This window comes from Mauremys reevesii, linkage group 1 (assembly GCF_016161935.1).
Source record: "Mauremys reevesii isolate NIE-2019 linkage group 1, ASM1616193v1, whole genome shotgun sequence".
Lineage (NCBI taxonomy): Eukaryota > Metazoa > Chordata > Testudines > Geoemydidae > Mauremys > Mauremys reevesii.
This window is the reverse complement of record NC_052623.1, coordinates 160,403,104-160,464,051: the sequence shown is the minus strand read 5'-3', so window position 1 is coordinate 160,464,051 and position 60,948 is coordinate 160,403,104. Positions and strand designations below refer to the sequence as shown.

Here is a 60,948-nt window from a genome sequence, read left to right as displayed (position 1 = left end):
CTAGATAAGAGCACCTTTATGCGTGTAAATGTTTTGTACCTGTCCCATGAGGCAATGAGAGGCCAATGTAACCCATCCAGAGCAAGAAAAATAAGTTTCGAGAGCATATAAGACAAAAAGTCTAAAACACTAAGTACCTGCAGGATGGGGTCATTAGGTTTATATGCACATGTTGTAAATTAAAATGTTACTTCTTCCAGACTGTTTTTAAGGACTTTGTTCTTCCTAGTCATAGTTGCCACTCCCTGTACAGTAAGGGGCAGATCCTCAGTGGATATAGGCCTAGCTCTGTTGTCTTCAATGGATTCAAACTGATTTACATTTGCTGACGCTCAGGCCCATTGATTTTTTTTTCAAGATAATTCATTTGATTAAATGAAAAGTTTTTTTTTTTTTTAAATATTTCTCTCCCCATTTCCCCCCGTCTCCTCCTTTTTCAGTGGCAAAATGGAAAAAGGACAAAGGGGGGACAAAAAATTGTGGGTTAAAAAAAAATCATGAAAACTTTAGGAAACAAACAAAAAGAGTTGTTCCTTTTTTAATAAATTTCAGAATGAAAATAACAGGTCCAGTAGCTGTGCAAGCTCCCACACGCTGCCCCTTCATTCCGCCATAAGCAACTCCACTGGGTGTGAAAAGCTATTTCATTCACCACACCTATTCAGTCTGGTCCTCTCTGCTGAGACTGTCAAACAAGGTGACAATTGTGTGGTGAGGATATTTTTAATGATATGGACCTGTGTTCACTTTAGGATGTGAACCAAGCTCACCAGCTCAGTATAACATATGAACTGACAATGCCGAGTTGTTCTGAACAAATGTAGTAGAGTTTCGGATAAGTTATGGTTTGCCTTCACAGCTTTTGTCAAGGAAGGAATCTGAGAGTGGGAATGGATTGAGGGAGAACCTCCGTTTGCAGCACACATTTTAGTAAATTGAAAAGTTCAGGCATTCTCCCTAGTTTATTCTTTTGCACTTCATGGAACCAGTCATTTTATTTCTTAATCACTTAATTAATCCTTGTGGAAGAAATGTTGCACCCTCAATTATTTGCCCCCTCCATTTTGCGCCTGCAATGAATTGCAGGCATTTGTATATCTGCACTGAGTCCCTTTACAGCAATCAGGCCTAGTGTATGTCCAAGACCTAAATACATGCAAATAAAGTAAATTTTACAAACACATTAAAATGTATTAAATTTGATTAAAATAAATTCTGTTTTATTCCTTTCCCTTTGTACCAAAGAGTTTAGGGGAGAAGGTTCTTATTTTTCCATAACAACAATCATCAACAGCAGAGGAGACCTCAATGAGCTTACTTTTCTTCTTCTTCTTCTTTCATAAATGAGGTTAAATATATTATTCACAATGTAATAACCTTATAACACCTCCGAACTTATCTCTGGGACAAAGGTCTCTTCTCATCCCTAGTTGTTAAAGTTTAACTGGAGAGATAATAGTTATCTTTGAAGACATATTGCACAGGGAGGGGGATTCTGTGGCATGACTTGTAAGAGGAATTCAGGCTGTAAAGCGAATAACAATGGGCTGCCCATTGTTACAAAAGAGGGAGAATTCTTCATAGTGTTACAAGAGATGTTTCACTCTCCATGTTGTGGAGGTCAAGTTCTAAGCCTGTGGGTTGGAAGAAGCTTGTTTGCTGTATTAATTTGATCCCTGTGTCATTCTAGGGTTCTGTAAAATTTAAACTATCACCAATAAAAACAACACGGAAATTAGCCCACTTGGTTGCAGAGACAGACTTTGCAGTATGAACTGATGCAATGTAGACTTCCTGAGACAATAGACAGACATCTTGAACCAATCACCCTAAAGAGTGGGTGGGTGACTTGGCCCCAGTCATTTCAGTTCATTACATTAGCTCTGAAGCCTAGTGGTAATGTTATAAACGTCAACAATGATAACTGTGTAACTGGTGATTATTTTAACAGAAACACCCAGCTAATGTTCTTAGCTCCATAGCACCATCTTTTCTGTCCCAGGCGCTCAGGCCAAGATCCTCAAAGGTATTTAGGCACCTAACTTCCACTGAAGTTAGGCATCTAAAAAACTTTCAGGATCTGAGCCTTAGTGCCTATGCCTTTCTTCTGACTCAGTCCCCATCAAGAGGACTGAGCAGGGGGGAGATAAATCAACTACTGCTGGACTTCCCCACTCCCTGTTCAGAAGAAGGGGAAGAATAAAAATAACATTTTTTTCCTGTACTTCTGCGCCCCCCCCCATCCTGTCAGAAATGTCATTATCTGTTTCTGAGTCACTGATAGCTCAGAATAAATTGATCTTGAATGTTTACAGATCAGTGTCCTGACAGATAAAGCGCAAGATGGTCTGTGCCAGGTGGTGCCTGGCACAGACCACCAACTAACACTAGGGAACAGGATGACTGATTCCTATACTTGGTACTTTAAAAGGATCAGTTTCACAAAGCTGCAAACAATTATGGGCCAAGTCAACTGAGAGGAAGAATTTAATTAGAAAAATGTGAATCATAATTAGAAATCATTTAATAACACCTTACTAGATGCCCAAAAATCCACAATCCCACAACTGAGGAAGAAGGCTGTGCTTAGAAGGAAAGTGAAGGCAGCTATTAAAAAATAACAAAATAATATATGATAAATGGAAGAAAGGGGAAGTTGAGAGTAATGAATATAAATCAGAAGTTAGAAATTATAGAAAATTGACAAGGGAAGCAAAGGATCATCAGGAGAAAGCTATGGCTGGCAGAGTTAAGGACAATAAGAAGGGGTTGTTGTTGTTGTTGTTTTTTAAATTAGAACAAAAAGAATCCTGACAATGATATTGGTCCATTACTAGTTGGAAATGATAGAATTATCAGTAATAATGCAGAAAAGGCAGAAGAGTTCAATAAATATTTCTGTTGTGTATTTGGGGGAAACGGCTGATAGAGTCGCATGATATGGTGATGATAATGCTTTTTCCAGGCCATTAGTATCACTAGAGGATGTTAAACAATAGCTACTAAAGTTGAACTTTTTAAAATCAGAAGGTCCAGACAACTTGCATCCAAGAGCTTTAAAACAGATGGCTGAGGAGCTCGCTGGACCATGAATGTTGATGTTCAATAAGTATTGGAACATTGGGGACGTTCCAGAAGACTGGAAGAAAGCTAATGTTATGCCAATTTTTAAAAGGGGTAAATAGGATGATCCATGTAATTAGTGGCCTGTCTGCCAGATATCGCTCCCAAGCAAGATCATGGAGCAGCTGATATGGGACTCAACTCATAAAGAATTAAAGGAAGATAATTTAATTAATGCAAATCAACATAGGTTTATGGAAAATAGTTCCTGTCAAACTAACTTGATATATTTTTTGATAAGATTACAAATTTGGTTGATAAAGTTAATAGCATTGCATTAATATACTTGGACTTCTATAAGGCATTCGACTTGGTACTGCATGACACTTTGATTAAAAAATAATAATGATATAGAATTACCATGGCACACATAAAATGGATTAAAAACTTGTTCACTCACAAGTGTCAAATTGTAATTGTAAATGAGAAATTGTCATTGAGTGGCTGCATTTTCAGTAGGGTCCACAAGGATTAGTTCTTGGCCCTATGCTCTTCAACATGCTTATCAGTGACCTGGAAGAAAACACAAAATCATCATGGATAAAGTTTACAGATGACTCAAAACTTTGGGTAGTGGTAAATAATGAAGATGAGAGGTTACTGACACAAAGCGATCTGGATTGCTTGGTAAACTGGGCACAAAAAAACTATGCATTTTAATACTGCTAAATGTAAATGTACATCTAGGAACAGGGACTGTAGGACATACTTACAGAATTGGGGACTCTATCGTGAGAAGCAGTGACTCTGAAAAAGATTTTGGGGTTTTGGTGGATAATCAGCTGAACATGAGTTCTCAGTGACTCTGTAGCCAAAAGGGCTAACACAATCCTGGGATGCATAAAGAGGGGAATCTTGAGTTCATAGAATATTAGGGTTGGAAGGGACCTCAGGAGATCATCTAATCCAACCCCCTGCTTAAAGCAGGACCAATCCCCAAATGGCTCCCTCAAGAATTGAGCTTACAACCCTAGGTTTAGCTGGCCAATGCTCAAACCACTGAGCTATCCTTCCCCCCTAAGTTGGAGTAGAGAGGTTATTTTACTTCTGTATTTGGCTCTCATGCAACCACTGCTATTGTGTCCAGTTCTGGAGCCCACAATTCAAAAAGGATGTTGATAAATTGGAGAGGGTTCAGAGAAGACCTATGAGTGATAGATTCAAGAAACTCAGTCTATTTAGCTTAACAAAGAGTTGGTTAAGCTCTAGTCATCTGTAACCAATCTCTGAAGACTTGATCACATTCTATAAATATCTACATGTAACACAAATATTTAATAATGGGCTCTTCAATCTAACCGAGCAAGGTATAACATGATCCAATGACTGGAAGTTGAAGCTAGACAAATTCAGCCTGGATATAAGGCATAAATTTTTGCCAATGAGGATAATTAACAACTGGAACACTTTACCTGTGCTGTGGGGGTTTCTTCATCACTGGCAATTTTAAAATCAAGGTTGGCTGTTTTTCTAAAAGCTATTCACAATTAATTACTTTGGGGAAGTTCTGTGCCTGTGTTACAAAGGAGGTCAGACTGGATTATCACAATTGTCCTTTCTGGCCTTGGAATCTATGAATCACTGAAGTCTGCTGGCACAGCTGGTGAGAAGCAGCTGTCTCTGAATCACCTCCCTTTTAAATGCTCCACCTGCCAGTGCTCTAAGAGAGGTGGTGGAGGAGAAAAGTATTCATTATGGTAGAGCCACTATAGAGTCTGGGCAGCTCTCTGTGGAAGATTTCCCATTGGAGTCTGCACTGAGGTGAGATTGGGGAGGAGAACTCTTCCTTGGCCTCTTTTGGGTAGTTAGCACCAACAGGTAATGTTGCTGTGCCCAGAGGGCTTATACCCAGAAGCTTCTTGCACCCTCTCACTTGAGCACCCATTCAGAGCCCAACTATAGTAACTAAGTAAAGGCCACACTCTACCCTCAGTCCTTGTGCAAAGTTCCCATTGACATCAGTGAGTTCTGGTGTGCTGGGAGCCATATCATATGATAAACTTGTAGCCTTGGTGCCAGCCCCCTCTTCAAAATGAAATATGGACCTCCCATAGAATGTGTCTGATGCTCCTGCCCTACGATTTGTCACACCTAGGATACTAACGGCCCTATGGAACTAAACCAAGTTTTCTCAGTCACAACCAAGCTCTGGGAATTCTAGAATAACCAGCTTACAGTAGGGTAACCTGCTGGGCAAGGTCAAAAGAGCCCACATCCTCTACAAGCTGCCATGGAGATGCAGGAGGCCTGTTTTCCACAGCTGGCCCCAGGAAAGGGAGGTGTGAGTGTGAGTGCCCATGCACTCTGTAACTTGCAGTAATGTGGCAATGGGATATCAGCTTTGTGAAGTGTTACTGTGTGTCCAAATGGAAGTTTGTACAGCCATATATGCCCTTCCCTGTTCAGAATTAATTGAGTCCACGGTAGACAGGGAGTGAAAGGAATTGGTGTCAGTCACTGAGCACTGCATCTTAAACCTAGCAAGTAGAAGTAAGGAACATATTGCACCTAATTAAGGAACAGATGCTAATAGAAAGGAACCAATCCAGAAAACCAGGAACAGTTGGTCACTCTAACTCTTGGCTAAATGCTATTTTGAAGTCACAATATAGCATCTGAGAAATACTCTTAGCTGTTAAATTTGCATCCAAACTTTTTGCCTTTAAAAATTCATTCTCCAAGTCTAAAGAACATTAGATGTGTCAATTAGCATGGAACAGAAGAGAAGGAAAAGAAAACATATAACTGGCAAACTTGCTTTTCCCTCTGCCAATGTTGCTTGCTACAAAAGGATTCCAATTAAATATTCAGCATATACAAAGCAGCAGATATTTAGTCCTGATAGAAATACATGCTGTTTTAGGCAATGTGGTGACTATAATGTGTATTTTTCTACCTTCAGAGGTGGTAATGTCCCTTTCTGTTCCTACTTGTGTAGGCCCCCATCCATTCCCAAAGGAAGCTGCAATAGTGCAACAAATCTGAAAGACTCTCATCTTCTCCAATTTTTCATCTTTTCAAGGTTCTTTTATTCTCTGTTACACAACACCAGAGGCTCCTTTTTACCAAATGGCATGAATAAATGCATTCAATTTTATGTAAAAGCAGCATCTACTAGCAAGCAAAATACAGGGCCCTACAATTCTTTTTATGTCTGTTACTCACTGTTTAAAATGTCATGGAAAAGTGATATTTAGGTATTGTACTTCTCATGAATACAAGGCACTAATAGCTTGCAAAGGACCTATGCTTATTTAAGAAGTCCAATGCATTAACTAGGTCATTATATTATCTAACAAAGGACATTGAAATCCATATTGGCTATCATCTACATCCAATTACCTCACTCCCCTTACTACACAGCTGTTGTGTTCAACAATTATCAGTGAACAGCAAGAGAAGGAAGCAGCACAAAACTTTTATAGTCCCTGGTTCAAAATATCTTGGGTTGTGGGTTTTTTAATTTTTTGTCACCAAATAGGGATGACCTTCATGGGACTGGATTATGTTTACAATAAAGGGTTTTTCCAGGCATTTGACATTCTCAAAAGCTATTTATCACCTCATATACTCCTCTGCCAAGAATATTTTCTCAGAGACAATGCATGTCATCAGTCATTAGAATTCAATTATTAATGGTTTTCCAGTCACAGCTCCTGTCAAAAATATGCAAGATTTAAATACTATTACAATCATAACTACTGCATGTGGGCCCAGATTTTAAATCCTTGGATCCAAGCCTGACATCCATTTCAGTTCTGGGATGAATCCCAGACTAGATGAGGCCTATTTTCTAAATCCAACTCTGATTCAGAGGAAGATGGTAACAATTTCACTAAAATGGCTGATCGTAGCAGATTACCACCATCTTGAATTCAAATGTCACAGGCTCAAACTCTAGTCTAAAATTATTCTAGATCCAAACACTCTCTCTTTGGCCTATCTCTAATATGAACTCTCCTACAGTATTTACCTACGTAAACATATAGAATGGTAGCATTTCACTAGAAGCCTATTACAGTATTTTGGAATATAGCTAGACTTGCCCAGGAACAATTACACATCATCAGGAAGGCAGAGGCTCTGAAGGTAAAAGTTACTGTCTTAGACTGTATATACTAAATGGATTTGTCTTGGACTCCAAGCAGAAATTCCAATAGACTTCATTAGAACCCCTCAGCAGGTATCTCGATTTCTAGTTGTTTCTGTACCTTTCTTGTGGAGGAACAGTTTTATTAGATCTATTTATAGTAACACCTAAGGTCCTCAATGAGGTGGGAGAGGGGTTGGGAGGGAGAGGGGTTGTTTTGTTAGGCACTGTGAAAACATAAAGAAAAACAGTCACCACCCCAAACAGCTCGCAGCTTCCCTGGACAAGGCATGCAGATAAGTTCAACAAGCATTAGGAGGCGAGAGAGGACAAGAGCTACAGTAAAAGTTTATGTGGTTTCCTGACTAGGCGAGCCTCTTGATGATGCTGAATTGGTAAATGTGTTTTTTCTTCCTCCATTCTTGCTACAAATTATGCCTGTTTACATTTGGCTGTGGAGAGAAGGGGTTGTGTGGTCTTTGTTTATTTGGTGACTGACATGAAGGAGAGAGGTGGTGGTAGTTACAGGAACTGATCATTTAAGGAACCCTAGACTACAAGACCTATTGCATTGCTCCAAAACTTAGTTGCCAGTTGGAACCAACTGAAATTTTTCACCTGGAATTTCCATTAGGGTCCAGCTGACTTTTTGGCAACGATGGTCACAGCATGTTCCATCTCCAGCAGTTGGAGGAGCAATTGCCTGCCTAACATTACAGTCTGCAGCACTGACCGGATTAAATAACTGTTACAGCTGCTTTCTGGTTGGTGGAGCTCTGCTAGATAATTTAGCAGACATCTTGGCATATTTTGGTTGTTTGCTGCTCAAAGGAGCAAAACCTCTAATCCAAATATCCCCACTGGATCCACCATGAATTTTGTGCCTTGAATTTACCTATTTTCAAGAACACTTTTAATAATGTTTTGTACTGAATTTTATAGGATCATTACAAGTGCAACCTCTAAGCTTTTTATTGCCATGATCAGTTCAATTAGCTGCACACTGAACTAATAATGAAACAGAACAAAGTGCAGTGAAATGAAAATGTGGTTCCTTTATTCCACCCAACAAAGGATCCTCCTGGAGCTTGCCTGTAAGTGTGGGTGTAACTAACTAGACAATGAGCAGATGACCTAGAAATCAGTGGTTACTATACAAATAGCAATGAGGAGGAGAGAGACAGAACTGTATTATAACAGGGCCATGTCTTTGTCAGGTCTCTTCAATTGTAAGGTAAGGGATCATTAATGTACAGCCCTCAGTTGGGGGTGATGCAGGTATTCACTGCTCCAGCAGGAGCTCCAGGAAGGTTGGGGCCAGATTCTTCCCTTCCCTACACTGGTCCTGGGATTGATGGGAAATGGCCAGTACCTACTCAGTTCTGAGACTAAACTAGCCATCAGCACAGGTTAGAAATTGTGCCTGGGGCTGCCCATGACCAGAGGTGCTGGAACTAGAGGTGCGGGGGATGCAGCAGCACCCTCTGGCTTGAAGTGGTTTCCATTATATACAGGGTTTACAGTTCGGTCCAATGGCTCTCAGCTCTCAATTATACAGATTGTTCCAGCACCCCTGCCCATGGCCCTGAAGAGCCTTCTGCAGCTGGTTAACAGCCATGGCATAGACACAAATCATTCCCATTTCCACCTACCTTAGAATGTGCTCTGCACTGAGGGCTTCAGCTTAGGGTTGGGAGCTGGGGTGCAGAGCTGATGAATGTTATGATGAGGAATCCTACTGTCAGGAATATCTTCCCAGGGGGATTTTCTAGCTGGCACAAAGAGGCTGCAGTGCAGAGACGAATACTTCCCATTGTGTCTCAGTGACTCACAGGAGAGACTGTGTGCATAGGCGCCGACTCCGTGTGTGCTCTGGGGCTGGAGCACCCATGGGGAAAAATTAGTGGGTGCTCTGCACCCAGTGGCAGCCAAGCTCCTCTCCCCCTCTGAGCATACCGCATCCCACTCCTCCACCTACCTCCCAGCATTTCCCGCCGGGCTGCCACCAAAGAGCTGTACCAAGCTCCAGGAGGGAGAGGGAGGAGTGGGAATGTGGCATGCTCAGGGGAGGAGGTGGGGATTTGGGGAGGGAGTTGGAATAGGGGCAGGGAGGAGGTGGAGTTGGGGCAGGGACTTTGGGGAAGGGGTTCAAATGGGGTTGGGGAAGAGGTGGGGTGGGGCGGGGACAGGACTATGGGGAAGGGATGCACTGGGGGTGGGGCTAGGGGCAGAGGGTGGGGTTGAGCACCCAGGGAAAAGAGGGGAAGTCCGGCACCTATGACTATGTGATCATAACATCCCTTAAGGGGGTGCAGGGTATGCTCCCATCCTCATCCAGCCATAGCACTGACTTCTCCCTGTCTCTTTTGAGTAGCTAGCACAAGCCTTTCTGCTCAGGAGAGCACAAGAATTGCAATAACAGCCATCCCCTTGAATCCTTCTCAGGGGCTGGCTGCAATCTACCCTTTTGCCTTTGTTACTTTAACTCTCCAATCAGTATCCTGTTATATAGGGAACTCAGCTCGCTTCTTAGTGAATAAGGCAGGTTGCTGTGTCACAAAAATATCCCAGAGTAATTGGCAGGCTGGCTGACTCTCTGTAAAAGGCTCAAGGGTTGAATGGGTATGGAGAATTAAATACCTTCTCAGCTCAGGGCTGGTCCCTCTAGCTCAGGAGTGAGAGAAAGCAGGTGGATGCTTACACTGCTGCTGATTGCATTCTGTTTGTCCTATAGGCAGAGAACTTCATTTACTGCTTCCATTTCATTGCCCACAGCTTTCTTGAGCACTATTTTTTAACAGAGAGCTCCACTGTGACATAAAATTTAGAGCTGAAACCTTTACTCATGCAAGTAATATTTACTTCACCTGCACTGGGGAAGGAACAAACTCATGAATGAGGTGTGTAGAGCTGATTCCTCTTTCCTTACAATAAATGGATGATTTCTTCATTTCTTATCTTTCATTGAGTCATTGTCTTGTCCATGTGCTCCATAATTTGCTTCTAATTACTTATGTCATATAATAATATCCTCTCCGGAGTGAGACCCTGGCATACTCTGAAGTGCTGCTCCATATTCTTCTCAGAAAACAACACTGGTACATGATTTAAAATAGCTTAAAGCTTCACTTAACTAATCTCAAGACTCTCCATGCAGACCTTTCAAAGTGGAGAGCAGCTATGAGGGCTGATTCATGTTTTGAATGATTGCCAGCTAAATGATATATCTGTCTCATCAGTGACATTTTCAGTGAAATGAGGATTTGGGTGGGAGGGATTGATCATGATATAAGAAAAAATTGTTGTTGATCTGGCTAGTGAGTATATATTTTATTGGCATGGGGGTGGGTTTTAGCAATATTGATTATGATTTTATTAGATATTTTTAATATTGCAGAGTTTATATTAGCGCTAAGATTTTTTTAATAGGGAATTTTTTCTTTTTATTTTATTTAAAGTTTAGCGGCATAAGTTGTGGACTGGAGCTTTGTATTATGGTTTTGATTTAGCTTTGTTTTGATTTTTTTGTAGTTAATTGCAGTATAAATGGCTGTTTTATTTTTGGATAGGTTAAGGCTGGGGCTTGAGCTAAAACTTGTTTTAATTGGCTTATGGCTTTTTCTTGTTTTATTTTCTTTTTTTAAGCCTGTGTAGTGGGGTTGAGGGGTTTTTGTAAAGTTTTTAATAAAATTTTGGAAAGATTATTTTTCTAAATGATTTGAGAGTGGATATATTTGTGGGAGCTGGGAGTTAGGGGAATGCTTTTTTTATTTTAAGTCAGATTATATGTTGCGGTCATAATTGGTTTTTTGAGGGGCTATCTTATTTTGGCTTTTTTGTAATTTTGTTTAGGATTTTTAAATTTGATTTGGATATAAATTAAAATATTTATGTAGGAGATTATATTGTTTTAGGTATTTTATTTTATATTGTTTATATGGGTGTGAAATAATAGTATTAGGTTTATAGATATTTTTGTAAAACATAGTTGGTGTTTGAAAAGTGAAAGTAAAGTAATAATTGTTTTGATGTAAAGGGATAGTAAAGAAAGTATTGGTTAAATTACAAATAGAAATGATTGGGTGTTTTATAATGGAGGTTATTTTTTAATATATGGATTTTTTGTTTTGGGGGTTTGCTTTTTGTGTTTGGATAGTTATCTGAAAAGATTGATATAAATTAGTTATAATTAGTTTGTTTCTTAACTGCCCAAATACCATCACTTCTATTAAAATTAGCATTCTGTATAAAACAGCTTTTCTAGAAAGTTGAGAAATGTCTAATTTGAAGCTATGGATGTTATGGGAAATAAGACCAGTTAAAGTCAGTTTTGATCTCTAAATAAATTAGAAATTTTCTTTACTGACTAGCTGGCCAACCATGCATATTCCATAGCTCTCCCGGTCTTTAAAGCTCTCTGGTTAGTGATCTGAGTTAAGATCTGGATTATTTGCAATGGGTATAATTGGCAAGGGAAAAGAACTCCTCTTAGGCCGTGTCTACACTACAGAGTAAGTCGACTTCAGTTTTGTCGACGATCATAAGCTTCTTTAATAACATCAGTGGAGCACATCCACATAATGCTCCTTGTGTCGGCTGAGCGTGTCCACGGTTGTTGCTCTTGCACTGACAGAGCATTGCATCGCGGGTAGCTATCCCACTATGCAATTTGTCATGCTCTGCCCCTGGGAGCTCTGGGAACTGATAGTGGTGCATCATGGGACTGATGCAGTTCTTTCATTCGATCATTCCATGGGTTTCCTACTTCATTTTGTGCAGTTTTTCAACAGCCCTTGTAAACTGTGCACCCACCATCTCTGCCTGAGAGCATGGATCCTCAGCTGCTGATCATTCTGGTGATGAGCGTTATGAACACAACGCAGCTGGTCTTGCAGTATTTCATAAGCTGTGAAACAGAAAGTGAATCGGTGGTGCCTGCCCTGGTGTCTGCCATGGAAACAAATAATTGAAGATTGCTGCTAGCGTTCACAGACCAGTTTGCCATGGTGGACTATCGGTACTGGACTTGGGAAAGAAGTACTGAGTGGTGGGATCACAGCGTGATGCATGTATGAGATGACGAGCAGTGGCTGCAGAACTTTTGGATGTGCAAATCCACATTCCTGGAACTCGTCCTAGCCCTGCTCTGCAAGGATACCAGAGTGAGAGCTGCCCCCGCTGTGGAAAAGCAAGTGGCAATTGCTGTGTGGAAGCTGGCAACTCCAGACTGCTACCAGTCAGTCGCAAATCAGTGTGGAGTTGGGAAGTTCACCATGGGCGTTTCGGTGTGCAGGGCCATTAATCACTTCCTGCTACGAAGGACTGACTCTTGGTAATGTGCAGGAAATAATTGATGGCCACCACTTCCTCCTCGGGGTTGAGTCCGCTGGCCACTGCCTCCAGTCCCCTCCAAGTATCCACGTGGCTCGTGGAGATGGGGTTGCCACCGAGCATAGCGTGCAGCTCCTTATAGAAGCGGCATGTCTTCAGCGCTGCACCAGAGCTATGGTTGGCATCCCTTGCCTTCTGGCACACCTGCCTCACCACCTTGATTTTAGCACTACACTGCTGTGCATCCCTTTCATGCCCCTAACAATCAGCCTATAGGTATCGAAATTCCTATGACTGGTGCAAAGTGGCGACTGCACAGCTTCCTCTCCCCATATACTCCTGAGATCAAACCGCTCTGGTGTGCTCCACATTTGGCACGGTCAGCTGGGAAGGTGCTGTGTGAACTGTGTAGGCCAAGCTAACAGGAAAAGGAATTTCAAAAATTCATGGGCCTTTGAAGGGGGGAGGGCCACATATCTGTGTGCCTTCAGAGCAGCAGAGTTCAAACTGCTGACCAGCGTGGTCATGATGGGCATTGTGGGACACCTCCTGGAGGCCAGTTAGGGTGATATAACCAAATAAAGTGTCTACACTGTTGCTGTGTCACTCTATGTCACAAAAAACTCTATGCTGCTCATCGAGGTGGTTTTATTGTGTCTGCATAGCAGGGGAGTTACATCAGCAGGAGGAGCATTTTGATGTGTACACCTCCGCTGTTTTGTTGATTAAACTGTGTAGTGGAGATAAGGCATCTAGTTCTATCCCACAGAGTAGCCTTTGCTAAATAATGTGTATAAGTGTTTGGAGCGAGTGAATTTTGTTACTAATCCATTTTGATTGGGTTAGAGCACCTCCAGTCCACTACTGCTTTGAGCTGGCTGTCTTGATAATACCATAGAACAGGGGTGGGCAAACTACGGCCTGTGGGCCAGATCTGGCCTGCGAGCCATTTTAAGCCGGCCCTGAGCTCCTACTGGAGAGCGGGGGCTGGAGCTTGCTCCGCTCCAGCGCTCCAGCCGGGGCGCTGGGTCAGGAGGCTGCTCTAGCACTCCAGCTGCGGTGGGGGCCACGCCACGCTGCCCCCGGAAACCATAGCATGGCCCCGCTCCAGCTCCTATGTGCTCCAGTGTCCCCCTCCAGAGCTCCAATGGGAGCTATAGGGGCGGTGCCTACAGATAGGATAGCGTGTAGAGCCACCTGGCCGCACCTCCACATAGGAGCTGGAGAAGGGACATGCCACTGCTTCCAGGAGACGCTTGAGGTAAGTGCCGCTCAGAGGCTGGACTCCTGAGCCTCTCCCCATTCCCCAACCCCCTGCCCCAGTCGTGATCCCCCTTCTGCTCTCCAAACCCCTCAATCCCAGCCCGGAGCACCCTCCTGCACCCCAGCCCTCTCAGCCCCAGCCCTACCCCAGAGCCCGCACCCCCAGCCAGAATCTGCACCCCTGCCCTAGCCCTGATGCCCCCACTCCCGCCCTCTGAACCCCTTGGTCCCAGCCCAGAGCACCCTCCTACACCTCAGAGCCTGTACCCCCAACCAGAGCCCTCACCCCCTCCTGCACCCCAACCCCAATTTTGTGGGCATTCATGGCCCACCATACAATTTCTATTCCCCGATGTGGCCCTCAGGCCAAAAAGTTTGCCAACCCCCAGCATAGAATATTTGGAACAGCCTGTCTGCCCTGTTAAATGAGTGTCCATAGTATCTATATTCACTCTTGGTTTTCTTTTCTTCTTCCATATAAATTCTAACATCCTCCATATTCCTGTTATGATCATGGAAAGATTTTGTAACATGAAAAATATCCTTGGCAACATGTTCATTTTTACTGTAGCTATTCTTCCCAACCAAGAAATTGCATACTTCCTCCAGCACTCAAGATTTTTTTTTTTTCATTTGCTGAAGTAGTAGTTTGACATTTTAAATCATAGAGCTCTTCTAGGTTGTTTGAGATTTGAATGCCTGGGTAGCTTATAAAATTTGTTGCCATCTGTACCCAGTGTTTTCTGGAGGGATGACTTCTCAGAGTCTGGCAAATTTATAGCTAGCATTTCAGCTTTGGCATAATTTACTCTAAATCCATATGCTTTTCCTAAGTCTTTAGATACTAATTTTAAGAAAATATTTGGTTTAGATAAAAATATTTCAGCTGCTTATAATACTATTTTATGATGTGTTCCTTCAAGCTTTATTTCTGTGAAAGATTCATGGTTTCTTACCCTGTGTGAACAGCTCCAGGGCCAGTGCAAACTGTAAAGGAGACCATGGACATCCCTTCTTAGTCTCTCTGAGTAATTCAAAAGGAGATTTAACCCCATGAACTCACACAGCTGCTCTTAGGCTGGTGTAAAGAGCAGTTATCCATTGAAGGAACTGGGGACCATAGTTCATACGGTACAGGACTTGACACAAGAAAGCTCCACTCTATTGTATCAAAAGCTTTCTCTTTGTCAAGTGGTGATAAAATAAATTGTTATTTTTATGTGGCATTATGGATGATACCAAGTACTCCCCAAATACTGTCTGACATTTGTCTATCCTTAATTTTAATTTGAGCTAGATTTATATAAACTAAGAGCATGAACTGCAATTGGCTAGCTAGTATTTTTTGCTAAAATCTTTGTCATGATTCAGCAGTGAAAGTCTACTGAAAGCAATCATCTTCATGCCCATAATTTGATGCGTCTCACTTTCTTAGAGTGGAATAGTCTGCGAGTGGGTTTGTAAATTCTGCTAGGGCTTTTTTTCCCCTTTTTGATGACATTATTTAGCCCTTTGACATTCAAAGATGCCATTTTAAAAGTAGACATGGCAGAATTCAACTTTTTTCTAATTTTGGTGGATACTGATTATTTTTAGGCATTTTTAATTTTTAGCTATTTAAATTTTCATGGTTACAGGAAATTGGGGGAGGGGGGCTCAGCCAATAATTTAATTACAGACATTTGATTCAAAACGTTAAAGTTTTATAACCTCTAAAACACAAATTGTCAACATCACGTGTCAAAATATACAAAGTAAATATCTTTAAAATCAAACTCTAATAAGTTCTCAAGCAGCATTTGCTTACTTTGCCTATCTGTAAATTTCAATTATCATAATGGAAATAATTTTTCATGGGTTTGGAGGAGAGCATGAAATTGGTGTTTACCAACATATACGGATAAAAATCAAATCCTATTTAAAAGGACAAGCCACTGAGAATAACTACTTATCGTATTGAAAAACTCAAAATTATTGTGATTCTTTAACTGTGTGGAGGCATGAACCCTTGAGTGGTCAATATCTACCTTATTTCTAATCATTACGTGCCTGAATATGGCTTAGTTTCTGTTTATAAGCTTCTATATCCATATCTGGTAGTCATTTTCCCCAACCCTCATGCGTCCCTCCGCTTTCTGGCATTCCCCTTATTTAACTCCAGAAATAAAATACCAACATAGCACATAAATCAGTCCCCAAACTCCCATACTTTCCCAATGAACACTTGTAATCCAAAGGGGTGCGTAGGGGGCCTCAAAGCTCAGCATTAGGGATAGATGATCATCTGATAATTTTGAAGGGGTAGGATTTACATACAACCTCTAATGGACCTTCCCCATCTCCTCTCTATTTTCTCCAATCTCGTCTATCCCTGGGGCCACTCCTGCATTTTTTTTACACATACACACACACACACACACCCCTACCTACCTACCTACCTTTATTAAGAGAAGATTTTTATTCAAAAGTATGTTTTCCTCTTATTTTCTACATAAAGCCATATTGTAGTTGTCCTCTCAAATATGGAAAAAGTGTAGGTGCAAAAAGCTTTATTTTTGATTCACTAAATCCATTTTCACTGCATTCCTAAATCAGTCTGCCACTTGAGGAAAGTACACTTATAATTACCACCCCAAACTGTTTGCCAAAGCTACACAGTGTGACTAACATGCTCCTTAAGGTTTCTGACCTCTTACCCTTTCACCTAAAAGACTTTCCCTCATCATCTCAAAGCCAAAGGGCCCAGGTTAATCTCCATCTTTCAACTGTAGAACCTCCAGTGTTAAGCACACATCATTCAAAGAAAAGGCTGATCCTGGAAACCAGCCAATGGAGGAAGGTTTGGGGGTTCATGGAGCATCGCAGTGCCTTGCATGATGAGAGGCCATTTTTGATCAGCAACTACAGATCTTGCAGGGCTAGTTTTAAATTAAGTGAGAAGGGCCATCGGGGAATCTTTAACATAGGAAATTGGTGGCAAAGGTCAGAACAGAAACAATGTTTCATAATTTCATCTTCTGGCCTAACAACTAAAGCTTATCTGGTGTTAGGATAAGAATGTAGCATTTAAAACAAAGATACCTTCTCTGGCTCTAGAAACTTGACAGATTTGGGGAGAGACAAGAGAACTCTCTGAAATTTCTACAGTTCATGCTAGAAGTCGCACCAAACAAAAGCATTTTTGGCTTAGCTTAGTGGATTTCCTTGACAAAGTATTCAGGAAACTGATTGTGTGAATGTTGTTCCTGGACTATAGAAAGTAAAAGATATATTTTAAAGAATATTTGGTTACTTTTTAAAATTAAAATCTTTTTTTCAATTGAGTTGTAGTTCCTGGACACAGTATGGATCATTGTTGCAGGTAAATCTAAATATTACACAGGAGACACCATGAACTGCTGGCTAGATTATGACATTTGAAAATCAGTCCAACATTTTTTAAATGTAAAAATTCCATAAGCATTGTCTTAATTTTCTTCTGTTGTGGACCATTAAAAAGCCTTTCCCTGTTAATGTGAAAGATTTGAGTCATAAAGGAGAGTTAGGGTACTGAAGAAAGATAGACTCTAAACATAACAAAAAATTTTATCTAAACATCAAATAGGAAGTTGCTATCTTGATAACGTGCTGATGTAAGATCCCGGGACTGCAATTCCTATTTAAATGCAGGACAAAAAATTAGGTTTGCATTGCATTGACAAAACAAGTGGGTTTCAACAGTGATGATAAGCTTTAGTTTAACATATACTCTGCTCCTAATAAGTCTGCAGAAATGTAATGCTGAAATGGATGGATTAAGAAGCACACTTCAGATTAGATGCTTTGCTGTTTCATGCTTGCCTTCCCTTAGGGTATGTCTACACTGCAATTAAAAACTCGCACCTGGCCTGTGCCAGCCAACTCAGGCTCACTGATCTTGGGCTAAGGGGCTGTTTATTTGCAGTGTAGACGTTTGAGCTTGGACTGGAGCATGGATTGTAGGACCCTGTGAGGTGGGCATATCCCAGAGCTCAGGCTGCAGCACGAGCCTGGAGATCTACACTGCAGTTAAACAGCCCTAGCCCAACGAGGCCAGGTCAGCTGGCACAGGCCAGCTGTGGCTGTCTAATTGCATTGTAGGCATATGCTTAGTGTGCTACTTTGGAAGAGACTATTAGCAATTATGAATTTCTTACATAACAGCCCCGCTTTTTAATCAAAGACACAAGAAATCTCTGGCAATGAAAATGTATATTGGATATCTTTCAACCAACTAGCATACGGCTCTTTCTGTACATCTCCTAGGCCAATGCTGTTTTGAAAATTGTTGGTGTTCCCAGACCAAAATTACATTAAAATGGAATTATGGTTGAAAATAAGTAATAGGAATTTAGGGTAAAATACATTACACAGCTGGTGAGATTATCCAATATATGTGTCTGGGAACATACTCAGGAAAACCAATGTTGTTAAATACTCCCTGTTGTGACAACATACAATATCTAAATTTATGATTTATGTTTATTAAGGCATATTAGTATTTGTGGTGCCAGATTAGATTTTTTTTTTTAAAGAGACAATTTTTTTTCTCTTTCTCCTCATGATATAACCATCCACCCATGAAGTAGAATGTTATTCAGCAGTGGCTGAAGAAAACACTTTCAATTAGAAAAAATAATGGCAAAAAGTGACCACTAATCCTGAAAAAAAGCTTCTTTATATGCAGCCAACACACAAAAGTGTTCAGTGACCTTTACCTAAACGCAAAGTTTGAAGAGTTTGCATTATTCTGTTAAAATCATATGGAATAACAACAACAAAAAAGGTCTGACTTTTTCTTAAAGGAGCCATTTTGGAGTCTCAGAAAATTAATTCTATACCCAGAGTAATAGCTGTGATTTTGTGGGGAAGATATGCAGCTTTTTTCATATGTAACTAAGAGGCGGAGGTCCAGCTCCTCAAATATTCCTAAATACCTTTGAGGATCTGGGCCTAAATTTCTAGTTTGTTTTTCACTTAACCTGAACTATAGATCTGTGCCCAGATGATGATTACAGTAGTGCCCCTGAAATGCTGTGGTATGTGGGACCAATTTCTTCTGCAGGGTTAAGAGTGATTCAGTGCTAAAGTTCAGTAACGTTAGGGGCATATGAGTGACTACATAAGACTGTCGTCAAATTCACACTTCTATACACTATTTTGTTGGCTGCCAATGAAGAGGCCTGGTTTTGAACAACTCAGTGCCATGAAATCACTCTCCAACCACATACAGCCAATGAGCTCCTTGTCCCTCAGCCTCCTTCCACTGGGGTCAATGGGAACAAGATAGGGCCACATTTCTCTTATGGGACCTTGTAATTCCTTTTCAACCATCCTTTTCATTCTCTCAATAGAGGAAATTCAGCTTATTTTCATATTTCAGTCCAAGCTTACTTAAATACATAATAAGGCTTTTATTAAACATTATCTGACTAAAGGAACATTGCCTGCAATTTGTCTTTGTAACTCCAGCACTCTCCTCCCATTTTTGAGTGGGTAAGCCAATCATTCAAGTGTATGAACTCGTGTGTGTGAGATTGGGAAAGTGTTGTATGTATATAGTTCCATTTGTGGTAGCCTGTGTATTAATTATTATTATTGCTAATCCTGTGGTAGCACCTAAAAGCCAGGTCCCCGTGGTGCTGGGCACTGTAGAGCAAAGAGTTCGGTTACAAGCTAACGTGGAGACAATACACAAATACAACAGACAGTAGAAACACAAGGTACTGTAATTGTCAGACCCTTGGAGACATCTCTATCACTATACACATCAGCACACGGTTCTTAGTTTCTACACATGCAAAATTTACATCATCTTCTTGAAACAAGCACATTATGTCTGAACCTACCTGACTGCAAAGAAATAGCAGCCACTAGGGACAACCACATTTCCTGTGCATCTCTGTCTCTAATGATAATATGATTAATAGATTCCAAGACCAGAAGGGACCATTCTGATTATCTAGTCTGACCTCTTGTGTAACACAGGCCATAGAACTTCCCCAAATTTTTTTCTAGAGCACAGCTTTCAGAAAAACCTCCAATCTTGATTTAAAAATTGTCAGTGATGAAAAATCCACCATGACCCTTGGTAATTTGTCTGAATGATTAATTACTCTCACCATAGAATTTACATCTTAGTTCTGATCTGAATTTGTCTAGCTTCAACTTCCAGCCATTGGATTCTTTCTCTGCTAGAGTGAAGAGTTCATTATTAAATATTTGTTCTCCATGTCAGCACTTACAGACTGTAATCTACTCCCCCTTAACCTTCTCTTTTTGTTAAGCTAAATAGATTGAGCTTCTTGAGTCTGTCACTATAAGGCATGTTTTCTAATCTTTTAATCATTCTCGTGGCTCTCTGAACCCTCTCCAATTTAGCAACACCCTTTTTTGAATTGTGGATACCAGAACTAGACACAGTATTCCAGGCACACCAATGCCAAATACAGAGGTAAAATAACCTCTCTACTCCTACTCAAGATTCCCCTGTTCATGCAGCCAAGGATCGTATTAGGCTTTTTGGCCACAGTGTTGCACTGGGAGCTCGTGTTCAGCTGACTATTCACCCCCAATCTTTCAGAGTCACTGCTTCCCAGGATAGTCTTGTATCCTGTTAGTATGGCCTACCTTCTTTGGCCCCAGATGTATACATTTATACTTAGCCATATTAAAATGCCCACTGTTTGCCTGAGATCACCTTACCAAGCAATCCAGATTGCTCTGTATAAGTGACTTGTCCCCTTCATTATTTACCAGTCCTCTAATTTTTGTGTCATCTGCAAACTTTAACAGTGACAATTTTTTCTTCCATATCGTTGATAAAAATATTAAATAGGATAGGGCAGGACTTCATTACACACCTCTTTGATATACTTAGGCAGCAGCTTCTATTTGCTGAAGTAGATCTCCTGACAAATCTCTGTCAAACATATAAGTTTGTCTTTTCCTGGGAAATCTTAGATTTACTATCAATATTAACAATACTGGGCCACTTACTCCATGATTCATGTGTATTAATGTCCTATCTGTTTCTGCTCAATTATATTCTTTGGAGCAGGAAAACTTGAAAATGTAGCTCTGATTTCAGCACTAAGATGGAGTTGAGTAAAATTTCCAAAAGCTCCTAAATCCCACTTTCAAAAGTGAGTTAGGGCTTGTCTACATGAACAGTTAGATCACAGCAAGCTGGGGTGTAAACCTACCCTGCAGAGTAGGTTAATGCACCAAATGTCTGGGTGGACCTTGCTGATGTACACTAACAGTTTCTTGGGGTGCTTTGATCTACCCTGCTTTGAAATGGGACTAGATCAAAGCATGCTAAGGAATTGGTAGTGCACATAAGCTGCATCCACACTGATAGTGAGTGCATGACAGGCTAGTTTGGAGTAGATTTACATCCCAGTTCAACACAAACTAAATGTTTGAAGGAACGGAAATGGACACCGTGCTGAGTCAAGCACAGGCGTTTATTGCACACAGCACGGGCAGAGTGTCACTTTGCTTATTAGGCTCAGAGACACTGCAAAACAATTGATTACAATAGATTATATAGGGTGCTCCTTAGGTGGAGAGAAGCGACGGCTTGGGTTTTCCCAAGCCACTGGATAGGTTCTAGCAGCAAGACAAGACAAACGCAATAAGCCAGTGGTCTAAAAGATTACATAATGGTTCCACCCATGGTTCGAATTAACATATTGCTGACACATGGGTGATTACCCTTAAACTATATAGGTTAAATCCTAATTTTGGGGTTTAGGGGAATGAGGTAGCAGCTCTCCTGGTTGACCAACAGGAACATTTCTGGAGATTTAAAGCAAAAAAGCAGTAATTAGTATCTAACAATAACAGTTGTTTATAGTTTTACCCTTGCATTTCTGTGAAGTGGGATTGGCATACAGCTGTGAGGGGAGGGTGTCATTACTCACATCAATCATGTTAGGCCTCTCCCTGAACTCTGTTCTGGCATCTGTACCAGGGAGTTAACTTGGAAGCTTTTCTCAGTGCTTCATGTGTCTATAACTTGTGATAAAGACACCCAGTTACGACTCACTATCTGGAGTCATGCTGACCCCGCTCATTGACTTGAAACACACAAGGTTGTTTGTTTACCCCAGCTTTCTCTTAGCCATGTATTGGTCTTTGTTAGCTAGTCCTCATCCAGGCCTCTATGAAAACTACAGTTTCTGTTAAGAATTTAAGATTTTACAACCACATTAAATGGATTATGGCCCCTTCAATGTTAAATATTAAAAAAAAAAGTGTTTTTAATTTATAAAGGGGGTCGCAGTCAGAGACTTGCTGTGTGAAAGGGATCATCAGCAAAAAAGTTTGAGAGCCATTGTTTTAGAGCAAATAGATTGCCCCCGTGACTCTCTCTTTTCCAGAGGCACTATTGATTTTTTAATTTTCCTAAACTTTGTTATTTAAAAAAAAAAGGTATTCTAAAATGGGTTATTATAAGGTCCTGCTTGCTCTAGCCGGAAACAATCATAATATATTGCTTTTTTTTTTTTGAAAGGCCACAATTCTATGAAACCATGTGGAGCAGGGGTTCCCAAACTGGTATGCATACCCCTGGGGTTGCGCAAGACATCACTGGGTTGGGGGAGGAGGGTACGTGGGAAAAATTGTGTAATGCTGGCTTTATTTATTTGCACCAGGATATCAGAGCTAGGGTAACTTAGGCACTTTACAAGAACTGAAAAAATAGATGCTCTGGAAATGTCAAAGTTGAATCCCTTTATGTTAAATATAGGTGAAAAGAATTCATCTTCCTTTCTGACTTTAGGTACTCTTTATGTTCCCAAATCTTCAATCCTTTAGAAAGAGCGTAACTGTAGCAACCAGCATGGAACATGGAGGGAGGAGAACATGTTGCAGGAGTGAAGGAGGCACCTGGAAGCAAGCCTGTCTGCATATAGCTAGAATATTAGCTGCAGGTGCAGTAGCTCTGTAAATAGTTTACTTAATAAGTAGCCAGTGTAGGTTTACAAGCATGAAATCCTTTCATATTATTATACAGTATGCAGAACATGAAACAGTAACACTTCTCTCTAGAGCTTTAGTCCCCATAATTTCTGCTTGATTCTGTAATAGTCTCGTTTCCTCTCCAAAAATTTACATCCTCCTGAAAGTACTAGTTGTTTGAGTTCGTGTTTGTAAACATGGTGCAAAAATCTTTGATGAATGGAACTTCAAATAACCGAAAAGGGGAATTAAGGCCAGAGTCAGACACAGGGTGTGGTCAGTTATTGGACACACTTCACCCTTGAGACCTTCTGGTCAGGGCCGGTGCAACCATTTAGGCGACCGGCGCTGGCATTTGGGGGGTGCCATTTTCTTTGGCAGCGACCGCGGCGGCCGGATCTTTGGCTGTCCCAGTCACCACCGGCATTTAGGTGGAGGGAGCTGGGGCAGGGGAGCGCGGGGAGGGCTGCCTGCAGCAAGTGGGGGGAGGCGGCAAGCAGGGGAACTCCCTGCCCCAGCTCACCCCTGCCCCGCCTCCTCCCCGAGCACGCCGTGGCCACTTCACTTCTCCTGCCTCTCAGGCTTGCGGCGCCTAAGCTGATTGGTGCCGCAAGCCTGGGTTGCGGGAGAAGTGAAGCAGCGATGGCATGCTCGGGGAGGAGGCGGGGCAGGGGTGAGCTGCTTCACTTCTCCCGCCTCCCAGGCTTGCGGCGCCAATCAGCTTAGGTGCCGCAAGCCTGGGAGGCGGGAGAAGTGAAGCAGCCACGGTGTGCTCGGGGTGCTCGTGCGCGGAGCAGGGGTGAGCTGGGGCGGGGGGGTGCCTCAGGGCGGAGAGTGGGTGCTGGGGAGCTGCTGCAAGGGGGGCACCTCAGGGCAGGGGTGCGGGGGGGGGGGCGCAAGGTGGAAGTTTCGCCTAGGGAGTGAAACATCCTTGCACTGGCCCTGCTTCTGGTCACCCCTTCAGGTCCTGGGCCTCTCACCATCACCTGGCTCCAGGTGGAATCTCACAACCTTCCCACATAGTACAGAGGACTGCCACCCAGGGCCTGGGCTAACAGTGATTGCTGCAGCAGACTTGGCTTAGGCTTAGACCTTGCAGTTCTCTGTGAGAGCAATGACAGTGGTTAATTTACAGACCAGACCACCTCCTTAAAGCATAGCATTAGAACAAAAGCCCTGAAGAGAAAACATCCAAACAGACAATGCGTGGCTAACTTCCCCCAAAGGACTACCATTCCCTGAGTCTGGGAAGGCCCACCCCCTTTTGACTCTCTCCACAGAGAATCTCTTTGTCAACCTGTCTTCCTAGAAGCTTCTGATGACAAATGAGGACACTCCTTCCCGCCTGGAAGCACTTAACTCTTTAGTGTTTTTGATCTCCAGGCTCCTAGCCTGGCTAAACAAGCTTGCATCTTCTTTGAAGACAGGATCCTTGAAGCCAACAGCTTACTCCACTGCCTTTCACATTTGTGCTGGGGGGATCTTTTCCTTACCTAGATCTAGTTGTGTTGCTTTCCTGTCTGCTCTTCCCACAGCCCCTATGAAGTTAGCTCAACAGTCCTACAGGAAATTCCAATAAGCTACCAGAGTTAACTTTACTTCACTGACCATGTCTCTTACAATACTGACACCATTATTACGTATCACTATTCAGAGATAGCAGCTTCTATCCATCACAGGCTGGCCAATAGGAGTGACACAGAACCAATAACTATACCACTGACACTAAAAACATTATGAAATACAGTAAGTCATAGGACTAGAACTTAAACCCACAACCCTCACCATGAACCAGGGTTAAGGTAACTCTGGAATTCTAATCTTGGCAAGCAGCTTTCAGACTTGATTGTTTACAGCTGAGCCCCTACATTCATGTTCAAGCACCAACATGGGGCTTGATTTTCAGACGCACTGAGATTCTGCAGCTCAGTAATGGAGCCAGAGAGAGCTGTGAGTGCTTAGCACCTCTGAAAAATCAGACCACTTAGGGATTCAAATAATGGAGTTAGACTCCTCATTCTAGCCATAACCCCTCTGGCTGTTTTTCCAATGAAAATGAGAATATTTGCTTTATCTACATGGCACAATGAGCATTGACTAAGGTACTGTCCAGACTTTGGGATATTGAGCACTAGAATGTACTATTAAGAGTATTGGCTGCACATTTACCTTCATTCCCGCAATATCTCAGCGGAGTTCTGATAGCAATGAAGTTTAGTAATAGAACCCTTTTATACTATGATAGTACCCACAGGTCCCAACCAGGATAAAGGCCCTATTCTACAGGGCACTGAACAAACAGGTGGACAATCCTTCCCTGACTGTCCATTGATGCATCACACTCCAACATGAATGGAAGCTTTGTCATGGCACAAGGCAGACTCCTAAAGCAATATGGAAAGAAATCCAGATTAGATCATTAAGATGAATTTAGTATACACCACTACCCCGATAGAACGTGGTCGTGGGGAGCCAAAAATCCCTACTGTGTTATCAGTGAAATGCCGTTATATCAGGGTAGTGGTGGCAGGGGTGCAGCAGTGATTTAAAGAGCCCGGGGCTCCAGTCATAGGCCCTTTAAATCGCCAGCCGAGTCTTGCTGCCGCAGCCCCAGGGTAGCAGTGGCAGGGCTCCTGCAGTGACTTAAAGGGCCCGGGGCTCCCCGCAGCAGCCGGAGCCCCGCACCCTTTAAAGTGCCGCCAGAGCCCCGCTGCTACTGCGCTATATGCGAACCCGTGTTATATCAGGTTGCGTTATAGCGGGGTAGCGGTGTATTTGCTGGTTCTGTGGTAGTGCATATAATGCTTCCATCTTAAGTGGGACTCTCAAATGAGGTGTTCATGAAAAGGCTTTTTAAAAAATTGATTTAACAGCAATAAGCACAAAAGGGCCCTAGTGATCCTGACTGTGGGCCCTACAATAAGAGCAATAGTATAATGCAATTTTAAGTGTTTGGATATAAGTAGTGGGTTCTGCTTTGTTAATGATTAACAGATAATACTCTAGAAATAAATTGAAGTGGTTTTCCTTTGCAGCTCACCAATCTCTTGTATATTAGTTGCATGCAATGTTTTATTACTTAACTAAAAAGGCTCAGATCCCACAGTGATGAGCCATATAAGTACCTGGATAGATTTTCAGGTCATAGTTTCTCATGTTTTGAATGATCATACAGATTTATACACCCAGCTTTACAATCCCATCTGAAGTACAGTATATTCCATGAAGACAAGTTGTGTTTTTCTCAGCCATTAAATAAACATATGTGATGAAGTAACAACTAAGGCCATAAGATTCTCTCAACTGTTAGTCAAGATTTTTATTTCTTAGCTAGCGTCAATTGACACTTCTGTCGCAAAAAGCGGAACACACAAGATAGTATTGCACTGGGTCCTCTGAAACCATTTCTACAGATAAGATGAAAAGTCAGAATGCAGCAAACCAGTCTTCTTCCCATGGCATTGGGGTTTGGTTGACACCTTTTGCTGCTTTACAGTATGTAAAATCTAGTCCCACACTGCTCTGAGTAAATAGTGCTGGATTAAGTACTAACACAGAATTCATAACAAAATCTGTAGTTTAAGCATAAAAATAAATTGACAAAGGCCTGCCAGTTACAGCCTTATATATTGTATTTTAAAAAAATTTTCAAGAGACTAATTTTTCATGATCATCCTTTTATAGGCTGCCATATTAAATGAACTGTCTAAAACAAAAACTAAAATACTTGGTGTCAACTTCTAATTAGCACACTTTCTTCTTTTGGAAACCAGCCCCAAAGTAGATTATATGTGGAGTCCAGTAGATAAGAGAAATCCTTTTCTCCAAGTAAAGCACTATCTCAATATGAAGATACCGTGCTTCAGATTACTAAAACTGCATTACCAGCACTAAGGTTTCCAACTGCTGGGATAGAACAAATGGCAAGGAACAATATATACAGTATACAATATCTGTTGCAAGCAGGATATTGTCATTACAAGAAAATTAACCTGATTCATTAGAGCTGTTCCCTATCTGACATGCAAACTGAATGCTGATGTTTGTCAGTCATTCAGTTTGCTTAAAAAAAAAGTTCAGGGCCTAGATCGGTTTCTTTCAGTGTTGTAGAAGTTACAAGCAAATGGTGCAGTTAATGGTTAGGATGATTCTCCTGTTCTTATCTTTTTAGTTTGTTTATTAGATCCATGCTGCAGCTCTTTTCTTTTCTTCTGCTGCTGCTGTAGTCTTTCCTCTTTCTTTTGTAAATAGATAGCCATGTTGTCAAATGAGGCCTTGTAAAGACTGCTGTAGCAACTTTCTGTCCCAACAGAACCTGTGGCAGAAAAAACAAGACAATGTGGATGCTCTGAGCAGGATTCCCAACTACTTCTTGCACTGAAATTTTAAACAAAATATTCCTGACTCCTGCACCATAATTCTAGATATCTTAATACACAACATTTTTATTCTGTTTAAATGTGGTGAGGCACTCACAAGTATCACTACTACACTCATACATACCAAGGCCAAGATTTTTAACAGCCTAAAGTTAGAATCTGAAATCCATATTTAGGCCTCCCTGACTTTTCAAGAGTACTGAACACACAACAGCTCACACTGACATCAATGAGGGTCAAGGAGCATATAAAAATTCTAACTCTGGGCTTCTATTGAAAACCTTGGTCTTCGTAATATCACCCCCTTGGAGTGCATTAAAGAATCGGAATTATTCCACAATGCTCAAACACTGCACAGGCTCCAGTTAGAGTACTGTATTTAGTTTGGAATTCCCTGCATTTAAAAAACAAAACAAAACCCCCACACACAATAGAAAATTCAGACAGGACATTATGAAATAAGCATACACAAACTTCCCAGCACTGATCCCTGCAAGTTCCACCACTCCTTTGTGAGCCTAGTATAGTACATCCTTAAAGATTCTGTTTAAATGTACTCAGAGCATGATGCATCTGTCATTCCTGTAAAATGCCTGAACAGTCAAGGAAGATAATTGGAAGGTTACTCTGGGGAGTATAGACTAAAACTGACTGGTTAGAGTTATTGTGTTTCTAGAAGCAGTAAGTGGGCGTGGTCTAATTCCCATCTGTGATTCCTTTCCTCCCCCCACCTAAAAAAAATCCTTAATTGTAAGTAAAAGGAGAAACAGACAGGTGTGGGCAGGAAGAAGAGAAACATTAGTGAGTAAACAATCAAGCTACATTATCAATTGTAATTTCCACCGGACTGGACTATGTTGAGGGTTTGCAGAATCTCTTTTCAGGGGCAATAGTTTATTCAACTGAAGGTTTAAGTATTCAATTTCTGCTTCTATAATCTTAGGTTACAAGAGGTCTTACAGATTCCATGATCACCAGCTGTCTAAGGGAGGAAGCAACAAAAGCAATCTCATTGTTTTATCAAGTAGGGTAAGTACCTTTTTTCATAATCTGTAAAAGCACTAATTACACAGCTGAAATAGGTGCTCATCAACTGAGCCTCCTCTCGCTAATTAGCTATAATAATCACTATGCTCTGAATAGTCGTCCTTTCCCAGCTGCAGATACCCAGAGACTATTATAATACATTATGGTAATTAGCTATGCTGGAAAGTAACTCTCAGAATTGACTTGTTTTCCACTATAGTTCAGTATTATTCATTCTCACTCGGGACTCTGCTTTTAAATGGATCTACCTTGAAACATCTGAGCTGTGTAAAACACAGGCATTACAAACACATTCCCTTCTAATGGATGCAGAAATCTACCTTCAAAGGCATATTTTCACGGAAATGGAATACAGAAAATACTCCTTAGAGTTGCTGGAAAATAAAATGTAATAACTTTAATATCTAATCTGTCAAATTACATGGGCTGATAATTTTTTTGCATATATAATGACCCTCCAAGGATGGAAGTTAGGGTTTCTTTTCCTTCTTTTAAAACAAGCTTCACAACATCCTAGCCTGAGGTCTCAATCATGCACAGAGTTAAGCCACACCTGTCTATATAGCAAGGCATCCATTGACTCTTACCCCAATTAGCCTGCAGGAACCAGGCATTTTAAAAGGCATTTTTCTAGAAAAACCAAGGAAAAAATCAAACAAAACCTCCACCAAAATATATGCTTAATATTTTCATTTTCAGGTACAGCACAGAGTGGTAGGGCAAGCTTCCCGGTACTGTCTTCTCAAAGTGTCACAACTTAGATATGCAGGGGCTGCCTTTAAGCTCCCAGCTTCAGTATAGACATATCCTAAGTGATTTGTCCAGAGCCAGAAGGAGAGCCATGAACAGAACTTTGATCTGACTCCTTCCCTTGTGCTTTCACCCTTGTAACACGTTCCCTGGCCCTTTCGACGAAGTTGCTCACCTTCGAACATTGTCCAGTTGTCGTGCAGGTATTTCGACATTTTCATTAATCCTTTGTCATCAGCGACAGGCTGGGAAAGGAAAGAACACCTATTCACTACGCTCCTCAGCAGCAATCATACAAAGCGCATTACACTGACCAGCACACTGAGAAATGCAAAGCCTCAACTGAGTACCATGAAGAAAGGGAAATTTAACAAAACACCTTTCTTTCCCATTAACTCATCACTGAGGCCTGGTATGGGGTCACCATGTTCTACCTAAGGCAGCTTGCCAAGGATCTGAAGGAAAAATGGGAATCAATTTTCTAGAAGTCAATGAGGTAAAGAAATAGCTTGGGGAAGAGGTGAACCAAGAACACACTCATGAAACAAATTTAAAATGAAAACTTTCCAACTATATCCCACTACTTAGATTTACAAGGGTGATTAACTTATTGTCTGGAAATCTAATGGCTACTATAGGGAATCTGATAGCTCACATTTCAGCTTTGGTGACTCAGTTCTCAATGGAACGATAACAGATATTAACAGGGCCACCACTGTTTCTTCTCTCCTCACAGAGGTTCCTTTTGAGATAGGTACAGAAAAGGGTAGGCAGGGCGCATTTTTCTCCATGCTTTATTTTCTTTTTAGCTCCCTCTTCTTGAAGGCCACTAGCAGAATCTACACCCTACCACCAAAAACACTTTAGCAATGGAGTTAGCACATTTCTCACTGGGATGGATTGAGGCTAGGTAGTTTTCCTGGGCTGCAGCACTGTCAGTGTGTCACGCTCTTCAGTGCGGAAGCTGACACTCATCCTGTAGAGTCAGTTGGCTGCTGGGACATGGTTAGGGTGGTAGACTACAACCAAGAAACTACTACAGCTGCTCAGCCTACTATTAGGACTGACTTCAGTCAGGCAGCTCCTCCTGCTGCTCCCATTTGAAATCCCCCCTCCCAGCAAGCCTTCATCACCAGCCAGTTAGGAGGGAAGCAGTGTTTCAAAACCACAGAGGAGTGGGAGCTCTCACTGGGATTTTGGGAGGACGGGGAGCAGTATTCCCCAATGCTCCCTTTTAGTTTAACCACCGGGTTAGGGTAAGATGATGATGTGGGGAGCTGCAGAGGGCCCCCTACCCAGGAAAAAAGTCTGAGAAGGGACAAATTTGAGAGCAGTGTACAGGATATTTTTTTTAGTTGAGTGATATTCATACTTAAGAGCAGAGACGCTAGTTTAAACCAGGTTTAAGGCTGCCAATCATTGTGCAGGTACCTCAATCCTGACCCGTCTAGGTCAGATCTGGGTATCTCCTGAGCTGAGACTGCGAGTCATGCTAAATCCTGTGTTTTGCACAAATGCGGGAAGTAGGATGAGCCCATCTCTGATCAGATCCAGATCTGACCTCAGCTCAGAGCTATAATGCATTAAGCAATTGTGCCATTTAATTTTCATTCAATTATTCTGCCTTTCACTGAGGGGACTGGAGCAGACAGAAGATATTGGCAATTGTATCAGAGTACATCTAACCTGCCAATGTCCATCCACAGGCCTGTAGAGTAGAAGTGATGCTTCTTTGTCTTCCTGCAGTATCCAGAGCCCACCTGTTTCCTCAAATGCAATGTCCCAGCCTTTATGCTTCAAAGAGATTTGGTGTCTGTAATTTAACAGCTGGGTAGCAGCATCAAACTGGAAGATGTAAACTGTGGGAATACTTTAAACAGAAATAAAATGGAATTACCATTATCACACCTGCCTAGGGCGACCACTTGTACACAGTAAATTGCGTCTACTCGCTCCAAAATTGGTACTGGAGCAAAATCAGCAGCATTTCAAGTATAACTCTAAAATAAGAAACTGACTCCCCAACACTGAAAACTACTTATTTACAACCCCAGGGGCCAAGGTAAATTGCAGATACTGGAGAAATTAATATTTCTTTCCAAATGGTGCACTGAAGAAAAATCATTCTGAACGGTTTTTCCCAAGGTTAGACTATTTTAAAAAGTTAGCAAAAATAATAAGCCACGTGGCACTAAAGAATATTTTTGCATAATCAGATGTTTCACAGTGCAATTTACCTTAGAGTTCACAGCTTGAAGGGTAATTAAAGAGCATCAGCAAAAATAAAACCGAGTAAGGGGGGGGGAAGAGAGAATGTACCTAAGGAGGGCCAAGAAAACGGGCTCTGCACTGGGGCTGGTGTGCACTGGGAAGGCCCAATATCTATTCCCCTGCATCCATGATCTCCACCTACAAAGCTTCCTGAGACCTGTTAAGCCCAGCAGCAGGTGTTTCGGGTCAGTTCATAGGAACAAAGCTCCCCCGCTGGCAAACAAGAGGTTCACCAAAGGGAAAAAGTGCCTCCCAGCTTCACAGCACAGGCAACTTAGGATGCTGTTCTCCTTCTCACCATACCCAAGCCTGTGTGTCAAGATGGAACTCATTTTGCTAAGCTTAACAGGTCACAACAGCCTGGGAGCTGGGTTCATCAGCGACCCCCTGGCCCCACTGCTCACTAGTACTCTGCTGCATGGCAGAGCCCATATCCTTGGGCCCAATGGGCAGCACAGCCCCTTAGCTGTGGCTCTTAATGCTATTTTACACTGGTATCTCTGCTGACTTACATTGACTCCTGACCTATAGCACTGTAAAGACTGGACTCAGACCCAAAGACCCTGGCCTTTGAGAGCTGTTCCACTGTGCCCTGAACTCAAGAGGAGCTAGAGCAGGGGCTCTCAAACTTTTGTACTGGTGACCCCTCTCACAGAGCAAGCCTCTGAGTGCAAACCCCTCATATAAATTAAAAACACTTTTAATATATATTTAACCCATTATAAATGCTGGAAGCAAAGCGGGGTTTGGGGTGGAGATTGACAGCTCGCGACCCCTGCCCCCTATGCAATAACCTCACAACCCCCTGAGGGGTCCCGACCCTCAGTTTGAGAACCCCTGAGCTAGAGTATATAAGGATTTTATAAAACACTGCAAGAGTTTACTAAACCAAGCAACTTTCGAGCCACTTATGTTTGAATTGATACTAAGGGCTCTCACGATCCTCATGCTAAATCCACTGACATGCCCATGAAGAAACCCATCCTTTAAGAGTCCATAACAGGACAGCCACTTTAAATTCAGAGAAAGTCAAACTCCCAGCAACGGATGTCTCATGGTCCCGTGTCCTTTCTTGAAATAGCTATAATTTTAGCAACCGTTCCCCTTTATTCTTACCAGTCACATAAAATGGCAATGTAATTTCCTTGACAACAATAGGCTATTCTCGACACGGCGTATTTCTGACAGGAGGGAAAAAAAACATGTAATTATAACCTTAAACACTTAGGGGGGAAATTTAGGTACTTAATCTACGGAACTTAATGGGGATCTCCATTTTAAAAAATAATGTAGTCAAGCTTAAGTGACTATCTTGACAGTAGTCCTTTCCCCCCCCAAAATAGATCCCATTTTTGCCTTCTGTGCTCCACCTCCCCAAAGTGGTCAGCATGACCTATCTGAATAATTTAACCAGACGTGAAGTCAGCACAAAGCCTACTGAGAGACTCAGCAAATAAACAAGCAGGTGCAGCCTAACGGAGATGACAGCATCATTTTAGCCTTTAAGGGGCTGTGAATTATAGGGGAAATATCCACATATTTTAAGTGTCCTTAGCCAGAATGCCACACAATTGGTTTATAGGTTACATATAACAGGAAGATGGTGGCCACCAGGTTTGGTATAAAAAGCGAATGCAATGATATGTAGCCAATGTTCTTGTAAAGTGGTCTCAATTTCACCCTTTTATAAACTGGCTTCCAGTGGGACGTGTGCTGTAAAAAGGAAGGTGAGTGGGATAGGGGGAAATGGCTCATTTCAGCAGAAACACTAATAACCAAGGAGGGAGGTAGCTTTACTGGACAAAGCTATTAAATTCCTTTGCTAGAAATATTGTACTTCCCACCTGAAAACTACTGAATATACTGCCTGTGGAACACAGCATTAAGTTTGATTTGAGGGTGGATAGTAATGAAAAGCCTGTTTTTCAAAAAAACACCCATGACTGCAAAGGCAAAACTTGCTCTTATGTATTTTTAAAAGCCCTGGAGATGTCATCTCTGGAAGGAATAGTTTTCCTATTCAGAGAAGAGGGAATAGCTCAGCTCCAGCAGAACAAGGAAATGATTCCAATCCTTCCTTCACTATGCTGGCAATATTTTAAAAGGGGCTTTTGAGCACCTCTGCTGGCACAACACTGGGTGAATGGTCAGTCCCTAATTAACCATGGCTGTGAGCTTAATTCAAGAGCAACCACAGGGTTCCTACTTCTTCAGCTGGCTGTCTGGAGTGCAAGCAGTGGCCCAGGAGTAATATTTGGACATGTAATCTGGGGAGGAAGCTAGGGATGCATTGCTTTTCAACATCCAGGATAGCGAGTGTAATGCAAGATAACCCTTCTTGCCTAGCAAACCGGACTGATGGAGATTTGTAGCCATAAGCTACAAAAATATAGAGGCACAAACAGAAGGAAAGAAGGTTACACTGTGGCTTCCATCCATATCTACACCCCACTAGTGGTATAAAATATCTTAAATTACAGAGAAGGAAAGAATGCATTGTGCAATATCATCTCTAAGCTGAAAATAAAAACCAGGCAGCATGTACTTCCCTCCTCTAATCATCTGTTTGAACATGAGGGGAACATTTTCTAAAGGTCACTATCAACAGAGAAATAAATTTCAGAGCACTTGAGAACAGATGGGATTGGTCTGTTGCTACTCTGCAGAAACAATTATTCCATGTTTACAGGTGGGATCCAGTCTTTCTATACAATACATGGATACTAAATCACTCAAGGTTTAAGATATCGAAGGAGGTGAGGGTGAAGGGTTTGATGAGAGAGTTACTGCAACTACCAAGAATAGCTCCACAGGTGGGTAAATAGAACTATTTACATTGTGATTTTTGTAGAAATGATGGCTTCCCTTGTTGACACACAGCAGCAGTGGGCTCTCTAGACATTTAAAAAACAAAAGTTGTACTCTATATCTCCTACAGCACCAACTCCTGTCAGACAATTCGTGGCATAAGTGATGCTAACAGACAGGATAGGCAGGGTACACTTTGTATTTAGATACAGAAGGGACACTGGTATTAAATGCCCAGCAGCACAGTTCAACTCTTAAATTGTCAGTTTGACAGGGGTTTTTTTGTGGATGTGAAATGAGATCTAGTAACTTATTTAATTGTGGAATAAAATACAAGCACTCAAACATTTTTTTCATTAGGCAAGCCCATGGGACCACTGAACCTAGTAAAAAGATAATGCTAACAAAACAATTCATGGTAAACAGGTGTCACTCTTTTTACTTCAGCCAGCCATCACCTTAAAATTAACCGTTGACATTCTATTAGAAGCAGTGACCCTGTGAAACACACTAGAAGTATCTGGGCAGAAATTGCACAATTTGTTTTGATCTTTAGAAAAGCAGATCAGATCAGGTGAACACTTGGACTTCTAAGGTTATCTAGTCCATGCCCACACTACTGTGGGATTTGTTCCCTATCATCAGCTAAAATGACTACTCCTGAGACCAGCTCTACATCACTTCAACACAACTATATATTTCCCAAGACAAGTCTATCTGGCCTGATCGATGGTGAAAACAAATTAATTCTTTTGCTCATGTGCACTGTCATTACAATGAAGCATGATTATAATAAGACAAAAATCAAGTCACTCATCTCACAAGCGTCAGTGAACTCACAGTGAGCAAATAGCAAAAATAATAAAATGCCAGATGAAGCTGCAGAAAAAACGAGGACATCCCATCTGATCTCTCTTGTAATCAAAGCCATTGGTAGCTAATGCACTAGCTAAAGTCTGCAAAGTGCTGACAGGAAAAGCAGACTCTAAAGAATAAGGCAAGAGTAAGTGAGACCATTCCTTTACACAATACAATGAAGTATGGCTCAAAGATAGTCACTATTCTCTGAAGCTATTGCCTCCATGTGACAGGGAAAAACCACAACTGGCAAAGTTACAGCAGCGACTTCTTCACCATTTCTGACACTGAATGCAATGTCAAACTTCTGAAGCATAGGCTCTCTTCTGGTCCTCACTCATGGGCTAACACTAGAGAAACATTCTCTACGAGACTGAATTGTTTGAATGTTGAGAATCTGCGGGTGAGGAATTTAATATCAGTGTATTCACTGATGGCCAAGCACACTCAAAAACAAAGGTTTAGTATGCTAGCAATAGCGTGTATTGAAGGCTGTGATGTGCTACTGAGAGTAGGAGACAAAAACTGATGTCTGATGTTTGACCAGTATATTAGCATACATAATTAAAGCAACAATACAGCAGTATTTGAAACCACCAACTTTGAAAGCTAATTGACAGACTCCATCATCCCACAAGCATAGAGCCAATCCAAGACTAGCTTTTTAGAGGAGATGGAAAAAAGGCTACTTCATTTGTAAGAATTTGTAATAAGCAGAGGTCTCAGATTCAAGAAGGAGCTCAACCTGAAGTGACGATGGCTTCCAAGAAACCCATCTTGATGTAGACACTGTTTATTTTTCCATACAAGCTGTATAGTAGAATTGTAAAATAATGCCGGCTTGCAATGATATAGCTGCCGTGTTGCAGATAAACTTTTTTCTTGGTGGGAAAGAAATTTAGAATAGATTCCTGGTACCATAATGAAATGTAAATACTCTCCAGTCCAAGCTTCTCTCAGCCCATGAGGAGCAACTTACTCAAGTGACATCACATGAGGTGACAGCAAGAGTCTGTTACATAATTCCTGAAAACTACCACTTAAACTAATTGTACTTTTTCACATTAGGTGTAGCAGTAAATTATAGACTTCCGGATTGTGTATACATAGTTCTGAAACAGTGTTACTGTTCCTTCAAACTGAGTAAATAATTATACCAGTCTACAGGAGGATGCATTAGTCCAAGAACTGTCTCCAAAGGTTCCATTCATTAATATTTCATGACAGTTTAAAAATATCAAACTGCTAGTTCCTTAGGGAGGAAAAGAGCCTTCTAAGGTTTTGTCTGAAATGAGACTCTGGATGCAACTAAAAGCAAATTCTAGGTTCAGAGCACTAGATTCTATGATACAGAGGACCAGCCTGAGGGGGCTTACCTGTGGATTTGAGAAGGACTTGCACGCTATTCTTCTGACACAGAAGAACTTGTTAAATAACCTTTTCACAACATTTAGAGAGCACTTTTCAAATAAAGATCCCAAAGCTCTTGACAAGTTTTGGCCTCATCCTACAGTCCTTCCACCTGCTCAGCTCCCAGTTAAGTAGATGGGAACGTACATGCAGGCCTGTAGGATCAGGTCATACATAGACTGCTTAGAAAATGGCAAACCCTTTAAAGAGAGCCTAGCACTAAGCTGTGGGGAGAGGGTGAAGAATACCTTCTCCAACTGAAACTATAGGGGACTATTAGCAACACAGAATGGAATACTTCACTTGGATTCTAGCCTGGACACTGGGGTAAGCATGCCCTAGGAGTAAAACCCACAAGTGGCCAAATCCTCTCAAGTTTTATCCTAAAGTCACTATCTAGAAACCCATGTCTAACACTAGACTGGAACACTGACTGACTGAGGGAAAGTGTCACCTGTCCGACTCATTCGAAAGGAGATCAAGGCCCTGTTGTCTCAATGAAAGATAGAATAGCTAGACATTCACATTAAAAAACAAACAAACCTATCAAGCAAAAGATGGCTTCCCACAGATACGCAACATGTGGATGACTGAACAGGCGAAGTGGTAGCTGGCTCAGATTCAATGCAGATGGCAAGGACAATACTGTGTTGTTCCAGCTGCTAGTATGAAACAAATCATATGTGCAGGCAAGAATGGATACTACCAGATCCAAGAGTTTTCAGTACAAATTAAAATATACTTCAGAGTTTCAATTCAATAAGGTAATACTTCTGGTAATTTGTTACAAAGATTTTGAAACTTTCTCCTCAAATGGAACTTCTGAGGATGTTAAAGCTATAATTTTACTAGTTTCAAAGTCGCTTTATGCTAGACTTTCAGTTTCACTAGATGTTTCTTCTAAACAATTTTAGGTTTAAGGGCAAGTTTTGTATACAACAGACAAATTGAAAGCTTCATCTTAATTTCAAAACACAAGTTTTGGGAGAATTGCAGAAAGTTCTGAAAATGCCACCCTGTATTTATAAAATAGTGCCTCAGAGCCTGTCCACACAGCAATTTGGTGCACAGAAAGCAGATGTTCTTGCTTGCAGTGCACTAACTGGCTGCAAGGACCCTACTACCATCCACTGAAAGTTTCATAGTGCGCTTTGACCTATTGCATTTGCAAGTCAAAGCACACTATAGAATTTTTAGTGCACAGGGATAGGGTCCACACAGACTGTTAGTGCACAGCAAACTAGAATGCTGCAGATTTACAACCCAGCTTGCTGCACACTAAACTGCTGTGTGGGCAAGCCCTTTAATGACTTAAGAGCACAAATTCTGTTCAGTTCCAGTGGTATTTATGTTCCTAAATTCTGCTCTTTATGAACTGTGGCTTCTAGAACTTAAACAGGATCTCCTACCCACTACCATAAAAGAGAGCTAGTTCCAGGGTGGATTTGATTTAAATCACTAGTCAGGAAGACTCGATTTAATCATGGATTTCTACAAAAAAGTGCTTTCTTGTTGGTTGTTATAACTTTAATACATATTCTTCACAACTCAGAGATAGATAAGACCCAAACTAGGTCTCTTCTACGGCCTGCTGCCATTATAGGTTTTCCCTTCTTGTGAGAGAATGGTATGGCAGATCTCAAATCAATGAAGGCTACACTCAAAAGAAAGACTTCAAGACTTCTGGAATATGCTGCTTAAACAAACAGTTTCACTTCTGCAGGGGCGGCTCCAGGCACCAGCACACCAAGCGCACACCAGCTGCTGCCGAATGCACGGGATCAAAGACCTCCCCCAGGCAAGCCGCCAAAGGCAGCCTGCCTGCCGTGCTTGGGGCGGCAAAATGCCTAGAGCCACCCCTGCACTTTTGTTTCTACTGCCTGTCCCTCCCTTCTCACATTTATCTCCAGACTTCTTCTCCTTGTCCAGATCTATTCTGCCCGCAACAATATTCTATTCATTAAAATTGTTGAAACTGCACTTTTAGAGAGAGGTAAGGGATTTACTCCATGTACACAAATTTGCAGAGGGACAAGAGGGTTGAGGTCCGTTATTTCTCACTGCTAATATATTATTTATTTTAAAACATTTTTGCTGTTAATAAGCATGTTATCTCTGGAGATACAAATCCACAGTCCGAGAACTGCAAAACTAAGCATCTCTGACGGTATCTTCTAGACTGAGCACTGAGTCCCATTGGGTACATAGAAAGATTAACCTAAATAATCTGTACAGAAGCCCCTGGAACTCCATAAGATTGGGTCCTTAATCCATGACCTATTGGAACTCATTTACAAAACTTTTCTTAAACATTACCTGAATATATTGTCGCATACTATAGAATTAAAATTTATAATCCCTATTCCATGATGAAATATTTGAGCTATAAAATACCTTAATTAAAACTATCTTTAGATAAATGCTTTGAGGAAAAAAACCTATAAAAAATCTGATTTAAATAAAAAAAATCTGCTTTTTTTATTTTTATTTTTTTAAACAAATCATTGATTTTTATCCATCCCGGGTGGCTCTAATACTAACCAATAACAGAACATGTTTTTAAACCACAGGGTTCAGGGAGTACAACGACAGCATGAGCACACACAACTCATCAAAAACCCATACCTTGTCATTTTTGGTTGCCTCAGTCTTACTCAAACTGTTTAGATGACAGCAGTGCACTTCTTTTCCACTTTTGTATTCCCAAAGCCTCAGAGTACAATCCTGAATAAATTCAAATGGACAGGTTGATTGTGTTAATCACTGGCACAGAGAAGCCAGTCATGGTCTTCAGAAGCTAAATCATACTTCTCCTCGAGATACTTCATGAATAAGATTCTAAACCCTCAAAGAAACTGGTTTAATCTTCTCAAATTGCAGATAGGGGATTTTAATGAATACATAATTCAGCTCAATTCTAAGTTATTCAAACAAAAGTTATTTTTCCTTTGTAGAGGAAATTAGGTTGCTGGATGAGTAGATTTTGAGTGTCTCGTAAATAGCACAACAGTAAATGTACTACGCACTCACCATTCTAATGACATTCCTCTTAGGTTGCTCTTTTCCCTCACTCACCCTTCTACAGTACCCAAATCCTTTGGATAATAATTCAGTGAGGGAGAAGACCCTCATTTAATTTAGTTATCTTTGAGCTTAAACTGTTCTGGTACAGGTTTCAGAGTGGTAGCTGTTTTAGTCTGTATCAGCAAAAACAACAAGAAGTCCTTGTGGCACCTTAGACACTAACATTTATTTGGGCATAAGTTTTTGTGGGCTAAAACCCATTTCATCTGATGCATGGAGTGAAAAATACAGTAAGCAGATATATATACACACACACACAAACACACAGTATATGAAAAGATGGGAGTTGCCTTACCAAGTGGGGGGTCAGTATTAACAAGGCCAATTCCATTAAGGTGGTCCTTGATTGCACTGCCCTTGTTAACACTACAAAAGTAATTTTCCCTCTCTTGATATTCATCCCTTCTTGTCAACTGTTGAGAACAGGCCACTTCCATCTTAATTGAATTGGCCTCATTAGCACCAACCCCCCATTTGGTAAGGCAACTCCCATCTTTTCATGTGCTGTAATATATATACTGCTTACTGTATTTTTCACTTCATGCATCTGATGAAGTGGGTTTCAGCCCACGAAAGCTTATGCCCAAATAAATTTGTTAGTCTCTAAGGTGCCAAAAGGACTCCTCATTGTTTCTGTTCTGGGAAATATCACTGAAGTTGCCTCCCTATGAACGAAATAAAGCCGGGGACAGCACTAACACGGATATTGCTCAGAGAGATACTGCGTGGGGAACAAAATACAGGACCTTTGGGCATGCAATAGGAAAAAATCAAATCAAAAGATACAACGGTTACCACAACATTACAGACTTCAGTTCTAGAGTGTATTTTCCCCCATTGTGCAGTTCCATTATTAGTATTAGTTAGACTGGAGGTTTGAGCTGCAGCCACATTAATAGAAAATATTGTTTCCCCTCTAAGAGGGCTGGGGATCACCTTCAATTGTTGATTCTTTCTGGGTCTGGAGCTGTCATGTCGTGCTACTGATAAAACTCTTGCTCTACCTACAACCATACGATATACAATTCAGAAAGTCTTGCAAGGAGGAGAAGTTTGATTAAGACTTCAAACACATCCTAGGTCATCTTAAATACTCTAAATAAAAGCATCTGGGATTCTAGTGCTTATTAATTGTTAGAGGGACATTAACTGTCATGGCTGGCTGGTCCACCCACTGTTTAATCTACCTCAATTATTGAATAGTCCCTTGATAATGAATTTGCCAGTGCTTTGAAGCTAGAGTTAATCCTGAATACTTGGTGAGGACTGTGCGATTTCTCCATCCCATAGAACTAGAAATGATGTGAAAAGCAAGAAGAATGTACAGATTAAGCTGATGCTACATCCTCACAGAAAGAATCTTTGTTCCAAAGCAACCTTGAGTGCGCAGAAGCTGAACACAAAAATACAGTACAGCTATATTTTAAATATCTCAAGAAATAAAAAGAAAAATAAGCAGACATAAGAAATCAGAAGTGGATAGGAAACAAAGGTGAGTCAGACTAGAAGTGGAGACCATTGGCAAGAAGAAAAAGGGTAGTAATATTGAAAATTAACAATATTTAAAATGCATGTGATTATAAATTAACATTAAATTTAAACTAAAAATAGGCTTTACATGTTCAGTTGGACCTTCTAGATACTGTGATTTAGCACTTCAGAATGCTCGGTGCTCATCTTTGAATGTGATTCCTACTTAGAGTAGGAGATAGGGCCAGCTAATATGGAGACAGCTAACCATAATTGTGACCAAATTCAGATAGGTCAATACTTCCTCCATCCCAAACCTCAGTAGTACACTAAGATGAGTATTTCAATACAATTTAGGTCACTACACCATTCACAGCATTCAGTAACTTGCAGAGCATTCCAGACATTTCCATGAGTTAGTGGAGTTCCAATTTTAATTAAAAAACTGTTATGGTGAAAGTGCTCCCATCATTAGAAATGTCAATTTCAGTTCTTGTCTGGGGACTAAGAACTAAATACGTTTTCCCTAATAAGCAACTGGCATTGCTGTAAACTGAGATTAAATCACCACTATCTTACTAACAATAGAAAAATCGAACCCAGAGTAGAATGTTGGTGGGAGTGGAACTGAAGTGCAAGTCTTCCACCTCTACAGAAACCAAATCTTTGCAAAACAAGCAGAAAACTGAAGTCTGGCTCATAAGACTGACACTTTTTTTTTTTTTTTTGAAAGGATCAGAATACATACCCCAGAAGCTGATAGCATAAGATCTGGATAGTTTGGTATTACAAATATTCTGCTTACAAACCTAAAGGGAAAGAAGTTAAGAGTTCAACATTTATGTGTAGGTGTCAGTGTAAACAGAGTACCAATATAATAGTAAGAGCATATTTTAAGGTTACAGTGTCATCCATTACATATATTTTAAGAAGGCAATAGAAAGGCATAAGTTACAGGAAAAAAAGGTAGCTTTTCCCCCTCAAACTAACTGGCAGACAGAGATAGTATATTCATTATATCGCTGTAATATTCCTGGAAAGATATTCAACATAATACAAGAAGTGCTTACTTTATTGTATTCTAGGAATTCTATTGATCCCCTTCCAACTGGGGAAGACAGTGCTGCTTGTGTGAATACGTTTTTAGTCATTTAGATCAGAATATACACACGGAATTAGGTTTACAAATAGATTTGTATCATGCTCATGGATCAATTATAAACGTAAAATTAAAAAAAACCCACATACATCAATATAGATTTTGTTTTTAATTAGTGAAGTCAGAGCATCAGCGCATGAGGGTTCCCTCCCAGCAGCTGGGGATCATCCAAGGCACCATCTACTCAGTTTTAGGGCAACCAAGCCACGTAACTATTTCCCCACTGTCCTTTCTAGGATTAGCTGCATCCAGTTGGGAATCTCAGTAACATTAGGAGCTTATAATACTGCAACTTCAACCAGGATACCCCTTTGGAAGTTCTTTGTGGATTCATATGGACCCTAAGTTCCACACTAACCCAAGGGTCATGTGCACGAACGTAAAATGTTGCTGTCAATGCACTGCACAGGTTAGAACACATGTCTGAGTTTTGGTTTTGTGTTTTTAAAAGGGGGAATTCTTGCTTCTGAAAATAAACAATTTAAAGCTAATTAAAATATCAAGTGAATTTTGCTCGTTACAAAGCAGTAACTGCAGGTGCATGGAGGCATAATGCTGCAATTTCAATTACAAAAATAAATTTAAATAAAAATACACACCATTCAAAAACAGGAGAACTCAAGTGAGAAATACACTGAATCCCCAACTGATTATCATATTTAAATAATGAATTTTTAGAAGTGTTTGTGCCAATTGTATTAAGTGCCTTCCTATTGTGGAATTGTTAATGAGTTGTTTGTCCAGGCACCATAGCCCCTACTTACAGGCAATGTCTTTCTTGAACATCAAAACTCTTATGTTCATTAAAGATACAACTGTTAATACAATAAACAGAGATCAAACTCAGCAATGTAAATACACAACAAAAGCCTTGAGTTCAAAGGCTATTTAAGATCTTTGACATTAATTTAAAAATTATGCAGCTTCTAAAGAATGTCAAATCTATGCTGATATATTCCCAACAGTCAAAAGTGATATTAATTAACATTAGTATTAACAAGATATTTAAATATCTTATTTAACTGTATTCTTAGCACTTAGATGGGGCTAAGGTGACTGCAGCGTGTCCAATAGAGCACCACTCTCCTGACTCTTCTTTAACACCTGTTCTTGATGATGTTCATTGATACCTCATTGCACGTGAATAGGAACAAGTGAAGAAAAACATCTGAAAACATATGTGCCCCCAAGTAGCCCCAGAGCCAGACAAGCAGAAACGTGTGTACAGCATTGTGCAATGCTATGCAGGGGCATTTCTCTGGTGTTCACTTTACTATGCCTATGAAGGCCAGAATAATGGAGAACCTCTATTGACCATGATGGAGAATATATATTAATGTCAAAACAAATCTAAATGGGAAGGCCAGGGTGTTCTGCAGAAGGCTTTGAAATACCACTACCTAAAATCTCTCCAGCTAAGCACCACTTTCTTCTGCTGCTCTCCTCTTCAGGTACCCATGACTGGCAAGGCCCTAACCTCAACACTCAATGAGGAGATCAGGGAAAGGACAGGGCACTCTCCCTCTGCTTTTAAACAGGGGAGAGGGAGCTGTGCTCCCTGTAATCTCCTTCACTTTGTACTTCCCCGGCAATCTCCCTTGCTTCAAACCCTTTAAGACTAAGCTAGATAAGTTTATGGAGGAGATGGTATGATAGGATACCGGGCTTAGTCAATAGGTTAATTAAGTGCCACACTGGTAAATAGTACAATGGGTCAATGATATGTTATTCTTAACCTTTTTCCAGAGGGTATGGCTGGAGAGTCTTGCCCGCATGCTCGGGGTTCAGCTGACCGCCATATTTGGGGTCGGGAAGGAATTTTCCTCCAGGGTAGATTGGCTGTGGCCCTGGAGGTTTTTCGCCTTCCTCCGAAGCATGGGGCAGGGGTCGCTTGCTAATGGAGTGGGGAGATTGGCTAATGTGGCCTGCATCTTGCAGGAGGTCAGACTAGATGATCATATTGGTCCCTTCTGATCTATGATTCTATGATTCTATGAAACCCTGCTTATATCCTCTTCTCCCTACAGTGAGCTCCCCCCTATGTTCTGTCTCGCATACTGACTCAGTTATTATGCGTATTGGAGCCCTAGTCATGGACACTGACCCCGCTGTGCTAGGTGCTGCACAAAACACACAACAAAAAGATGGTCCTTGCCACAAACTAAGTTATATCTGTATCCTGGACTAAAACAGTACAGCCTGGGGAGTTTCTTTAACCCAGAATCCAGTTATTGCTCCACAAACAGGAGCCACTCTCCTCTAGCCAGCCCTTAAATACAGTGGACAGCTCCACAAACTTACTCTCTGTGCCCAAGACAGAAAGATATGATGTTATATGGCGCTCTAGTCAAACTGACTCGAATCTTCTCATCTCTGTCCGCAGTTAGGATATACTGGTCATCAGGACTCAGCGCCTGTTGGCACAAAATAAGCACACAGCACAGACAGCTCAGGATGTCTTTTGATGTGCTGCTTTGTAACTAGTGATTAAGCAATTAAATCCAAATACACTAGTTTCATGATTTTGAACATATCGTGCAAGCAGATGCCACAATTTACATTTAGAACGCAAGCCCCAAACCTTTTTAATAAGAAGTAAAGAAGCAGTAGCAGAAGGCAGGAATATTGTTGAGTTTACCAAAGCCAATAGCTCCAGAAGAAGCACAAAGGAAGCCTTGTTGCATTTAAAAATGGACTAAGCACTAAAATATTGCAGTGCCACATTGACAGGCTAGACTGGATGACCTCACAAGTGAACTGCATCTCTAAGTTCTATGATTCCGTAATAAAAACAACAGCTCATAAAAATTACACTAACAGAAGATCTATTCACTGCATTCCCTCTGCAAACTGTTCTTCCTGCCTCTTGCGTTTGTGTTCGAGTAAGAACTCGGAAGGAAAAAGATGCTGTTCTTCAGTCTAGCTTATACAAAGAAACACGGGGTTTTTTTTTTTTGTTTTGTTTTTTTAAATCCTATGAACTTGGCGTAGGAATAACATAATTCTAAAACTTCTTTAAGGGAAAAGAAAAAGGCTGCGTGAAAACCCAATTAATAAACATACATACCACATCCAAGAGCAGGGACAAGTGCCCAAGCTCAATCTTTCCTGCTTTTTGTGGTTCTGTTATTGAATAAGAATAGACATCACCAGACTTGTCTGCAACCAGAATCTTATCCTCTGCAGCTGCAATAATCAGAGAAGTGCATCTTCTAACAACAGACCTGAAAGGAAAAAAAATGGTCATGATTGGAGATACAGATATTTTGACATGGCCATTCGGTCCCTGGTTGGGGCAAGTATCTCTTCCTCTTGAGTCATAGGAGTGCAGCATGGCCACCAACTCAGATTTCTTCAGATCAGAAAAAGTCAGTCCCTGCTGTGCATACAAGATCAGCTTCTGAGCTTTCTTCAGCTGTTCACAACTCATTTTCTTCTCTCTCTTTTCACTATTCCTTTCCTACAGTGCATGCTTTCACTGCAGCTGGCACTCACCAATTCACACCACCATAGTACTGACACACTGCCACCACGTCAGTTTCAAGGTAAAAGCATCTTTAACTCCTATCCATGGTCCACTCCAGAAATGTCCCCCCAGGTCTCAGGCCTTTAGCCTTTACCTCTCTCTGAGCAGAAACCCAGGTCCCTCCTTTCCAAATCAGAGCTTTAGGCTGCAGTTCACTGCAATTCAACCCAGCAAGCAGGTCTGACTGAGGCCAGGTCTACACTACAGACCTATATTGGTATAATTACATCACGCAGGGGTGTGAAAAATCCACACCCTTGAGTGCTGTAGTTGTACCAACCTAACCCCCTACGTAGACAGTGTCTCCCACTGACATAGTTACTGCGTCTCGTGGAGGTGGATTTAACTACGCCGATGGGAGAAAAAGGTAATAAAAAAGGTAATAATTGGAGATATACCAATCCCCTAGAACTGGAAGGGACCTTGAAAGGTCATCAAGTCCAGTCCCCTGCCTTCACTAGCAGGACCAATTTTTGCTCCAAATCCCTAAGTGGCCCCCTCAAGGATTGAACTCACAACCCTGGGTTTAGCAGGCCAATGCTCAAACCACTGAGCTATCCCTCCCCCACTGGCATAGTAGCATCTTCACTACAGACAAGCTCTCAGTTCAGTCCCTGTGCTTTGCTTTCTCTCCAAGGGCTACAACCAGCATAAGCCAGCAGTGACCACACAGCTACCACATGCATACTACAAAACACCTACATGCATACTAAAAACTTACCTGAGATCACCCATGAGTCCTATCGAGACCCCACTGGGTTCCAGTCTAACTCTCCAGCAGGTTGGGTCACCCTTTGGACCAAAGGTCATTTGAGTCAAAAAGAAGTCCCCTGAGCCTGTTTAAACTCAGCCTTTTATATAAAAAAAAACTTTTTTCCCTCCTTGGGACTCTGATACCTGTTTGGAGCAATATACGCAAGCTACCCTAGAGGGAGGCACTTCTCTCCAGCTGTTTACAATCCAAGGGACAGCAGTAATCACTCCTTTCTAGGCTACTACCCACCCCGCCCACATACACACAGTTTTTAGTTACTGAAAAAGCTGTGGAAACCCTCCCATGTGGAGTTGAATATAATTCTTTGCCCACAGTGATACACAGAACATTCATAAATTTAATATGATACGGTCCCCACAGATACCGAATGTGGTTGCAATATCTGTCACAGTATGATCAGAGACATAAGGTGGATGAGGTCATATTTTTTGGACCAACTTCTGTTGGTGAAAGAGACAAGCTTTTGAGCTATCTTCTTCATGTCTGGGAAAGGTCTCAGTGTCATAGCTAAATAGAATACTGGAACAGATTGTTTACAGTAAGTAGTTAACACATATTGTAAGAGAACATCAAGGTGAAGTGGCCTGTTAACACCTCTGCAGTCATAGGACTAAAAAAAGGATTAGCGAGTTACAGATTGTTGTAATAAACCATAAATCCAATGTCTTTATTAAGACCATAATTTTTAGTGTCTACTAAAGATATTAAGCTCTGAGGCTGGTCTTTTGAAAGTGTTGTGCAGGTTTCCTTTGAGGATGAGGACTGAGAGGTCAAATACAGAGCGATGGTTTTGTGAAGTGTTCGCTTACAGGTGAAATGGTGTTTTCGACTTTTATCATTTTTCTTTGAGATTTCATTTGAGAGAATAGCGATATGTGGGTGAAACAAAAGTAATTGTTACTGGGGCAGTTAGTGCACTGGAATGACCATGTATGACTATTGTAACGCACGTATATGAAGAGGCATAATGGAAGTTGCAAGTGTAAACCTAATTTTGGCATTTCCTGACTTCCTTGTTTAACTATGCAGGCTTAATGTTCTCCAAAGGGCTCTCACAAAACTGGGTGACTGGGAAACAAAATGGTAAATGAAATTCAATATTGATAAATGCAAAGTAATGCATAGTGGAAAACACAATCCTAACTATACATACAAAATGATGGAGTCTAAATTAGCTGTTACCACTCAAGAAAGATCTTGGAGTCATCTTGCATAGTTCTCTGAAAACATCTGCTCACGGTGAAGCAGCAGTCAAAAAAAGGCAGAAACTTAGGAACCAATAGGAAATGGATAGATAATAAGAGTAACTATCAAAATGCCACTATATAAATCCATGGTATGCCCACAACTTGAATATTGCCTGTAGTTCTGGTCACCCTATCTCAAAAGAGATATATTAGAAATGAAAAGGTACAGAGAAGGTACAGAAAAGGTACAGATTAAGGGTATGGAACAGCTTCCATATGAGGAGAGATTAAAAAGACTGGGACTATTCAAACTGGAGAAAAGACAACCAAGGGGGGACATGATAGATGTCTACAAAACCATGAATGATATGGAGAAAGTGAATAAGGAAGTGTTATTTATTTATCCCTTCACATAATAGAGGAACCAGGGATCATCCAACGAAATTAACAGGCAGCAGGTTTAAAACAAACAAAAAGGAAGTTCTTCACACAATCAGCCTGTGGATGCAATCCCAATGCTCTGGGTATCCCTAAACCTCTGACTGCCAGAAGCTGGGTCTGGACAACAGAGGATGGATCACTTGATGATTGCCCTGTTCTGTTCATTCTCTGATGCATCTGGCACTGGCCACTGCTGGAAGACAGGTTACTGAGTTAGATGGACCATTGGTCTGACTCAGTATGGCCATTTTTATCTTCCAAACAAAATTGGATGGACTTTCCTAACTTAAAATAAAATACTACACTCACAAAATGTGCATAAGAACCATGGGGAGGGAGACTTGGAAGCTCTCCTGATTTGCAATATCTTGTCAATAACAACATGTGTAAATTCTATGTATTGGCCCTATTTGGAGACAGAACACCCTGTCTCATGCATCTTACTGCAAGAGGAAGCTCCTCTGATGTGAGCCTTAGGAACATCATAGCTAGATAAATGTGCATTATCCCCAGCTGTGTAGCTCTTAAGGTGCACAAAAGGGAGCAGACTCAGATGCACCTTACACACAGCAGCTTTCCTCATCCTTTTGCACCTTATGAGGTTCTTATAAAGATGTGCAGGAAATAAGACAAGGGCGTGGCTATGCACTTGCATTACACTTAGTCACTAGGATTTGAGTTCAGAGTTTCCCTTGCAACAGCTGATATCAGCCACTTAAGGCAATACAGGATCACTAGTTTGTGATTATGATTAATGTGAAGATTTTATCATGGTTATTTTTAGTAAAAGTCACAAACAGGTTACGGGCAATAAACAAAAATTCAGAGCCCATGACCTGTCCATTACTTTACTAAAAATAACTGGGGGGACAGGGCTAGGTAGGGGGAGGAATGGAGTCCCCGGGGTGGAAGAGAAGAGAGGGGGAATGTCAGGCCGAGCCCCCCCGTCATGGCCGCACACAGCCCCACTCCAGAGCTGGCTACAGTTGAGAGACAGGGGTGCATGGCCCCAGCTGCAGCCCCCACCAAGCCTGGGAAGCCGTAGGGCTGGAACTGCAGGGTCCTAGTTTCATCCAGCCCCAGTTGCAGGCAGAGGCACACAGTGCTGCCTCCTCCTCCTCCTGAAGCCCTAGAAGTCACAGAGGTCCAGTAAAGTCATGGAATCCGTGACCTCTGTAACTATATCGTAGCCTTAATTATGATTTTGTTGTCACCTTTCACAAGGCAGATAATTATAGAATCATAAAATATCAGGGTTGGAAAGGACCTCAGGAGGTCATCTAGTCCAACCCCCTGCCCAAAGCAGGACCAATTCCCAACTAAATCATCCCAGACAGGGCTTTGTCAAGCCTGACCTTAAAAACCTCCAAGGAAGGAGATTCCACCACCTCCCTAGGTAACCCATTCCAGTTCTTCACCACCCTCCTACTGAAAAAGTTTTTCCTAATATCCAACCTAAACTTCCCCCACTGCAAATTTGAGACCATTACTCCTTGTTCTGTCATCTGCTACCACTGAGAACAGTCTAGATCCATCCTCTTTGTAACCCCCTTTCAGGTAGTTGAAAGCAGCTATCAAATCCCCCCTCATTCTTCTCTTCTGCAGACTAAACAATCCCATTTCCCCTCAGCCTCTCCTCGTAGGTCATGTGCTCCAACCCCCTAATAATTTTTGTTGCCCTCCGCTGGACTCTTTCCAATTTTTCCACATCCTTCTTGTTGGGTGGGGCCCAAAACTGGACACAGTACTCCAGATGAAGCCTCACCAATGTCGAATAGAGGGGAATGATCACATCCCTCAATCTGCTGGCAATACCCCTACTTATACAACCTAAAATGCTGTTAGCCTTCTTGGCAACAAGGGCACACTGTTGACTCATATGCAGTTCTCATTCACTATAACCCTTAGGTTCTTTTCTGCAGAACTGCTGCCCAGCCATTCGGTCCTCAGTCTGTAGCAGTGCATGGGATTCTTCCATCCTAAGTGCAGGACTCTGCACTTGTCCTTATTGAACCTCAGATTTCTTTTGGCCCAGTCCTCTAATTTGTCTAGGTCCCTCTGTATCCTATCCCTACCCTCCAGCATATCTACCACTCCTCCCAGTTTAGTGTCATCTGCCAACTTGCTGAGAGTGCAGTCCACGCCATCCTCCAGATCATTAATGAAGATATTGAACAAAACCGGCACCAGGACTGACCCTTGGGACACTCCGCTTGAAACTGGCTGCCAACTAGACATGGAACCATTGATCACTACCCGTTGAGCCCAACAATCTAGCCAGCTTTCTATCCACCTTATAGTCCATTCATCCAGCCCATACTTCTTTAACTTGTTGGCAAGAATACTGTGGGACACCGTATCAAAAGCTTTGCTAAAGTCAAGGAATAACACATCCACTGCTTTCCCCTGATCCACAGCCCCACTTATCTCCTCATAGAAGGCAATTAGGTTAGTCATGCATGACTTGGCCTTGGTGAATCCATGCTGACTGTTCCTGATCACTTTCCTCTCCTCTAAGATCATGGACAACCACCTGATAATTGGCAGCTGAGTTTGAAAATAGATTTCACTCTTATTTTGCTTTAAAACTGTATTTATAATTTAATAATTATTGCTGCTGCTATTATTTTTTATTTCTAGATCACTTTTCATCCAAATTGCTCAGTGCAACTGTGGATTAATTTATGCCTTAAGACTCCTGGGTAAATAAAGGACCTCACCCACCACTGAAATGCAACGATCCCTGGGGTGAAAATGCATTATATAGGGCAGGGGTAGGCAACCTATGGCACACATGCCAAAGGCGGCACGTGAGCTGATTTTCAGTGGCACTCACACTGCCCAGGTCCTGGCCACCGGTCCGGGGGGCCCTGCATTTTAATTTAATTTTAAATGAAGCTTATTAAACATTTTAAAAACCTTATTTACTTTAAATACAACAATAGTTTAGTTATATATAATAGACTTATAGAAAGAGACCTTCTAAAAACATTAAAATGTATTACTGGCACGCTAAACCTTAAATTAGAGTGATTAAATGAAAACTCAGCACACCACTTCTGAAAGGTTGCCAACCCCGATATAGGGCTTAAGTCAATATACTCCACTGTCATTTTAGGACTTTTAAAGTAAGCTGTTTTTCAAATCTTTATGGCTTATAAGACGCTATCAACTATGAATTCATTAGAGCTTTAGGATGCACTAGTATAGGAATAGGTTACTTTCTAGCTTGCTGACTAGCTGGATACTTTATACAACATATGGGACTTTGTTTTTGGCCCTACCTTTATTGCTATGCAGCAGATACAGAAGTTGTCGTGTATTCATGACTCTCCAGCAGGTGCCAGCATTGTATTAGGCTTGCTACATATCTTGCCACAAACCGCTGATATTGATTTCATCTCACACCAGAATGTGGAGCTCAAACTTATTTTAGAGTTATCTTCCCATGCAATGATTGTTGTTTTTTGGTATTCCCAGTTTCCTAATGGAAGAAAGTGATGTTACAGAATTCCTGGCAAAATCCACCTGGGTTCCAAGCTGACAGTCTAGCAGAAAACTGAAAATCCAGGAATTATCCTGTACGCCTCAGAGTTAAAGATGATAAAAACAGGACAGAGGACAGTACTATTCCTTTGGGGCAGTGAGAAGAAGTGGATGCATGAGGAAACAGAGGTAAAATTCATGATAGTTCTGGCTAAAGTCAGCCTAGACTTGGGGTCTGACTGCATAAAACAGCAGCAATATTTCCATAGAATGGTTATCACTCTCACCAGAGTTAAAGCAGAAACTGCAAAACAATGACAAGAGACAAGTAGGCTCTGTGGTGAGATTACTCAAAATTCACGCAGTAAAATGTAATAAAAAACTGCAGAGTTATGTGCCAGCAACACAGTCACATATTGTGAAGGTATGTCTACACTGCAATTAAAAACCCACGGCTGGCCCATGCCAGCTGATTCGAGCTCAGGCTTAGGGGCTGTTTAATTGCAGTGTAGATGTTCGGGCTCAGGCTGGAGCCCAGGCTCTAGGACCCTGCCAGGTGGAAAGGTCCCAGAGCTCAGGCTGCAGCTGGAGCCCAAATGTTTATACCACAATATAAACAGTGCTTTAGTCCGAGCCCCAGGAGCCTGAGTCCGCTGGCACAGGCCAGCTGTGGGTTTTTAGTCACAGTGTATATACCCAGAGATGCTAATTAGATATCCCTGACCATGGATTTCCACAGTGCAAAAGTACTGATCAGCAAGTGATGCAGGAGCTCATCAACTTATCACTTCTCAATTTCTAATGTGTATATTTACTTTTTATAAGACTGACCAAAAGAGACTAGAGCACTGTTTGTTTACCTGTGCATTTGACTGCACCATGCAGTTATTCGATTTCTCCATTTCCTTGTGTAGGTCTCCAACACAGCAAGAGGGAACAAACATTTTTAAAATGGGAAAATGTGGTTGTCAGATGACAGGAAGTTGGACGGGGGGTGGGAAGAGGGGACTCAATAGCAGATGTAGTACTTGAAACCACTTCAATGCCTTTTTAAGATTTGCTTTTGTTGCAAGCTGATGTTACTTTAATTTATTAGGCTGCGTACAACCCTAATCACAAGAAAAGAAGGATGACCTTGAGGTTAAAGCACTAAAATGGGAGTTCCTTTCTATTATTTCTAGGTCTGCTACAGACTTCCTATATGACACTGGGCAAGACACTAGAGGTCCAGCAGCTACACCACAGGTAGAACTGAGGGGGGAATCCAATAATACAGTTCCATTCTGCTTTGTAGATGGGACAAGAATCTACCATTCTTCAGAGATCAATATAAGTGGAAGCTTAATCTGCCAAGATTTTGCTTTTGAAAAGTCCTATGTGTCTTCATATAGAAAACGATCACAATCAGCAGAGAAAGATTTATTACAGGAAGACCTCTAGTGGACAGTAAGAGATTCAAAAGGAGGGGGTTAGAGAAGAGAAGGCATGCAATACATAACTTGTACATAAGGACAGATTTTTAGAACAGCCTCCAGAAGCTCCTTAAGATCCTCTCTCCTGCAAACCTATTTGGATTACGTCAGTAGCTGGAGTACTGCTTAGGTGTGGTTCTTTAAGATTTAGTGTTCACACAGAGCCGAGAGGGGCGCTCTGTTTTTAAATATCCAAAAGATACTTTTTGTAACAAGTGAAGAGATTTTTTTTTCCCTTATACCCTTGGCCAAAAGCTTGCCTTCCCAAAGCTAGTGTGCTGTATACATTTTAATGGGCTTTTGCAGAAAAAAAAAAAAAAAGGATGCAAGTCAAAATGGAGGAAAATTGAAAACTTTTAGAGGGAAGCTTGTAGAGTACAGACACCATTTCCGGCTTAACCTCTTAACACTGGTCCCTCACTTCCACCAGCATTAAATTCACTCAAGCAAATTAGAGGAAAGAGGGAGAAGCCAGTAGTAACAAATAGCTGTGCCCCAAAACCTGCTGATATTTACAGTATTAAAATGGCAGTCATTCCAATTTATAATACACGGACACTCAATATCCTGATTCCTTACCTGACACTAAGGCATTCCCAGCAAGGCTTAGTACGAAAAAGAACCAGACGTTTGTTGTCATCAGTCAAAGCAAAATAGCCTCCTGATGAGGAGAAGGCAAAAGCAAGAATATCATCGCTTGCTTTAATTGCTGGCTGTCCATCCTGTCTAAAATACAGAAAGGAGAAAATGGTTTATTCATGAACAGACAGCTTTAAGCATATTTATTTAAAAGAGAAACATATCAAACTGCCAACAGCATTCATCGTGATTAATCGCAGTTTTCATTGCACTGTTAAACAATAGAATCCCAATTGAAACTTAAATATTTTTGAATGTTTTTCTACATTTTCAGATGTAGTGACTTCAATTACAACACAGAATTCAAAGTATACAATGCTCACTTTTTTTTATTACAAGTATGTGCACTGTAAAAAATCAAAAGAAATCATATTTTTCAATTCACCTAATACAAGTACTGTAGTGCAATCTCTTTATCATGAAAGCGCAACTTACAAATGTAGATTTTTTTTTCTGTTACATACTGAAAAACAAAACAGTAAAACTTTAGAGCCTACAAAAGTCTACTCAGTCCTACTTCTTGTTAAGCAAATCGCTAAGACAAACAAGTTTGTTTACATTTGTGGGATATAATGCTGCCTGCTTCTTATTTACAATGTCACCTGAAAGTGAGACTAGGCGTTCGCATGGCACTGTTGTAGCAGGCATCGCACAATATTTACATGCCAGATGTGCTAAAGATTTGTATATCCCATCATGCTTCAACCACCATTCCAGATGCTGATGACAGGTTCTGCTCGATAACTATTCAAAACAGTGCAGACCAATGCATATTCATTTTCATCATCTGAGTCAGATGCCTACAGCAGAAGGCTGATTTTCAATTTTGGTGGTTCGAGTTTCCACATCGCAGTATTGCTCTTTTAAGACATCTGAAAGCATGCTGCACACCTTGTCCCTCTCAGATTTTGGAAGGCACTTCAGATTTTTAAACGTTGGGTCAAGAGCTGTAGCTATTTTTAGAAATCTCACATTGGTACCTTCTTTGCGTTTTGTCAAATCTGCAGTGAAAGTGTTCTTAAATCGAACAACACGTGCTGGGTCATCATCCAAGACTGCTATAACATGAAATATATGGCAGAATATAGGTAAAACAGAGCAGGAGGTATACTGAATTCTCCTTGGGGAGAATTGTAACAAATTTAATTAACGCGTTATTTTTTTAAATGAGCATCATCAGCATGGAAGCTGGAATGGTGGCTGAAGCATGAAGGGGCATACAAATGTTTTGTAGCCAGCACTGTAAGGTATTTACATGCCAGATATGCTAAAGTGCCACGTGAATGACTATTCTCACTTTCAGGTGACATTGTAAATAAGAAGCAGGCAGCATTATATCCCGCAAATGTAAACAAACTTGTTTGTTTTAGCAATTGGCTTAACAAGAAGTAGGACTGAGTAGACTTGTAGGCTCTAAAGTTTTACACTGTTTTGTTTTTCAGTGCAGTTATGTAACAAAAAAGAAAAAAATAATCTACATTTGTAAGTTGCACCTTCACCATAAAGAGACTGCACTACAGTACTTGTAATAGGGGAATTGAAAAATATGATTTCTTTTGATTTTTTACAGTGCAAGTATTTGTAAAATATAAGTGAGCACTGTACATTTTGTATTCTGTGTTACAATTAAAATCAATATATTTGAAAATGTAGAAAACATCCAAAAATATTTAAATAAATGGTATTCTATTATTGTTTAACAGCGTGATTAATCGCACGATTAATCATGATTACTTTTTTTTTAATCGCTTGACTGCCCCAACCTAAACTAAATCTATAAAGATAGATCTAAATTCCACTTATTCAAAAAAAATAATTAAAACAGTACCTAGAGGGGTATAGTCAACTAGAAATTTAATTTAAAAAACAGAACCTTGAAGTGCTATACCTGCACTTAAATATCTACCTAAGCTTTTGTAGCTTTATAATCAGGTTTTCCTATTTCAAAAGTTTCTCTCTCCTGTTACTGTGTAAAAGACTGAAACCAATGAGAGGAAAACAGACTGTGGGCCCAATCCTGCATCAATATCTGCTTACCTATGTACCGAGGTCTGTGCTGGCAGACCTTGATGTAGGATCTAAATCTAAGCATCCAAGGGAAACATCCGAACTGACTATAGGTAAAGTACTGTCCAATGCTCAAAGTACAATTAAAAGACAGATTTCTTCTCCACCCTAATTTATTTTCAATTCTTGTAAGTTTAGATAAAATCACATAGAAGCGTTGATTAAGTTGCCCATGTTCCTTTTAAACAATCTTTCACCATCATACCCACTCTAAGCAAAATACATAAATTAGCGAAACAGCTAAAACAACTAGAAATTAGGCCAGTCATCTCACTTCACCAGGCAATCCTAATTTATTCACTTTATTCCATTCAACATCACATCATCAGAGGAAGTGATCCACCCTCTGAAAAGGTAGTGAAGAGTTTATACAAAAATCTCTCACCCTCTGTCTTCTTGAGATTTCTTGCCTGCAGTGATGCAGTCATACACGAAGAGATCATCAACACTGGAAATAAAAGGGTTAACAAAAAAAATCACTGTTTTCCCATGAAGGGTGCTGATTCATTTGTAATACACCATAATTACATACTTTATTATGTCTCCTTGCCTCTGCTGCCAACACCCCCTGGCACCTCAAAGGCATCCCCAGATTACTCATTAGTTGTTGAAGTTTGGCGCCTCATATGCCACATGCAAACCAAACAGAAGCCATTAGTCAATAGGAAAGCAACAGTGATTTTTTTTTTCAGTGAAAAACCATGAATATTTTACTTCTACTAGTCTCTCAATTGTATTTGCCATCTGCTCTTGAAATCTCTATTTTGGCATTTACTGTGATTCCAGAAATCAATGTGACAAGCATAAACTGGTTCTGTACAAGCTGCCAGGAATCAAAGACTAGTAGGCTTAAAATGTTATTCTTTGTACATGAATAATTTGTGTAACAAATATCCATATACTCCTGTTACTGGAGACTGAGAAATCAAGACCTTGCTTTGTCCCACATGTGCATGCTTGTTTACATCATCTTGCCATGCTATCTGCATAGCCCTTAGGAGAAGATCCTTTTACTGAAGGATGGTGTAATAAGCACATAAACAAACCAACCATGCTGGCTCTATTGTTGCTGGGTAATCCAGTGGTGTAGTTATTGTAACAATGTTGCACGGATAATACTTATTCAGAACATGTTTAAGTCTTATCAAGGTTTTATTTTGGGCCTTTTAAAATAAATGCCTTCAACTTTAAAAAAAAAAAAAAAAAGAGAGATGTGGGAATATTTAACCTTCCATGGTTAGAATACCTAAAATTTGAGAAATTAGAGAGAAAATACTGCTTTTTCAGTTTTAGACCCCAATCCTGCAAATACTTGAGCTCAGACTTAATTAGATAGACATTAGTAGTCCCCACTGAAGTCTGTGAAACTAATTACATACATATATCAGAGTGGAAGCCGTGTTAGTCTGTATCAGTAAAAAGAACCAGGAGTACTTGTGGCACCTTAGGGTACGTCTTCACTACCCGCCGGATCAGCGGGTAGCAATCGAACGCGCTCCCGTCGACTCCGGAACTCCACCACCGCGAATGGCAATGGCGGAGTCGACGGGGGAGCCGCAGACTTCAATCCCGCGCCGTGAGGATGGGTAAGTAACTTGAACTAAGGTAGTTCGACTTCAGCTACGCTATTCGCGTAGCTGAAGTTGCGTACCTTAGTTCGACACCCCCCCCCAGTGTAGACCAGGCCTAAGAAACTAACACTTTTTTTGGGCATAAGCCTGCATGGATTAATGATGAAGTGGGTTTTAGTCCACAAAAATGTATGCTTTTTACATACATGTAATTAAGCATGTGTGTGTGTATGCATTTGCAGAATTGGGGATGTACCTTGAGCATGACAACAGTGTGTGTATAATCAGTTTCACCCTTTCCCCCATGTATGAGTCTCTCTCTCTCTCATAGCAACAGGAGAAAAACATTTCAGATGCAGTGTGATATAAAAGCACAAAAAATAGTAGTAGAGTCAGAGGATACTTTAACACTTAGCAGTACTTATAACCAACTTTTTAAAGTGATTAAGTTTCAAGTGGATGGTGCCTCTTTAACTTTAGCAGTATCCCTTTAAACAATGCCCAGATATATTTAGAATTCGCAAGGTATAAGAATAATCAGCATACACGGTAGTCAAATAAAGTTACACACAGTTAAGAAAGATACATTCATCTCCAGTCGTGACGGGCATTCACCCTCAACTGGTTTTAAAGGGACTGAAATGTCATCTGGAGCCAGGGGGCAGCACTGATGCTCCTGAACTCCCAGGAAGGCGGCCAGCGGGGGGGCGGGTTACGCAGACATCTCATTGGACGGGGTGGGGTTTAAAGACCGGATACGTTCCCCCCCAGTAGCTCCCCAGCCCGCCATACACACGCTGCCGGGCGGCGAATCGCGCTCACCGTCCCGGCCGCCTCCCCCGGTCCCCGGGCAGCGCCGGGACCCCGCGGCCCGCACTGACCTGGGCTCCTGGTAGCGAGCTGCTAGGAAGCGGCTCCCGCCGCTGGCAGCCATGAGAGCTCCGCAGAGCGCCAGCCCCGGGCCGCGACATCCCGCCGCTGCCGCCTCCATGCGGACAGCCGCCCACGTGCGCGCCCCCCAGCCGCGGTTAACCTAGTAGCCGACGCACGGTGTGGACGTCACACCACAACGCGCGCTGACTAATGACGTAAAGTGGACTCCTCCCCTCTGCCGCTGGGGCTCGGCGGGCTGCGCCTGCGCAGTAACATACAGGAAGGGTGAGGTTGGCGGCAGCAGCTCGCGCTGGGTACGCGCAGTCCTCGTTCCCTCCCATGCGCGTGCGTCCCGCCTTGTGATCCCAGCACGGGCCCCTTCCCAGCACGCCGGGCGGAGCTAGGCCAGCATCTGGGCTGTGGTGCAACCAGCAGAATTAGAGCTCTGGCGTGGAGAGGTGTTTTGAAGAGTATTTTTATTTATACTGCTGTAGTGCCTAGAAGCCTTAGTCATGGACCTGGACCACCTTGTGCTAGGTGCTGTAATACATCAGATGGGATTGACCTCTCCTAGCTGAGATTTTTTTTTCTTGTTATTTTTTCCCTGTTCAGTACAGTGCAACTTGAAGCCTCAGTCCTGTAATAAATTGCAGATAGTTTGGGTAGCGTCTGTTATACCCATTGTAAATTCCCAAGAGGCTTTAGGTAATTAAGAGTTAAATAATGGCAGAGGGACATAAATTAAGAGGATAGGCAAGGGAAGAAAAAGATGATCCTAGTTGAGATTAAAAAAGAGAGAGGGAGGCAGAAAGATGAAGGTTTCAGAGTAGCAGCCATGTTAGTCTGTATCCGCAAAAAGAACAGGAGTACTTGTGGCACCTTAGTCTCTAAGGTGCCACAAGTACTTCTGTTTTTTGTAGAAAGATGAAGGGTGTTTCAAACAGTAAGATCTGCACAGAAGACCAAATAGAAGAAGTGTTTGAATGTTGAGGCAAAGAGGTTCCTGGACTTCAGAATCTGGGTGGCTGGATTTCTATTTGATCACTTCTAATCAGTTACCTGTAATCTTTCATGCATGGTTTCAAAAGCAAACAAAGGACAACCCAAGTGCTTACAGAGATCTTACTGCCAGTAATACCTCTTTCTGAGGCCTGGTCTCTGCTTAAAAATTAGGTTGATCTAAGTACAGCCCTCAGGGCTGTGAAAAATTTCATGCTCTGTACAGTGTAGTTAGGTTGACCTAGTCATGTCTGCCCCAAGGAGTTAGATCAACAGAAAAGTTATTTCATTGAGCTAGCTACCACCACTCAAAAAAGGTAGAAAAATCCCCTTCCAGTGATGTAGGCAGCATCTGTGCTACAGAACTACAATGGCACAGCTGTATTATGTGCAATAAGTTTATTGAAAAATTTGAAGCCTTTGCCAGATGTCCCTTTTCAATTCTTTTGTGTTTTCTTTTCTGATAACTCAAGCAATTAAAAACCATCCAATGTACAAAGGCTGCTTTTGCATCTGACAAGAAATTTGGACAAAGAAGATAGAAAAGGGAGGAGGTGGTCACAAGATTGAGGGAAATGTATTTTTTTAAAAGTTAGGGGAAAGATTTCCTCTGATTTCTGACAGGGATTTGCAGCGCTCTGAAGAAGAAAATATTAAGGAAATACCTGCAAAAATTTGGAATGTGAATACATTACCTGTGTGACTGTAGTGCAGACACACACTCCAAATTTCTCTGTGATGCTGTCTTCAGCACAAATTGCTGGTTATATTCTATACCGTTATCATATGTGGCTGGCAGCCAAATCAGTTGATCCAGTTGTTGGGTTTCCAATAAGCTGCAGTGTATGTTTTGTGTGACTGTACTTTTGTGTTCCCATGCCATATTTGGAACTCTGTCCTCAAAACATGAGAATAATGTGGAATAATTTTAAATACATTGCAAAATAGCCCTTAACACATTTGTGATTACTTAGTGATAGACTGCTTTGTTAATGGTGCTTTCCCTTCCCCGGGGCTTTGCAAGGAGTGCTAATCAATAACAGTCACAGGACAGCTGAAACAGAACAAGTAGCACAAAGAGAAGAGGTAAAAAAGAGTGGGCCTGAGGATGTTTGGCATCCTGGATCCCATGCTCAACCAAAGCTCCCTTCTGATAAATATAAAGAAAGGAACAGGAAAGCCTCTATATTCATATGTTCTAAAGGATTTTTTTTTAAACTATCAGGACATACTATTTATAGACTTACTATAAGAACACTGAATATTTTTAAATTAATCAAAAATGCAAATTGACAATGTCCCTTAAACATTGACTAATACCCCAGATTTTGCAGACACTTTAAATTTATGCATGAGTAGTTTGACTGAAGTTAATGAGATAATTCATGTCTGTAAAATTACTCATACATGGATGTTTGTAGAAGTGGGGCCTAAGAATCAAAGGTATTTTCCCTCAAATGATCAGATAAGTCTGTTCTACTTTTGGTCTATGTAAATTATAACTTTCATCAGGCAAAGCTTTATAGAAAGGCAAGATTTTATTAAAAAGCAGGAAGCTTTAATTAATATCAATACAAATGATACTATGACTATATAAACTAGAAGTGATTCAATCTAAATTTGCTACACTTCAGTGCCTAGATTTTTCTTTTTTATAAAAGTCTCTGTAAGTAACAGTTTATTTAAGTCTAGTTTCAGAAGGCAGTGTAGTTTAGTGGTGTGAACTAAGGCTAAGAAGGCAGTTTTCCTGAGTTCTAAACCCTACATGTGTCACATACTTACCATAGGTCCTGGGCCAAGTAATTTAGGTTCTGATCCTACAAAGAGCTCTACGCACAGGAACCTGCATAAAAGTAAATTGTCAAACTATGCTGAGAACTT

General features: G+C 41.2%; 1 protein-coding gene and 2 long non-coding RNA genes across 4 annotated transcripts; 1 reads left to right on the top strand and 2 right to left on the bottom strand.

Moving 5' to 3' along the window:
- Positions 1 to 540: 540 nt before the first annotated feature.
- Positions 541 to 5,218, bottom strand: LOC120396012. Its single transcript, XR_005592924.1, has 4 exons — positions 5,051 to 5,218; positions 4,536 to 4,783; positions 3,524 to 3,636; positions 541 to 685 (listed from the first exon to the last, which is right to left on the bottom strand). It is a non-coding gene; the product is annotated as an uncharacterized LOC120396012 (long non-coding RNA).
- On the top strand, positions 4,793 to 34,205 carry LOC120396013. Its single transcript, XR_005592925.1, has 3 exons — positions 4,793 to 4,884; positions 28,118 to 28,203; positions 33,932 to 34,205. It is a non-coding gene; the product is annotated as an uncharacterized LOC120396013 (long non-coding RNA).
- WDR4 (WD repeat domain 4) lies at positions 26,090 to 58,257 on the bottom strand. 2 transcript variants are annotated; one of them, XM_039520893.1, is made up of 12 exons: positions 58,077 to 58,257; positions 56,010 to 56,072; positions 53,498 to 53,644; positions 45,099 to 45,255; positions 44,333 to 44,445; positions 42,796 to 42,846; positions 41,621 to 41,681; positions 38,944 to 39,042; positions 32,359 to 32,423; positions 30,658 to 30,841; positions 29,147 to 29,216; positions 26,090 to 27,110 (listed from the first exon to the last, which is right to left on the bottom strand). In XM_039520893.1, the coding sequence occupies exons 1-12, from the start codon at positions 58,184 to 58,186 to the stop codon at positions 26,935 to 26,937; spliced, it is 1,296 nt and encodes a 431-aa protein (XP_039376827.1). In that variant the 5' UTR covers positions 58,187 to 58,257; the 3' UTR covers positions 26,090 to 26,934. The 2 variants fall into 2 exon arrangements, with proteins under 2 accessions (XP_039376827.1, XP_039376828.1); XM_039520894.1 differs by lacking the exon at positions 42,796 to 42,846 and having other exon boundaries at positions 58,077 to 58,255.
- Positions 58,258 to 60,948: the final 2,691 nt, after the last annotated feature.

What these genes read in the sequence shown, in the direction of transcription:
- WDR4 (XM_039520893.1), bottom strand. Translation starts at nt 58,186, where the DNA reads ATGGAGGCGGCAGCGGCGGGATGTCGCGGCCCGGGGCTGGCGCTCTGC. An exon ending in GTTCAAGAAAGACATTGCCT is followed by an intron (nt 41,682 to 42,795) that starts GTAAGTAGGGGC and finishes CTTTCCCTTTAG; the next exon opens with GTTTGTAAGCAGAATATTTG. An exon ending in CAACTGGACAATGTTCGAAG is followed by an intron (nt 27,111 to 29,146) that starts GTGAGCAACTTC and finishes TTTCTGCCACAG; the next exon opens with GTTCTGTTGGGACAGAAAGT.